At 38.7% G+C, this 58,725-nt stretch overlaps 1 protein-coding gene and 1 long non-coding RNA gene across 2 annotated transcripts; one reads left to right on the forward strand and one right to left on the reverse strand.

Moving 5' to 3' along the window:
• Positions 1–6,898: 6,898 nt before the first annotated feature.
• On the forward strand, positions 6,899–32,261 carry HINT3 (histidine triad nucleotide binding protein 3). The gene is made up of 5 exons (XM_072643230.1): positions 6,899–7,213; positions 21,106–21,223; positions 23,804–23,873; positions 27,755–27,881; positions 29,544–32,261. The coding sequence occupies exons 1-5, from the start codon at positions 7,034–7,036 to the stop codon at positions 29,589–29,591; spliced, it is 543 nt and encodes a 180-aa protein (XP_072499331.1). The 5' UTR covers positions 6,899–7,033; the 3' UTR covers positions 29,592–32,261.
• On the reverse strand, positions 29,329–53,880 carry LOC140526757 (uncharacterized). Its single transcript, XR_011974515.1, has 3 exons — positions 53,773–53,880; positions 51,320–51,717; positions 29,329–29,714 (listed from the first exon to the last, which is right to left on the reverse strand). It is a non-coding gene; the product is annotated as an uncharacterized lncRNA (long non-coding RNA).
• Between the last annotated feature and the right edge of the window lie 4,845 nt (positions 53,881–58,725).

A 58,725-nucleotide genomic window follows, 5' to 3' on the forward strand; every position in this document is an offset into this window, starting at 1 on the left:
GAGGAGATTCTGGCCTGAGAGCTGGAGCTACAGCTGACAGGCAGCAGCAGAATAAGATCAATCAAATCTCTGGACACTCTGAACAATCCCTGTGCTTATCTACTAAGTGAACAAACCCAGGTGTATTCCTGTTCTTGCCATGCTAATTCTAGGTCTGTACCTTGATGAATGATCACAAAGCTCAACAATTCTAATAATTTAGGGCATGTTCCCACAGGATCCAAGAACACCTATATTGTCCCAAGAAATGCCAACCATGGGAACTGTTTAATCAAGACTGTGTTGGGTCCTGCCTTTTTGTGGTTTTCATGTCTAAAAGCCCTAGCCCTGCCACAAGCCACAAGCACTCCTCCCAGGAAGACTTTGGTTTGCAAACTTGTTTTCCTCATTTTGAAATTAAATTTCTGTTTGATCCCTGACTTTCTTATCTCTGGCCTGCTTTCCTTGACTCCAGCCACCCACAGTTTGGAGACCGGTTCTGGTCCAATTGACAAGACTTGGTAGTGGCATTGCCAGGTCAAAGGGTATAAACAGTTTATAGTTCTTTAGGCATAGTTCCAGATTGTTCTCCAGAATGACTTCACTACTCCATCAGCACTTTAATAGTATAACTAATTTTTTCCTCATCCCTCCAGCACATGCCATTTCTGATAAGCATGAGGTGGTTCCTCAGAATTGTTTTAATTTGTATTTCTCTAATCAATAGTGATTTAGAGAATTTCTTTCACAAGACTTTAGAGAGTTTTGATTTCTTCTTCTGAAAACAAGGCAGAAATTTTCTTGCTGGGATACCTCCCTAGCAAAATGAGTAGTACTGGCCACATTTGTTCCTTATGAGTGTTCCCTCTCCCACTTGTGGGGTGGTAACCTGTGGGAGGGTACCCTGTATGTAAAGAGACCTTTCTTGTCCCTTATTTTGCTACCCTATTTAAATAAATGCTTAATGTCTTAAACCGATGTGTTCTCTGGTTGGCTTAGAAAAGGAAACATATTGGTGGGAGCTCATGAGGTAGAGTTTCTGAATGGGTACTGATTCACAGCATGCCTAGAATCTGAGGTTGCTTTCAGGGGACTCATGTGTGAGGATGGGCCCAAGTGCTGTATGTTTCTTAATCTTGTTGTTGTCAATATGTCCTTCTTGATTTGACACAGAAATGTAGTTTCATATACTAGCTATACAGTTCATAGTATTGTGGGGCCACTTGTATCATCTATGTATGCTTTTAAACTAAATACTTTTAGAAAGGAAGTAGTGTATTGTAGTGTGAAAAGCACTATATCCCACTGGGAATTAGGAGACCAAGATTTTAGTCCAATATGTACCACTAAAATACATCACCTGGATCCATTACATCATTTGTAAATGAGTGAGTTGAATGAGACAGTCTAAGATTCAATGACAGTATTCTTAGAGCACTTTTACTATTTGGAATGAATATAAAGATTTGTAATATTTGTATTCTTGTTCTTTTAGAAAGTTTTATTGGTAGTTTGTTCTTACATAACAAATATCTGCAGATTAGCTGCACTCCTTGAGAAGTCTCCTCAGTCAGTTGGTCAATAATTAATTTATTGTGTTTACTATGTGCTAAGCACTGTGCTAAGTTCTGAGAATATAAATGAAAGCTGATAAAAAAAAAAAAAAAGACAATCTCTACTCTTCAGGACCTTAGACTCTAATGGAAGAAGACAATACATAAAAGGAAACTGGAGGAGGTCAGTGGGAGGCTGCTGCAGGAGGAAGCCATGCTGGCTAGCCATAAAGATACCTTGGGTCTGGACTACCTCCTCAAATTTGAGGTTCTAGGGGGAATCATTCAATCAAAAGATGAAGCCTCAGAGGAAAAGAGCACTTTTAATGTGAGTTGTCCAGGAATGGAATGAGCTTCTGGCATGAAGAAGTTTTCTATGGCAAGGCAGAGAAAGTCTGTGGGAGAGGAGTCAACAGTGTCGTCCGGAGATGAATGATTAAAGTAAAAAGAACAAGCAAAACTTACAATACAGTGACCTCATCTGGTAGTGCAGGCAAAGTTCATATCCATATCACTCCTCCCCACCATTCTACCTTTTAAAAATTTTTTAATGAACTGAAATCTATTTTTTTCCCTTCCATGCTCCTAACCCCATTGGAAAAAAAGAGAAAAGAAAAATTCCTTGTTATTAAAAAATATATCCAGAGTTAAGCAAAACAAACTTGATCGTTTTCAACTCTTTGGGACCCCATTTGGGGTTTTCTTGGCAAAGATACTGAAGTGTTTTGCCATTTCCTTTTCTAGATGATTTTATAGATGATGAAACCGAGGCAAACAGGGTTAAATGACTTTCCAAGGGTCACACAGGAAGTGTGTGAGGCGGAATTTGAACTTAGGTCCTCCTGACTCCAGGGCTGGTACTTTATTATGCCACCTGGCCGCCTTCATTCTGTCATTGGTTATATACAAAAATATGTCTCCTTCTGCACACTTAGTCTGTCACCTCTCAGAAGGTGCATAGCATGTTTCACCATTGGTCTTCCGGAATCATGGATGGCCATTGTATTGATCGTAGTTCTCAGGACTTTCAAAGTTGTTTATATAGTATTGTTAACAGTATAAAACAAGAAAGAATATTACTGCTTTAACAACAAATTCTTCACAGCTATGATTTACTTGAAATTTTACTTTAGTTCTTACTCAGGAATGCAATGTTTCTCTGTGAAAATGGATACTACTTTACAATGAGCTACTTTGTGATGTTGTTTCCAAAATCAATCAATCCGCAAGCATCTATTAATCACTCACTATATTCCAGGTACAGGGAGATACAAAGATCAAAGTGAGACATTATTCAGCCTTGAGGAGTTTTTATTCTATCAAATCCAATTGTGATGAAAAATGGGGATTACCTAGAATCTTCCTGATACGCAAACAAAAGGCATTGCCCAGGCTACTCTAGAGATAAGAGGAGATGTAAGATGAACATTTTTTTCCCTTAGATATTGTCAACCAACTTCAACCAATATACAAAATTTCCAACAAAAGTCTTTATAGTTCAACTTGTAATATTGGGAGATGCTGGTGTAGGAGGATGAGGAAAACAGTGATGTGTGAGAGACTCATGACCAGAATCAGTAAAACAGGTTCACTCAGTGGCAAACTGTAACTGAAGAGGTAAATCCAGGCAAGCAACAACATGCACTCTGACAAAGAAATGCAAAATAGCATTCACACAATGCCCACTGCACATGGAAGCCCCTCCTGTTACACATATGACACAACTCCTTGTTAATTTACATTTGGTCTTTCCTCCTTCATTTCCTTTTTTTCTTTAGGAAGAAATGTGTTTGGGTTTCTTTCTTTTGAAGGTGGTATTTGAGCTGAGTCTTGAAGGATGACAGAGATTCCAAGAAGCTTAGGTGATAGATGGAGCAATGGGAGAGATATGAAATGCAGGATCCATCATGGGTGACACAAAGCAAGTATATTAGTTTAGCAGGAATGTTGAATATTTGAAGGGGGTGGGGAAAGGGTGTACAGGACATAAACAGACTGGAAAGGTAAGAAGCAGACAGATTGGGAGGGGCTTTAAATGCCAAACAAAGAAGTTGATATTGATCCTAAAGGTAATAAAGAACCATTAGAGATGAATGAGGGGAGAAGTGACAAAGTCTGACCTATAGTCACAGGTCTAATTCCAATACCAATCAGCACTGAAACTCTGACCTGCTCCATTTTTTCCACGCTGGACTGGTTCATCCCTCCTTAGGCAGTCTGTTAGCTCTCTGCTCCCCAGGGCTCACCATATTGGGGTTACACTCTGGGTTATTCCTATTGCAGTTCAGAATTCCAGAGCTCACTAGCCTTAGCCTCTTCTAGCAACAGGATTTGCAGGTAGGTACCACTACATCGCAGCTATGACTTTCCAGGAGGTATTCTCAGACATGAGTATAAAGTGGAGTGTTGGTTTCCAGTCAAGCTACAATATGTTACAAAAATATCTGAAAGAAGGAAATCCATATTTGAATTCTGGCTGGAAAAATGAGTCAGTTGATTGGTTCATTTTTTTCTTGTCTTGTGCCAAGCCTAGGAAAGTAACCCTAGAGTATCCACCCCCCCGCAAATAAACCACCAAAAAAAGCCCCTACTTCCTTTTCATTTCTCTCTCTCTCTCTCTCTCATTTTAGGAAAGGTTCGGGAATTGGTGGGAAGGAGAGGGGAACCACGGATAGGGTAGCTAAAAGGAAAAAGAAAAAGAGCATCAGACAAAACAAAAGCAAACTGCATACAACAGAAATTTACAGTTTTGTGTACAATTTTCTACTTCTGTTGTAGTATGCATATGGAAATAGTCAATTTATTTGGTGTTTGTCAAGTTCAGAATTTTTTTTAAAAGAAAAAGCATAGTTGTACATATAAAGATTCTGAGGGTTTTAGTAGCCAAAATACAGCACCAAAATATTCTGGGTTTGCTATGAACAGACATATAAAATAACAATTGGGAATCAGGCTAGGTAGAGGGAGAATACTGACTTTACCTCCTTAGCCTACTTTATGTTCTGGCTCAAATTCATCTGCCCCTTAGAAGATTTTGGTAATATGAAAGAGAGTCAACCTTTCAGCTGAATAGATGTCTGTAATAGCAAGAACCATTCTAGCCCCATATGTCTCTCTATATGGCCAAAACAACCCACAAAGGGTGTGTTATCCCTTTCACTGCTCAAGCTACTTCTGGTTATGAGTATGTGCTGAGTAAAACTGCTGGTAACTGCTCTTGGCTTCCTAACCATCTCATGGGACTTCCCCTTGACATACTCAATCTCTGGCTCTGTCAGGCAGTTCACCACCTACATGGCCTACCAATCAACACCCTTCCCATGTGACTTTTCAATTACAGCCAATAGGGGTGGGGCAATGGAGATTTCAAGGAAACATAGGAAGACTTATATGTAACTAATTAAGGAACAAGGAAGAACCAAGATAATGCCATATTATGTATGCTTCTCACAACAACATAAACAAAAAATTTATAAAAGTCAGCTCTAATAAACAATGATGGTACCACGTTATCAAAGCTAAAGCACATCTTTCTGGTATCAGAAAACAACAAAGATGAATAGTGACTTGTCCCATTCCTTGGACCTTGGCAAAGTATGTGTCACTTTCCTTTTAACTTTTGCAGCCATTTGTGATGGACTTTTGAATAAATTTTCTGTAATTTGTTTTTTCAGCAAGCTAAGTGCTTACATAATATGATGCTATAAACATGTGTATTCTTAAACTGCTAAACCTGCATGTACCCTCTGACAGAGCAGACCATCAATAGAAATATATTATAAACAACTTAACCAGTAGTTTATGTAATCAATTACCCATTAAATTATATGGTAAATAACTTAGGGACACCCACATCTAGGGTCATAAGAAAGCCATGGGAAGGCCTTAGAGATGGCTAGCTTCTGGATATAATTGAGACTACCTCTCCTCTTCTGTACTTAAAATTGGAACAAAAGGGGAAGCCTGTGCTACAAAGGTGGTGCTGATTGACAGACAGAAGACCACCTTGCACCTCAGAGGGAGACAGGCCTCCAGATAGGAAAAGAGGGTACTTTATCCTGTATCCTGGGTGAAAGAAGCTTACCTGAACCTCTAAGGCTTGGAGGGTATGGTTTCCAATTTTTTTTTTTAAGATATAATTTATTTTTCAGTGTTTAACACTCACTTTGAATGGGAACAGATTCAGTGAAGACTTCTCAGGAATGTGGATTCGTCTCCCAGGGGTAAAGGAGACTGAAAGGCTCAGAGTCAGAGCCTTCAGAGTCAGGCGATTCCCATATAAGGACATAAGCTATGTAGTGTATTAGGATCAATGATTGGATAAAACTCACTAACTCTTCAATGCCTAATTTGCATGTGCATGAGCAGTTGGCAGTCCTCACACAGGTCCGCCTTCTTTGCATATACTCTCAATGGTTTATTTGCATATACTGATGTGTATTTTCGCAGGCTTTGTAACGGACAGGGAGCGGGAAATTCGAACCAAACTTAAGATGGGATTGGTTAGATTTCACGCCCAGAATGTAAGATCACATTTCTCAGCCAATGAGAACAATGGTCAGTAGTGGGAAGGGGCTTCCGTGTTAGGGTCTATATAAACCACTGTTCTGCCTTTGTGCAGCGGCTTTCCCTGCCCCGGACTCCGTGGTGGAGGGATTGTCTCGCTTCTGGAGAATGGAATAAAGGAACTTTCTGTTAACACTCTGAGACGCCTCTGAGTAGTCAATTTGAGTAGAGGGTCTTGCCATCCCATACAACTTCCACAGTGTTTCCAAGGTTTGTTTAATTTCATGTCTTGAAGAGTGTAGGTCTAAGTAGTGTTTTTTGTCACACTAGTTCGCATGTATCATGGTCACCTAACCTTTACAGAAAAGAAATTGAGCGAAGCGGATACATCGATAGAAAACATGACGTGCAAAATCCCACACCTGTGCAACCCAACCTCCTCAAAAGAGAGTTTTCAAAATTAGTTTCTATTAATAAAATTGTATTTAATAAATAATTATTAAATTTTATTTACTAATATTAATAATTAAATTTCATTAATCAGGGTATAAGCCTTGGAATGCATCTGTGCTGAAAACAATTTCAGAAACTGGGTTCTTGAATTTAAATCCTTCCGATTTCAGGCAGGTTAAAAATTTCACAAACCTTCTATCCCCCCCAGGCCAAATGTTTAAAATTTGAAATTGCTGTACTAGGGCCACATAACTGGGAAGTGTGTCGTACTAAATGCCAGTGACCTAAACAACAAATCAAGGCACAGGGCGGAGACGCATTCCCCGGGGGGCCTCCCTCGGGGCTCCGCTCTCCTGGGCGCCCTCCCGGCTGCAGCCCAGCACGTGGTCAGGCTCAGGGCCGTGGGAGACCCGCTCGCAAGCTCGGCGGCCCCAGCCACGTGCGGCCCGAGGAGGAGGAGCCCGGGAAGGGGCGGGGCTGCGCCTCTCGGCCGCGGCCTCCTCCAGCTTCAGAGCGCCACCGGGCAGCGCCGGGCCGCAGCCATGGCGGGGGAGCAGGGGTCCCCCAGCAGCACCTCGCCACCTTCTCCGCCCGCCGCGAGCGGCTCCAGCGCGGAGGAAGGGGCAGCCGCCTCTCCGGCCGGCGAGGGCTACGACCCCAAGTGCGTGTTCTGCCGGATCGCTCGGCGGGAGGAGCCCGGCACCCAGCTGGTGCCCTGCGAGGTCAGCTGGGGGCGGGGAGGGGGGCGCCCTGCGCCGCGCGGTCTCTGAGCGCTTCCGTTTCGGCCCGTGGGCCCGTGTGCTGGGGCCGGGGGCTTTGCGGGGAGGGCCTGGTCCACCCTGGGACCCCCCGGTGCAGTCTGGGGATGCGGGTGAGACGGGCTGGGTGCTGAACCACGCCCCCCCCTCCCGCCACCCCTGGGAGGGGCGGGGATTGGGCCTCCGGGGGTCCGCCGCTGGCCAGCCGGGCTGCACGCAGAGGCGTCTCTGTTACCGAAAGGCCGCCGTCGCTGACCCGTTCACGAAGTGGCTCTGGTATCTTTGCTCTGGTCTCTAAGTACTGTATATTTAGAAGGAGGTGAGCGAGGTGAGCGAGGAGGAAAGCTTGGTTGGAATAGCAGCCCCTCACTGTTCTCTTTTCAGAGCCCTGGAAACTGCTTTGTGGATGGCAGAATACGGGGCGTATCTATGTAAACGGCGTGTTAAAAATAACCAGCAAAGCACCCCTGTGTGCCAAGCGCCGTGCGTGCTATAAATGCCAGGGATGCCAAACGAGGGAAATAGAAACTAATTTTAATAAACTGAGTGACCCTCAAACCAAGCACTCAAATAAAATAAAGTCGGAATCCCACCCACAATGACAGGTGCCAGACTTTCCAGTTTATATAGATACATGTACGGGTGTGTGTACACTGTAACAAAAGCTGCCCCTCCTGTCTTTTCCTGTTATCTAATAGTTTTAAAAAAATTGTTTTTGTGATACTGAGTAATAATGTGTGCGTTCCTCTGATTCTGCTTTCTTAACTCTTCTGTATTATTTATTTTGGTCATTTCAAAGAGTGTTTTTCTGACCTGTTGAAACAAGGTGAATTTATGCTGCTGTTTCCAGCAGCTGTACCTGTGAACTGTTGGCAGTTTTGTGAGTTTTCCCCCCAACTTTTATCTTTTTGCACAGTGAGGATCCTTTTTTTTTTTTAAATAACGTCATTAGGATATTTACCCACAGTTACTGGCTCCAAGGGGACTCTCAGTGTGGTAACCCTTATTTTATTGCTTTTTTTCTCAGCTCCACCAGTGGTGTAATACTGCAGCCTGTGTGCTCACAATACTGCTAGTATTGAATTTTTATATGTTTTTATATGTAGTACTCCACCGTTCTAATTTACATCTAATTTTTCAGGCATTCAAGTGTTTTTTTCCGGTGTTTATATTAACAATTTCCTTCCAGTTCTGCCTGTTTATAAAGTTTTTATTTACATGTAAATATGTGTATGAATTTCTCGTAGATTTTTGAAGTCATATTTATCAGCTGTACATTAGCGCAAAGATTTTTTCCTAAATCTATTTTTTACTTAGGATTTTGTTTTTATGTGAAAATCTTATTTCTACATAGTAAAACCTCTTTTGCCTCCTTTAATTTCTTTCATTTGTCCATTGGGGGGAAAAAACTTCCTTCTCTCCACAATTTCAATAAATGTTTTTTTTTCCTGATGTTTGTCAGTGCGGTCCAAGATATTTAGATAATAGATCAACTTGCCATTGTGTTATTATATAGTACCACAAAAAAAATAGGGAAAGTTCTATATGGGATCCAATTCTGCCATTTTTACAAATTTCTCTTAATTCCTTTCCCTGTGTTTTGTAATTGTGAGTTTTTCAGACACTCCTCATTTGGATGCTTTTGGTCTAATTCTAGATCACCTCTTCTGCTGTTTAGTTTTTTTTTTTTTTATTGTTTTGTTCAGTGTCGGTTTTGATTTTATAGTATCATCAAAACCTGATTGTGAAAGCTTGGCCTTTCTCCTTCCTCTCTGTCCCCCCCAACTCTAATGTATGTTCTTTTCCATATATATTTTGTATTGTTTTATTTCCTTCTATGAAGGGGCTCTATATCCTGTAAAGAAATTAGGAATGACTTAAATAAAGTTTTATGAGGAGCAGACAGCTGTAGAGCTTTACACACAAGTGTGTGGAGAGACAAAAAACAGAAGGGAAAGTAAAAGAGTTACAGGCTGTTGAACATTTTACACATTCATGTGCATTTTTATCAGCATTTAAAAAATTAAACAGTTGTATTTTTGCTTCCTTTTTTGTTTGTTGAAAAGTTAATGTTTAAATGTGTAAAGTAAATGCTAGCTTCTGTGAACAGGTTATAGAAAGAGTGCTAGATTTAGAATGGGAGGACGTGACTCAGTTTATTCCTGGTGTAACTTTGGGAAACTAACTCAACTTTCCTGGGTCTCAGTGTCCTCATCTGTAAACTAAGGAGGCTGGACGTGGGGATCTGCGATCTCTTTTAGTTCGCTGTTCCTAGCTAGTGAGTGAAATTCAGTGAAAGGTAGAACTGTTACTTAATATCACTTACTCCTCTGATTTGAATTAGGAAAGGCAAATGAAACGTAAACTCCATTTTAATGTTGTGGAGATTGTGAGGACCTGTGGAATTTATCCTCCTTGGAATTTACCCTCCTTGGCTTAGAATAATAAAGTTCCAGAGTTCGTTGTTTATTTTTTTAAATCTCTAGCATTCATTCTGTATTAATCTAGCCCAAATCACTGGCTGCTAACTTAAACTTGGAACATGCTGGTTTGTTCCAAGAGTTGTTTTCTTTTCATTATTTATGCCATGAGATTTTTCTGTTTCACATAGTTCTCCACTATTCTATCAGGAATCCATCTCACAACTCTTACTGGGATAATCAGATGTTCGGAAATGGTGAAACAAGGATCAAGGTTTCTCATATTATAAGTGTACTGGCCTGAGGAAAAGGAAAAATTGCAGATAATTCCTTCTCTTAAAAGTAGAAAGGAAATTTTATGAAGCATATAATGGAAATATGCAAATAGCAGGTTGTACCTATGAATGGAGGATATCTGTCCCCTTTCTTTAAAAGACAGATATGATCCTGACAAGGCACTTAGAAGGTGAATCATTTCAAGTGCTGTGGTGAGTTCATCAGGCTCCTCCTCCCTTCTGCTAAATTAACTTATGTTTGTTGTACACATACTCTGTGCATGAACTACCTCATACACCATGATTACACTCTTGACACTAGATTTCAGTGACACAGGCATAGTGTGAGGCTCACAGCTTTGTGCAACTGCACCTCGTTTAAATCCAGTTTACACACAAGTCAAGATATCACCCAGCAAGGGAGAGCTACTGTCCCATCTGCAATATGAGTTCACCATTGAAAAGTATGATCTAGTGAATCCTTTTGTAAAGGAAATAAGTACCTTTATATAAAGTAATTCTGTGAAGTGGACAGTAGTGATAGGACAGAAAACATGGATTCTAGAACCAAAGAACCTGACTTCACATTCTTTCTCCTAAACTTACTATAATTGTGACTTTGGACCAGTCACCTAACTTCTCTGGTCCTCAGTTTTCCTCATCTCTAAAATGAGGGGGTTGAACTAGACCTCTGAGGTCTCTGACAATGCTAAATTTGTGACCTTAATTTATAAGTCTGAAATTTCACATATCGTTTGATTAAAATGAAATATACCAACAACTAATGAGGTTGGATGAAATAATGCTCAGAAGAATGTGGGATCACCAGAATCTTAAAAAATATATCAAAGAGATAAATAGAGATGATACTTCTTCACGTTCTGGGTCTGAATATTTTGCCTTTTTTAACCCTGAGTGGTCAATATCCTGTTCATGAGCCTGTCTGCATTTAAAGTAAGGTAGTCCCTGGGTACCATGATCACAGTCCACTGTTCCGCATAGACATAAAGCCTTTACAGGTGGCTAGAACTTGCCAGAGGTTCTACTGGCGGAGCCTTTGAGGACCTAGGGTCATATCAACACCACAGCGATGCTATAGAATCTGTTTAAATATTCTAAACCATGAAATGCTTCAGCAAAACGAACCAGGTTTTTCTGGTTTTCTGCTCGATTATACCTGAATATAACTAGGATAATACTGCAACACTAAATTGCCCCCAAGTCTGGTTGATCTAAAACCTCAGATATTATTACTGCTATCTGCCAACTTTCTCTAAAACACAATTATTTTTGTATGTCTTATTTTAGTGGTTCAATGGAATTAGGGTTAAAACCAGGGAAAGCTTTAATATCCATGGGTAAAGTACTTTAAAACCCCTAGTAGTTGCATTCATGCTGGCAGATTGACTTGTTATCGCTTTCAGAATTCTAGGAGTAAACCCTTGAACACTAATCTCTTACCTAGCTCATGAGACCACATTAGTATTTATACTTCCCAGCCAGTAAACTCACTTCCTCACTGAAGGCAGTTTCCTGATGACATAGCATGAACAGTGGTTACAATGCGTTTGTCCCAACACCAGGGTATACTGTCCACACAAATGGAAAGTACAGTTACAGAGAGTTAGATGTGTAGAGAGCATATTCATGCTAGAAGTACAAGTCTTTGATGTCCTTCCTTTGCATTCAGTCTTCACAAGATTCACTGTGAGGTGTGTTCATCCTTCATTGCCAAAGAAGATCATGCCATCAGAGAAATGATGACATGACTTGCGCTTGACTTTGTTTTGAGTGAGGGAGGGCTGTGCAGGTCACCAGCCTCACTGCTCCAGAGTCATCTGAATCCAGTGACCAGATATTCATCAGGATGACTGGAGATGACCCAGGATGAGGCATTTGGGGTATGGCAGTAGTGATAGAGGAGTTATTCAGTTGTTCAGCAGGGTCAGTTCCATGTAGGGAGGAGCATTGGCTGGATTAAACAGGTTGCTTTAGCAGCCATGTTTCTTCCTCACTAGGCTCTGCTGCACTGGGATGTCAGTTTGTGCTGTCGATAGCCACTGGACCCAGATGGGCAGGTCATGCTACTGGCCACCAGCAGGTTGCTATCAGGACTTGGAATGTCTTCTGGAATCTTAGGCTAGCCCAGGAGCGGGGAACTTGTGGCCTTGAGGCCACATGCGTCCCTCTAGTTCCCCAGGTGCAGCCCTTTAACTGAACGCAAATTTATTTTTGTTCAGTGAAGTTGGGTTTAATCAAAGGGCCACACTTGAGGACTTAGAGGGCTACATGCGGTCTCGAGGCTGCAGGTTCCCCACACCTGGCCTAGATTCTCTGTGGGCACCTTTTTTGATAGACAGCTCCATTTTCTTCCCCGACTCAGCTACTATCTTGCCTAGGTAATAAGTACTCTTCCGTTGGAGTGCCACAGTACTTTTTCAGTGTGGTCAGTAACATTTAGCTTAGGCTTGGCGGAAGCCTCTTCTCTTTCAGCTCTAAGGTTTGCTTGTTTTCTAACTGAAAGTAGAGTCTAGCCTCTTCTGATGACCATCCTTTGTGGCTTAAAAGCCCCTGCCCCCTCTCTAAGGCCCCGGACCTTATTTGGGACTGATTTGATCTAATTCTGTCAGTCCTGCTTCCCCTACTAACTTTGGGTATCCTTTTGGGGATCTCATACAGAAGAGTGATTAGGAACAAAGGTATGAATGTAGTTTGTGTTCCTGAGTTAAGTTTTCTGTCTCCCTGGCCTTTTCATATGCAATTGATCTATTTAAGCCACTGACCTTTTTTAGGATAAAGAACTTCTGTTTTCATATGAAGGCCTTCCTCTTTATATTTCTTTTTCTCAGTTTTTTTAGTTCCTCTAAACCTCTGCTGTTCTCTGTAGGAAGTACCCGCTGGCCTGGAAGCCTTTCCCTCTGATTGGATGGTTCCTTCCAGAACCTCCACTTAAAGAGAGCTCCCTGGTTTGCCCTATCTCATTCTTTTTCCTCTTCCAGACTTTTTTATTGGGTGCCTTCTCTGAAGTATCTTTTTCTTTCCTCTTCTTCCCCCATCCCTACCCCTTCTTCCATTAAAATATAAGCTCTTTGAGGGCAGGGACTATCTTTCTTTGTACTGGTAATGCCAGTGCCTAGCACAATGCCTGGCACATAATAAGTAGCTTACTAAATGCTTGTTAAATGACTGACTCTATGTATGGCAGAGAATTTTTTAAGAGTTCTTTGTTAAAATCTCCTGTATTCTTTAGATTAATAGCCTTAATACATAGTCCTAAAAAAATTACACCTTCACCTTGTTAACTTTAAAACTATTTGTTTTTACCATCCTAAACTAATTGTTTTACCACTATATTCTCAACTAGCACCACTTCTATGAATTTCATTAAGATCATGTTGGGGAGACTGGTACATTAATTCAGTGGCTCTGTAGTCTCACAAATGTATTTACTCCTTCCAACTGCACCTTCAGTGGTAGCAGCTATAGTACAATGGAAGGAATTGAGTTACTTAAACTTTCTGTGCCTCAGTTTCCTAATATATAAGGTGATGGGATTAGACTAGAAGACTTCTGAAGTCCTTTTGGGCTTTGGATCTGTCATTGTGTGATCTACCCATGCCTTTTCAAACTGTGCTATTTCTGCTCATGCCCTCTAATAAATTCTCCTTGGAAATTACAACAGTGGAATGTCAAATCACTGTATCTATTTTAACATTTTTATGCCATTTCAGATCTAGCTGGAAAGCACTGAAAAAGGAGGATGAAAAGTTGTTACATAATAACCACACTTAGTACTTTAAGGCAAAACTGCACAATTTGGCAGTGGGTAGAGGCCAAAATTAAAATAGACTAAAGTTCTTCTGGCTGCAGATAGTTTTTAGTGTCTCATTTTCCAAGTAAAGATATAATTAAGGATTAAACTATTTTGCAAATAAACCATATTTTAAAAAAGGAAATTTCAGTATCAATGAATTATATGTATTACTTAATATTTTTATCATGAAATCACATTAATGTTAAAAAATTACTTTGCTAAGCGGTACAAATTTTAAAACATTTCTGACTTTACATTTAGTAAGAACTAAAAACAGTGAGAAGATGTGATTCTTGTTCCTCTCAGACTAAAGACAGACTGAGGATGGTTGGTTGCTGAGGGTCATGTAACAAGCAGGAGAGAGTGCACAGTGGCAACCCACTCGTCATGTCAACTTACGCGATGGGCATCTTAATAGTGACTCGTAGACGTTGGGTTAGGTGGGGAATGGACAATGACTGGTTACATCTTTACTTTCTTTTACATCCTCTACATTTTTTGTGGGCCTCCTGAAGTCCTTTGGCATCCTGTGGGCCATATGTTGTGTAGGCCTGCTTTAAGATTTGAGAAATGATTTCTTCACAGTTGTCCAGTGAGTAGTCACGGAATCTTAAAGCGGAAGGCCCCTCAGAATCTGTCTGATCCAAACTAGTTTTAAACAGGTATCTCCTCAACAACATATCTGACAAACGGTTATTCTGCTTTCTCTTGGAGACCTGCCGTTCAAGGGAACCTACCCTCCCCCCCCTCAGTGCAGCTCATTCTGTTTTTTGTACAACTCTAATATTAGGAAATAAAGCTAAATCTGTATCTTTGTAACTTCCATCCATTGTTCCTAGTCCTATCCTTTGAGACCAAATAATACAAGTTTAATCCTTTTGCATGAAAGCTGTTCAGACGCTTCTAGATATCTTCTATGTCTACTTTTCAGGCTAAACATCCTCCTTTTCCCTTAGTCAGCCCTTACAAGTTGTGGTCTCTAGTCTTCATCATCCTGATTTCCGCTCCTTGAAGGTGCTCCATCTTGTCAGTGTACTTCTTTTCTTCAGCATTTCTTTGAGTCTCCTTTAGCAAGGTGTTGACCTGCTTTTCATGCTTTTCTTGCATCTTTTTTATTTCTCTTCCCAGTTTTTCCTCCACCTCTCTAACTTGATTTTCAAAATCCTTTTTGAGCTCTTCCATGGCCTGAGCCCATTGAATATTTATTTTGGATGTTTGGAATACAGAAGCCTTGATGTTTATGTCTTTCCCTGATGGTAAGCATTGCTCTTCCTCATCTGAAAGGATGGGAGGAGATATCTGTTCACCAAGAAAGTAACCTTCTATGGGCTTATTTTTTTCCCCCTTTTCTGGGCATTTTCCCAGCCAGTTACTTGACTTCTGAGTGTCCTCTTCACCCCCACCTCGCCTCCAGATCTGCCCAGCCAGCACTTGGGGTCTGAGATTCAAATACTGCTTCCCAGCCTCAGGGCAGGGGCAGGGCTGCTATTCAGTGTGAGATTAAGTTCAGCTGCTCAGGTCGGGGCAGGGCCTTCACAAGGGGCTCAGTTCTTTCAGGGGGTTTATGGGGAGACCTTCAACAATGGATCTGGGCTCCTGCCTGCTTTGGGAGCCCTTGTCCACTGCTGCCTCCACTGTTGCCTCCCGAGGGGGCCTGAGTTATGGAGACACCCTGCTCCCTTCTCAGGGAACTGAAAAGCCCCTCTCACTGACCTTTGGTGCCTGTGGGTAGAGGGACCTGCACGGCCACTGGAGATTCCGTCCCTGAAGCCTGCTCAGATCTGCTCCCCTCAGTGCCTTGGCCAAGGCAGGGCTGGGCTCCGCTCTGGGTCCAGTGTACGACAGACCTTTCGCGTCAGGTTTTCAGGGCTCTCTGGAACAGAAATCTCCACTCCGTTGTTCTGTGGCTTCTGCTGCTCCAGAATTTGTTGGGAGTTCTTCTTTACAGGTAATTTATGGGCTGTGGTTTGGAGCTAGCATATGTGTATCTTTCTACTCCGCCATCTTGGTTCTTCCCTCTCTTGTCAGTGTACTTCTTAAAGTATTTTTGGGAATGGGGAATGGAACTGGACCTGGGATTTCTCTGGTTTGGGGAATTCTTGATAAGGCAGCCTCCGTACTAATTTGAGAAGATACAACAAATCTATACCTTCTTTGCAGCTTAAAGCCTTTAGAGTTGTATAGGACAACTAAGAGGTTAATTGACTTGTTCAGGGTCACAGCCAATATGTATCAGAATCAGAACCTTGAACCTAGGTTTTCCAGACTCCTAGAAAAGCACTTTACACATTATACCATGTTGCTGCTCAAAATGTCAGTACCTTCAAAATTCACTATACCAGGGCAGAGTTCAGTGAGACTATTATCTCCCATAGTCTAGACACCATAACTTTTCAGTGTTGCCTAAGAACAAATAAATTAGTACATTTTTTACTTTGGCTGTCAAGTTTGATTGACAATGAGCTTGAAGTCCACCAAAATTTGCAGACCTATTTCATAAAAATTGCCATACTTCTCTCCTGATTTTTTTTTTTGGAGAGAGTGGGGAGACTCCAAATGTAGAACTTTACATTTATGCCTAATCAATTTTATCTTATTAATTTTGATCTATTCTTTTTGTTAAGATCTTTTTTGGATCTTGAGTCTCATCCAGTATTTTAGCTATCCTTTTCAGCTTTTGAGTTGCCTCCACATTTTATGAGCATGCCATCTTTACTTTCATTCAGGTTATTGTTTAAAAAAAATGAAACAGTACTAGACAGGTTGCGTAAGACAGGTCCCTGGGGCATGCCACTAAAGAGTTGGCATTGTCCTGTTAGGACTGCTCTTTGAGTCTGGTTTTCTATATCTAGCCTGTGTCTTCTCTAACTTTCCTACAGTGGTAGTATGAGATAAGTGTTTTGTTGAAATCGGGGGAAACTGTGTACAGTATTTCCTTGATTGCAGTTTAGGCTCATTGGGCATGTGTAGTCATCGCTCCCTACCCTAGATGTCCCCTTACCCTCCCTTTAATATAATATTCTAGAATTTTGCCATGAAAAAGGAAATTTTTTTTTTGAAATTGAGATAACAGTTGCTCTTTTCTATACTGAGGCATTGCTCCTATTCTCTCAGTTTTTTAGAGATCACTGACCATTACCCAGAAATCATACCAAACAATTTTCTCAGTACCGTGGGTTGTAGTTCATCTGGTTTGCAACTTTGAACTTTTTGAAGGCAGTTAAGCCCTTTTCTACTGTCCCATCTCCTATTCAACGAAAGTTCTATTTCTCTCATTTTATAGGTAAGTAACCTTAGGCTTAGTGACATTAGTGATGTGCCCCGGCTTCGTCTGGAAAGTAAATATTAAAATCTGTACTAAAACCCAAGTCTTTTCATTCTAAGTCCTTTATGCAGCCTTATACAATCTTCCATAATTATATTAAATATATTGAGTAATACTCTTTTGCCGTCCTCTGTAAATGCCCCCTAAATCCTGAAGGAAAAACAGATACAGTATACTCTTAGCATTTTAATATTTGGAGGACTTTGGGTGGACAGATGGGGCCCAGGGAGTGTGACCATGATGGAGCAAGCTTTTTTTATTGGTGACTCAGTATCATCAAAAGAGCCTCTCAGCTATAGGTGGTCTAAGAGTAGATAACAGTGCAGCTAATATCCTAACACCCATTTTAGTAGTCTTTATTGGGTTATTTGTAGCAGTCATGAGGCAGGAGGGAACATTTAATACTTGGATTTTTTGCTCCTCTCTTATTTCCATTCTTGCTGCTTGCCAGAGTTTGGAACAGTAGACAAAGAGCCCATTCTCTGAAGTGCACTATGGGGCAGGAGGTTTTTTGTTTGTTGGTATGTTTAGAGGAGGATCTATGTGGATTATATGTACTTGCCTAATCATCATTTTTCCTTTTTCTGTGCTTTTGTGATTTTAAGAATTAACAAACTTTTATCATCTCTCTCATTTTATATTCTCCTCTTTCCCGGCGAAATAAATGAAAAACAACACTCTTGTAGCAAATAGACATAGTTAAACCAAATTCTCACGTAAGCCATAACTAAAGATATATGTCTCACCTTGCATAGATTACAGCCCTTGTCAGAATGTGGGTTGCATGCATCATCATCACCGCAGTGTTTGGTCATTGCATCAATCATAGTTCTTAATTGCTTCAGAATTGTTTGTCCTTAAAATGGAATCCTATAAATCCTTCTCCTGCCTCTCTTCAATTTCCCCTCAGTATTATTTCATACAAATCTTCCCAGGTTTCTCTGAAACCATACTTGCTTCATTTTTTATAGCACAGTAGTATTCCATTACTTTCGTATAGCATATTTTTTTTTAGTCATTTCCCTATTGATGGCTTCCTGTCCTCCCACCCTCTTTAGCCCTTAGGGTAAAAAGCCTAGTAATAATATTACTGAGTCAAAGGGCACTTGCACTTCTCATGGTTTTTTCATTGAAGCCAAGTTTGCTGGCCAGTGACATTACTTTCCCTTACTCATATTCTGTTTTAAAGTTATTGTAACTGTGGGGAAAGAATCCCAGTAGGAAATTGGTGACTCTAGGAAAATGTTATTCAGAAAGGTTACATGTGTTATTTTCATGGACACTGAACTAAATTTTAATTTTATAAAAGGGAAGAGGATAATAGAAGGTGATTCCATTCCTACATGAAGGTAGAAACCATGCATGTCTTTTTAAATTTGATTTAATTTTCTTCAATGAGCAAAAACTATTTTCTTTCCTTCTCCACTCTCACTGAAAAAAGGACAACCACCACCTTTGTAACAAATATGCATTATCAATTAGAACAAATTCCACAGTGGTCATGCCTCCAAAACATATCTTTTTAAACTGTGTACTTCCTACCATGCCTGTACCATGCTTGACACACAATAGTTGCTCAGTTAATGTCTAATAAATAAATGGGGGAATAAAAGCTTCCTCGGTAGAGTAATGAACAAATGTCCTATAAGAGCAAGAACACTTTTTATCTCTTGGCCAGTCTAAGCTAATTTTTTGCTGAAGTGAGGTCTGTTGTATATAGCAAGGCCATGTATATTCTAGTTCACAGTTACATATTTGTGATCTCCTTATGTGGCTATTGTAGGCTCATTGATCGTCCCCTTCCCATAATATGACCACAAGGGACCTACCCAGTGTGTTGGAGTCCTGATTTTTTTAAGTATACCATCAGGCATTCTGTTGGTTATGCCTAGATCTCATTAAGCACAAAATCATGGAGGGAAGGCTATTTTTGATTGATTAGTATATAACTTTTCAGGAGATAAAAGTATTTTGAATAACTTGTAGAAGTAAACCAGAAAAACAGTGATTGTATGCTAAGCCCCTCCCCCCCAAAGTTAAACTGTAACACCTGGATCAATAACTGCCACATAGAACCCAAACTTCTTGTTATAATGGAAGAAAAGATTGAATTAAGAGAAAGTAAAGTGCAAAAGAAAAAAAAGTTACTGTGTTTTTATGGTATGGTAACCAGAATTTTAAAATGTACTTTTGAGTCAGAGAAAAGACATATACCACTAGCAATAAAGCAAAAACATGAACTCTGGAATCCTTGATAATGAAGTGGCACTGAGCCAGCTGATGATTGCTTTTTTTTTTTTCACAATTTCTTTTTGTGGATTGACTTTATAATCAGCCCTGTTGTTCACTGGGATAAATGAAGGTCCCATGAAGCTAATTTTCCAGTTCTCTTTAGAGATTTTCTATATGGTTCTAAAACCTGCTTTGAGCAGCACTGGCATTATGCAGCTTTAACCCAAGCACCACTTCCAGTAGACTGTGATTTATAGTTACTGGACAGTGCCAAAACAACATTAGGAAATGCTTACAGAACTTGTTTCTGAATTAAATGGTTAAATTTAACCACTCTGTGTCTTGGAGTTTGCAGCCTTGGGTTTTATTCTCGACACAATCTATGAATTCTTTCAACGGGAATTTCATTTTCTGTGTTCAGAAGTTCTGGGAAGTTCTTTTCTATTATTTCCTTCATTATGGTGCCAGTTTATTATGTTATGTTCTTCCAGAAGACCTATAATCTTTAGCTTGTCATTATACATCCTGTATTTGAGTTTTGTATGTTTTGCTCACACAGTGATGTATTTTCTTTGAATGTTATTGCCTTTTTTGCTTCTCTTCTAGGTTGTTCTTCACTTCTGTGTATATACCCAATTTTTTGTTCCCGTTTTTTATTAATTTGGTGTTGCTTACTATTACAGATTCAAGTTTTTCTTTTCTGTTGATTATTTTTGCTATATAGGACATAAATTCTGCTCTCATAATTCTCATTTAAACTACTCAGAAATAGCATGTCATGATTCCATATTCTCAAATTCCACAGGATCCTCTGTCTTATGAAGTGTTGAACCGTTTTCTTTTATTTTGAAGTATTTATTCATAGGTGCCTGAACTTGTTTACTAGATCTGGAGGCCATATTTTTTTCTGTTGTTACTATTTTTCCTTTTGATTTATCTGTTAATGTTCAAGGTCCTTGAGTTATCTTCTTCCAGGAATGTTTGGTACTTTTAGTTTTCCTCCTTTATTTTTCTATCATTCACTTCTTGCCTCCCTCCCCTCTGATTGTGGTTTCCTGGGGATCTGGACTGGATGTCAATACATTTTAGCCTTTTTCCATACTAAGCAATTTGTATTTCATCAGCCTAGGGCTTTTGCCCCAACTGACTTTTGAGTGGTCAGCACTGTCCCCAGCTGGATACTGTGCTCTTCCCTCTGGTTTGATAGAGCGCTCTCTATCACATATAGTTTCTTTGCCTTGGTGACCTGTCCCGGTCCTTCTGTTCCTCAGTTCTCTAATCCAGCACAACATTCAGTTTGGCTGTGCTGGTGCTTCTGGATTGCAACCCTTTAAAAAGGCTTTTGCTCCTGAAGGGTTGTGGTCAAGCTGATGGCAGAACCCAGACTTCTGGAGCCTGGAGCCTACAGGTCTCCACAGGACTAGAAAAAGGGAAGGGAGACTGGGATGGGTTTTGTTGTAAGTCTGGGCCCTGTTCTTGGGTCTGGTAGTGCAGCTTCAGTGCTAGAAGCATTTGAGAAGTAGGTGGGCAGTGCAAAATGAGCTCAGGGTCAGTGAGAGGTACTTCCTGGGATTTTGTTTGTTTGTTTTAGCCTTCTTTTGGATTTTAGGTGTGCTACACCATGGAAATAACCGAACTTTATCATTGGCACATAATTTCTGTTTTGGAGGTTGTGGAGATCAGAGAAAATGTCTAGTCTGCCATCTTGTTGCTCACGTGCCTCAGAACCAGGAAATGCTTTTAAAAGATTAATTGAATAGCAAATGAAAATGGATATTTTATTCCATTAGCCTGAAGACCTGGTGTGTTTCCAAGACATCAGACCTGGGGCTCCACACCATTATCTCGTGGTGCCAAAGAAGCACATTGGAAACTGCAAAACCCTGAAGAAAGAAGATGTGCCCTTAGGTAAGATTTTAATAATGTCATTTATGGTGATATCATCTTGGATTAGAAATTTTAGAAAAGCAGTATTGATTTGATTTTAAAATGTCATGGTATGACTTGGCTCTGTATGATACACAATCACAAACTGACCTAAATGAGATAATATTTTTAAAGCTGTTAGCACAGTGCCTGGCCCATTAATAAATGCATTTTCCTTCCTTCTGTATTGAACTAAGTTTGCTACATTTACCTTCTGACATCGTAGTGTAAATTGATGGTAATTCAAACACTGGAAACTTGTGGAATTTAGGACCTAGTGATAAACTTTGCTGCTGGTGAAAGACCAGCTCTATGTTTATGATAGATTAGCTTTCCTCTCCCAGTTCTGCTGCCCTTTTACACCATAACCCTTTGTACCTTAAGTTACTTGGGCTCAAAGTTTGCTGTGATTATTTTTATCAGAGCCTGAGATCAATTGGCTAACTGTTTTAAGATACTTTGCATGAGAGACAAATTGCGCTCAAATCTAGGAGGTACCTGCATAGTGTCTTGGAGCAATAGGGATCTTCAGAGTATAGAGTCATGGTCCTAATAGCCAAAAGGGACCTCAAAGGCCACCCAGTCTAGTCCCCTTATTTATAGATAAGGACTGAGGCTCAAGGAAGTTTTAGTGACTTGCTCCAAGTCTCATGTATTACATCCAGGGCATCTCTCTTTAGACTAGACGCACATTATCACCATGATGCCTCTCTTAAAAATGTGTCCAGCCTCTAAATAGTAACTTGGTTCCCTACCAACCTCCGGGCCTGTTTGAATTCATTTGGACCAGATTTAGTACTTCTTGTTGTCGTTCAATTGTTTCAGCATCTGCCCCTATGTGGGGTTTTCTTGGCAAAGATGCTAGAGCGGTGTGCCATTTTCTTCGCTAGTATTTATTTTTATTTAACGTTCCCATGTTTGTGTTTGTGGTCGTCATCACTGGGTTTAGATTAGAGATCAGTTTATTATAAAATGTAATTTGTCTACAGAGTGACAACAGGTCGATAGTAGATAGAGATATTTTATGTAATCCATTTTTAGTAACTATTGTAAATTGATATTACTTTGTTATGTTCTGCAAATATGGAAAGGTGGTCTGATTTTTGGTCTAAAAACTTTTTCATCATAGGTCAGTTTTCACAATAAATTTTGTTTCTGTGCAGTGTTTTAGGAGCTATGGCTGTCTGCTTAATTTAATTATCAGGGTGACTGCTAATCCCTGCATTGTGAATAGATAGTAAGCATTTTCAACGAAGTAGATTTCAATAAACACTTAACATTAAAGAAAATTTAATCCTTGATCCAAAAGGCAGTTTAGGATCTTTCAGTGCATCAGATGTTTGTATGTTGCTCCAGATCAAGAGTTCTTAACTATTTTGTGTCCTGGATACCTCAATATAGAATAAAGTATAATAATCAACATTTATCTAGAACTTTGAAGTTTGTAAAGTGCTTTACTTGTGTTGTCTCATTTGATTTTCATGACAACTCTGATGTTGGTGCTATTATTATTCACATTTTACAGATAAAAAATAGAAAGAGAGGTTATATTGCTTAATGGGGCCACACAGTAGGCTTGGAATTCAGATTGTCTTGACTCTTAAGCCCAACATTCTAGCCAATTTGGCACCTACCTGCCTTAAAAATACATAAGATTACAAAGGAAACGTTTTGTTGGAATGTAGTTTTCAGAGTATCAAAATTAAAATAAATTCACAGATCCCAGGTTAAAAAGTCCTATAAGTTTTCAGATTATAGGAGATAGATCTGCATATCCTGAAATTTCCTTTTTCAATCAATCCATAAAAAGACTGTTTGTTTTTCACTTTTGAATCTCTTATTAAAGTAGAGAGCTAGCTGAATATGCCTCTCCCTCCCCTCTCATCTCCCCATATCCTAGTTATTAGAACTATTTTTTAAATTCAGAAGAATGAGTTTAGTGTAATTGTACTTTAATTTGTATGAACATTTCTTATCACTGTACTAGGATGTAAGAAATATTCTAGTGAAGCATAGATTTTCTGTATTATGTTTTCACCTAAAACAAGTTCTGTGTGTTTACAAGATGTAGAAACCAGATAAACAGAATTCCACTTGTTAAAACACCTTAACCCGAAGCGCTCGCTTCATAAGTAGTCTGTCCAAACCCTTTGATGTACTGTTGTCATTGATTATTGCTCTGTCAGTTTGAGTACAGTTGGACACAAATTTTATATGGGGGCTGGGCTTCCTTTAGTGATGAAAAATTAAGTCCATAGTGGCCCTGGCTAATACATTTTTTTTCCTTCATACTTTATTTTTGGTCTGAACCCTGGGTGAATCTTTCTCTGACTAAAGTTACTGCCTTTTCGGGTAAGATGAGGATCCCAAACAATAGGACTTATTTTGTGGGGGGAGAAGTTCTTGTGCACTAAAAACTGGCTGAGGTCATCTCTCCACTAACTCTAGGTTTCTTCATTACTTTTCTTGGAAAACTTTTGATACAGAGTAGTAGAATTTGTGTGTATTTTAATACACTTGACATCTTAGTGTTTGCTAAGCATTTCTTTTTCTTTCTTACAGTGGAGAAAATGGTAACTGCTGGAAAAACGGTTCTTCAGCAGAAAAATGTCACTGACCTGACTGATGTGAGGTATGAGTATACCCAGCTATGACTGTATTGGGAATTATTAATTTTATAAAAGATTATTGCTAATCAGGTAATGAGAGCAAAGCTGACAGCCCGTTGTTCCTCAAATGCTTTGAGAGCTGAAACTGATAGTAAGAATTTGTTGCTAGTGTGCGTACCTTGTACTGCCTTACTACGTTCTGTATTCTCACTAATTTCTCTACTGTAATTGAATTGGGGTTGATCACATAAGTGCTGAGGGAATGAATGTAAGAATTTATGCAAAATTCTTCCTTAATGGATTTTTAGCAATGTTTTCACTAACCCACGTGGTTTGTTTCAATATCAAAAGTTTCTCACTTTGCATGATATCAGCAGGAAAACTCAAATGAGATGTTTTGGAAGCCCTCTTCAACTGAACAAACATTTATTGGTTGTCCACTCTGTGAACAGCACTCTGCTGCTAAGGAAAGTGGGTGGGTGATGAGCAGAAGACACAAATATCGCTTATTCTCTGCCCTTAAAGAGTGCTTAATCTATCAGGGAGCTCCCTCCCTCCCTCCCTCTCTCTCTCTCTCTCTCTTTCTCTTTCTTTCTTTCTTTCTCTCTCTTTCTCTTTCTCTCTCTCTCTCTCTCTCACACACACACACACACACACACACACACACACACATACACACACAGTTGCATAGGAAAGGTACAGAGTGCTCTGTGAAGTCTAATTCTGGGATTCATAATTGTACGTTTTAATCATAGGATCACAGATTTAGAACTCAAAGGACATCTAGTCCAATCCCTGTATTTTTATTTCTTAGAAACATTATTCTGAACTTAATAGTAAAATGAACATTTTTCTATACAAGTAATCAACAGGAAAAGAAGACTACACATGAAATGGTGACTGTGACTGCTGTCTTGCAGGGTTATTTTTCTTTGTTAGTGTCACCTAGGCAGACCAGCCTTGTAGTCAGGAAGGTCTTTCTTCAAGCCTTGCATCTGGAACATACTACCTTCATGTTTCTAGATAAGTCACTTATACATCTCAGTGCCCCAGGAACCCCCCTGAGAATATTAATTACTGGTCATTTGCTTATCTGCATTACTAGAAGGAAGTTTCCTCACTCATTTACCTATTAAATTATAGGTCTAGCCAGAGGTTTCCAAAGTGGATGATACTGTCCCCTGGGGAGCACTGAAACGATGGGGGTGGGAGGGTGGGGGGTGGTAGTAGCCTTAGGTACAGCTAGGGGTTATGAGAGTTGGAGAGGTAGAGGAACCCCAACGCTGGAGTTCCCTGCATGGGCCGTCTGGAAAAGATTCACGAGCTCAAGCATTCTTGAGGTCGAGGTGGTAAAGATTTACTACTCTTTTCAACAGTCAAGAGTTCTTAGGGAACCTGCAACGTTAGAGGGCTATAGTTAAAGTTTGTATAGGTTTTTCTGTAGTAAAATCTCTACCAAATATGCTGTCTGGGTGATTCAGGGTGGGATTAGGGGGAGGTTAAGGAGTGGTTAATTCTTAAAGGAACATGTACTTATACAAAATATTTACTGTGTAGGTATTTTACCCAGAGTTCACTGGGAGATGGCCCAAGGAGGGGCTGCGTGGAGGTGTGGTTTTAGGCCTGAAATGTCACTAAGTCAAGTGATGGTCAGCACTGACTGAGGAATCCCAGGCTGCTATCATCAATGCCTTGTTAGACAAGATAAATGTAAGGGAGTATACATACATCTGAGTCTAAGATACAGATGATTGTTTAATGAGTAGTAAATGTTATGACCCAGTACACACACAGTTCAGCCAGTACACGGCTGGTTCAAACCAATAAGTTCTATAGGAGCAGCTGGCTATTGTATCAGGAAGAGAGATAAAGGTTTTGCTAGGGTAGGCTGTCCTTGGGCTGGGGAGAAACTGCCTAGGATAGTGTTTTGAGGCTAGAGAGAAATGTGATTTTTAAAAGAGAAATGTGATTTTAGAATTGGGTCCAAGCACACAGATACTCCATCAGGGCATCAAATAAAGATAAGGGGGCAGTGAAAACGTGAGAAAGAAGAAAAGGTAAGAAGATTTTGAAAAACCGTTCATAACATGTTTCATCTGTTGTGTAATAGAGTGAAAGTCATAGTGATTACATTATTTTCCAAATAAACACACAAAATGCAAATTACAACCCATCAGTGGTCAAGTCCACCAACAGGTTTTAACAAGCAGGTGTTGGGAGGGGTGTGTGTCATACATTGTCAGGAAGTCCAGCATGCATCAGCAGGAATATGTGCGTGTAATGACTTGTTGACAATATGACACTATATAGTTACATGATTTAATATTGTCATCAAAATTTCAATGCAGGAAAATACTCACAAATTTTAAGTTATTAAATTTAAGATGTCATTAAAAATATTTCACATTTTTTTAAATGATGCGATTTAAAAAAAAAAACTGTTAAAGGATTAAAAAAAAGCATATATTCCAGGAGGGCGCTGAGTGATTTTGTTTTTGAAAATGGTGCAGTAGGCCAAATACATTTGGGAACCCCTGGTCTAGCCCACGTTGAGATCATTATGAAATGATGTTCTCTGAACCTTCATTTTTCATTCTACATCATTTCACACATCTATCAAATCTTATCAAGTTCTTTTACACTTCTCATATTCATTATTTCTTATGGTGCAGTTATATTCCATTACTCTCATGTCTCAAAACTGATTTAACTTCACGGGTACCTGCTTTGTTTCTAATTTTTGCTATAACACAAAATACTGCTATGAATTTTTTGGTATACATGGGACCTTTCCATGTCTGACTTTTGTGGGAAATATCCCTAATAGTGGCATTTCTTGGTCAAAGTGTAAGGAGAATTTGGCCACTCATTTTGGATATTTCCAAATTGCCTTTTTAGAACAGTTTGACCGATTTTAGATCCGTCAGCAGTGTCTTAGTGTGCCTGTTCTTCCCACAGTCTTTCTAGTAGTAATTATTGATGTCTAAAGAAGCCTTGTGGTAATGACACAGTCCATCTTGCTCACTTGTCAGCCCTGTAGCTGCCCTTTGTGGTTTGGATGGTTAGGTGGTAGGAGCTTCATAAATATTATATTGTTGGGTGGATGGACGGTTGTTATGAATGTCTATTCCTTTATTGAGTATATATACTCCCTTGATGTTGTATATATATAGAATCTTTGTAAACAAAAATATCTTAAAACACATTGTAAACTCTTACAAAGCAAAAGAAAAACAACAACCCCAAAACCAAATTCTTATTTTCAGAGTAAAATCAAATGTTTGTTTATAGTTGATCTATAGTGTTTCCTTAAAATGAAGTATGCCTGGATGTATTCTTAATATCTGCTGAAATTTTTCTTGAGAAGGCTTGGATTCTTGACTTGGACTCAGTTTTTGACAAAGACAAGAGTGCCCTCTGCTGTTTGAATGATAGATCAACTTTGGTGTTTATACTTCACTTCTCATAGCCCTATTTTTCACGTTTAACAAAGTAGTGATACTTTAGAACAGTGTTTCTTTCATTGTACTGCAAGGAATCCTGAAATACCTTGAGCTTGTTTTTTTTCAGTGGACTTTACCATATGGTTAGTAGGCATTTAATATAACAATTTTAGAAAATTTTACTATGAGGTTTGTGCCATTTTTTTTTTTTAAACCAAAGGATTCTTCCACTGTGGAAAAATCTATGAACCACTGCTTTGTAAGGAGTCTTACATGTTAAAGGAGCACAAATAGAATCTTTAAAGACCTTGTCCCAATGAACTGCCTTCTGAGAGAATTAATTTTGAAAATCAAGTCCACCTTCAGGACAATGTTTTTAAAATAGATGGATCCTTTAATAGAGTTAAATGATGATCCCAAATTAATATGTTAGCTCCTGATTTTCTGCTCCTCTGTTTCAGAATGGGTTTCCACTGGCCTCCATTCTGCTCCATAGCCCACTTGCACCTTCATGTCCTGGCACCAGCCAGTCAGCTGGGCTTCTTATCCAGATTGGTTTATAGACCCAATTCATACTGGTTCATTACAGTAAGTATTGTTGATTTGTCAGCAGTCAAGTGATAAAGAGGTTGAACAGCCTTTTTTCTGCCCCCCAACTCCAATAACTTCCCCTTCTCTTGAGTAGTTTTATTCCCAACTCACAGGTCTACTCTAACCCATCACAGTTGTGTTAGGGGGAAAGGGGGAAGGGAGCTAGGAAAATCTTCCCAAAGTTACATTGGACAGTAGGGTATAAGTTAGTTTTTGTGGCTTTAGGAAGCTAGTTAGGGAGTCTATGAGTATTAATGGTCATATCTGACCCAGGGCCTCTGCCTAAATTAGCAGAGCTTTCCTAAGGCTTGAGAAAAATAGGCCACAGTTGTTTTAGTCATATGACTCTGGCCTTTGACTTCTCAAATTAATATGAGGTGACTGGAATCTTTAGGGTCAATTGTGTAGCAACTGACCAAGCTTAGCTTTTAGGCACCCCGATGAGGAGTATGACCATACCTGCTTAATTTATCAGTAAGTAGTATATGCATGCTGTAGTGCTAAAAGTTAGATGGTGCCTTACGATGGAAGCTCATGTTTTATGTGTCAGCTTTTATTTTCTAAATTGTGCTCTCCAAATTTTATTTAATTTGTTTTTAGAGATATCTGTAGGGTTCTAAATCACATTCCATTATGAAGTGACTCCTTTTTACTGCATAAAATGAGTATTGTATAAATATTGTATAAAATGCAGGACCAAACTTAGAAGTGAATCTACTTTACTTAGAGTTTACAAACATAGGGCATTTGTTATTGTGCAGTAGAATGGTTCTTAGAGAAAATAAATAAAGACAATAGTGAATACTCCATAGTAGGGGTGGGGAACTTGCAGCCTTGAGGTCTCCTTTGGATTCAAGATGGCACTTGAGGACCTAGAGGGCCACGTGACCACACCCTTGAGCCAAAGTCTCTCCCAAGAAGTACTGGAGTCCATATTCTATAAAAGAATTGAGAAAAACTCTAAAAATGAAAAGAAATTTTAAAAAAATTTAGTTTGCTTTTTAAACATTTGGACTTACAACTTTCTATATTAATTTCTTTGTAGGGGCATTTGAGAAAAACAGCTGACACCCATGAAGTACTTTGAAATTTGCAAAATGCTATCATAGCTTAATTAAGTAGCTTAAGATTGCACTAAGACTGGTACAACCTGAATTATTTCATTTGAGTCTCCAAATAACCCTGTGAGGTAGGCATTGCAGCTATTGTTTTCCATATATTATAGATGAAGAAACTTAGGCTCACAAAGGTTATGTGATACGCTCATGTGCCCGTGGTCACACACCTAGTAAGAGCCAGAGATAGGATTTAAACCTGAAGCGTCCTGACTCCAAAGTTCAGCATTCTACCCAAGAAAAGCCTGCTTTGCCAATGCAAAACAATTTATATTATGTTTGAGGACTTTGACCAAATTTTCTAGGAAGCAGAGGCCAGTTCAGTTGTATAGGGTTTGCATAGGAATGAATCAGAAAACATTTATTAAATATTTACTATGTACAAAACAAACCTTCTGAGTATTGGGGAAAAAGCAAGACAGTCCTTGCTCTCATTGAACTCAAATTTTATAGGGAAACACAACACATTTTCCTATATATAACTGGTCTTCACTACAGATAATTTGGCAGAGCAAATAACATCTTTCTTTCTTGATATTTGCAGGCTGATCAGCTGATTGAACGACTCCAGGCTGGAAGTGCTACTGGTTGAAGAGTTGTCTTGATCTTGGCTTACAGTAGATTAAAAACTTCGATCCTTAGGAGTCTTGTTGCCATTGTAATAGCTTACTGTGTTTAGTGACAGTCCATTTGAAGCAGTATAGAATCTTCTGCTCTGAAAAGATAGGAAAACTTGTGTTTGAATCTTAATCAGACATGTGATTATAGTTCACGTAAGTATTTACTTAATGACCTTGGGAATGTTTTAATGGAAACATTATAGGTAAAAAACCACATTAAAACTTATAAAGAAGGGTCTTTTATACATAGATATGTGTGTACAAACACAATAAGCTATTTCACATCTGAATGGATGGCTTCTAACTAATATTGCCCTTTCAGTATGTTTCTGGAAAAGGTCACACGACCAAGAAGTTCTGCTGAAGTCCTTTTTTAAAAACCCACTCTTATTATTTATTATTTATAACAGTTACTTTCTGTAATATTAGTACCTAGTTATATGCTATTGTATGACAGGATAGGAAAGGAAGGAGACTTAAACCAAGTTATTTATTCCCAGATTTGCTTTCTAATTTAGCAGTAACTATTTCTCACCCCCTTTAACCTCATGCCACTTAAGTATTATCTTAACACATTGACAAAAGTAACACCTAAGGATCCCAGTAACTTGGATTAGAAAGGGTTGCTTGTGTGTGACACCACTTAATTTTGAATTAGTAATGGATCAGAGTGCTTCCTACTTTTTAAAGTTCAGTTTTTCTCCAAGTAGTCCATCTTCAGCTTCCTAAGGCTGGGATCATGGTTTCTAGTAATATACTCATTGATGTTTTAAAAACTAGATATTAGAGTTCCTTATAATGGATGAGACTTTGCTTATAATGATAAGGGTTGGGAAAGAAATCCTTATAGTATAGAAACTGATGATATGAATGTATCAAAATGGGCAGGAACTGTTTTTAATGACATTTTTTTCTTCTCTCTGAAGGAAGTTGAATCAAAAATGAATAAATTTGTTCTTCCTATTCCACTTCTTCCAACTTCCCCATCCCCACAAAAAAAAAGTATGCTTAGGGTTTATAGAAATTGTAAAATAAAATGGGATCTTGTTTGATGGCTATAAAATTAATGAGATGCAAAGTGGTATAATAGGTGGAGGGCTGGCCTTAGAAATAGCACGACCTGCCTTATAATAATATGCTGTGTAACCATGGGCAAGGCACTTAAACTCTCACGATCCCTTGAGAGCTCCCAGTGCAACTCTTTATGATGAAATTTAGAGATGCGTTTGTTATTGCATTGGTAGAGTTTTTTCCATCCAGCAGTTCTTACACTGATGAAGTCATAGGTCTGGACAAAAATAAACTAAATTCCTATACCTGATATTCAGTACATGACTGAAAAGAAGAAAGTACCATTGTCTTGGTGGTAGTTCATTTTAGTACATCTCTTTACAGTCAAATTGGTGGATAAGAGTGAGTGGATATATTGTTTCCGGAGAATTGTAGTATCATATGATGAATATAAATGCATATGTAAGGATTAGGGCCTCTGTGGTGGAATGAAATAGTATTTAGTCTTAGCTTAATTTGCCTACTTGTTACTAAAGAAGCAGTACTTTGAATTAATGAAATATTGATACCAAGTAAATTTTGCATTTAATGAAGTTAGTGTAGTGAAGGATTTCATTCATTTGAATCCTGTTTTCCATAATTGTTATTATTATTAGTTCAGGAGTGAAAAGAGCTTCGAGATTTAATTTTAGTTGCTGGATTTTAGAGACTTGAGATGGATGGTATACCATAGACTTAGAGAATGTTTGAATTTGAAGAAACCTTAGATATCATCTGATTCAACCCCTTCTTTATATGGAAACTGAGGTCCAGAACAATTAATTGACCTGCCTAAGGTCACACAGCAAAATGTACAAGGCAGAAGAAGAACTAGAACCCGAGTCTTCTAAATTCTGCATCCATTGCTGAGTTGGGAGGCCTGGAGCTAAAAACAGCAAATGAGGTAAAATACGAGGTCTGTTTTGCCCTGGTTTAATGGAGAGAGCTCATAGTAAACCTATCTTGTCAGCGAAAGCACTGTCTGTGTCTCTCTCATCTTATCACTTGACGGGAAAGAAGCTTTGTTCTTGCATCTCAGCTTTTTGCAATTTTGCCAGGTTCTTTAATTTAAACTTATTTAATGGACTCCAATGGTGTTAGCTAGATACACATATTTAACAGACAGTGATAACGTGCTGTTACACAGTCTTATAGATTTCCAAGTAGTGTAAACTCTTCTAGATAGTCTGTTGATGTGTGTGTATATAGGTAAAATAAACTATCATAACGGTTTTTTTCTCTCTGTCCCAATTGGAAACCCTGAAGAAAATAAAGAAACCATTTTTATTGGAAGCCCATCATATTTGCCACCAGAAGTTAAGTGTTTTTTAGTTTACTAAACTCTTCACTTGGCCTTTTTAGTAGGGGGCTCTCTAGCTATCTTCAGAATTTGGTAAGCAAAATAACAACAATAACAGTAATTTGTAAGCTTTTGCAAAAGTGTTATGGTAATATTGAAGATGTTACTTAGGAATTCTGCGGTACTTTGTAAGTGTTGAATTGTGAGATATGCTAGATCGTTAGTAATGAGCCACATAAAATAATGTGAAAGAGAAAAGTAGGTAAAAATTAAAAAAATACTTTGTGTTTAATTATGCTTTTCTGGAATGTTATTTTATTGTATAAAATACAGGTCCAAACTTAGAGCTAGAAATGGGTCAGGTTTAAATGTTTCCAGGATCTCAGATATGAGAGAGTAAAACAAGCCAATTAAATTCAGCAAACATTTATTCACCATACAGATTATTTTCAGCAGAGCCTCTTCAGTTTGAATCTAGTGCATTTGTTAGTAGAATTGGCCATGCTATTCCCCTTACTCAACAGTGTTAAAACTTTTAGAATGAGATAACTAGGCTCAACAAGGCCAATATATTTCTAGATATTTTGTTTTCATCAGGCCTGTAGTTGAGAGCAGAGACAGGAAAGAGAAGAGGTAGCCCAGAACTGATTTTTAATTATTGAATATTCCTAGGATCAGAAGACCACATGCACTATGATTCTAGACCCAGCCTAGATCTGGATCAAAACAAGATTACAAGGTCCTCTACTCAACACAACTATGTAAATCAAAGGGAACTTCCAGCAACCTGGATGAATATAACAAGTGGTCCTAAATCAAAGTGTCAGAGGAATCAACAGTGAGGGATATTGCTGTCTATGCTTAAGGCCCTAGTGTTCATCAGGGATAGGTTGCTTTCCTTATTTTTTAGGGTCAAGTCAACAAGCATTTATTAAGCTCTTATATGCCAGGCCCTGTACTAAGTTCTGGAGACACAGGCTGTTCCTGCTTTCAAGAAGCTTCCAGTTAAGAGTAAATCCAAAGCTGTTTTCTGGTCATAACTCTCTCATTGTGTAGTTATTTGATGAAAAAGTACCCAGAACTTTTCCTCTTAATGGTAGCAGGATTTGCTAATTCTCCTAAGGTTTTCTATCTGTATTGTTAAATCCAGTTCAACCCTCTTGGGAATAAAGATTTAGTGATATCTAAAAAATGTTTCAGGCAAAATATGCAATTCAACACCAGTTATATTAAGGGGAGGCCTGATATAATACTACTAATTCAGTATTAGAGTTGGAAGGTTGAGGATCTAGATTTCCTTTTTATGTTGTTCCTCACATGGGTCCCAGTATAATGACTATACTGGTAATATAATTTCCATGTGCAGTGGCAACACTTAAATCATTTTTCGGAGCTGCCTTAAATTGTATTCAGGAAATAAATTTGCTACTACAGCATGAAGGTGAAAGTGTGATTCAGTAATAACTTCACACCAACTTATACAAAAAATTCATAGAATAACAAAAGTCAAACTTCATTTACAAAATGTTATATGAAATTGTAGGGTTCTTGCATAACAGAATGGAAAAACTTACTTAGTTCATTCACTATCCTCTAGGATGTCTTTATCTGAATTTTAGATAATCTTTGAAACCGTGGAGCAATCATCCTGAAGACCACAGCCTGAATTGAAGATCCCCCCAAATCCAGACTATCTGAGATCGACAATTTTTGGCATTTGATTAATATTCATTATTTGTGCCATATATGTCACACTTATGGTGGGATGCAAGCAAAATAGGTCTCAGAATTTAATAGCATTCTATATCTACAAAGCAATAAAAAGTTGACTTAAAAATGATATATGAAAATTACATTAATCATGAAGAATTAGAAAGAAAATGGATGCCCCTTGATTGGGGAATGGCAGAACAAATTGGAGTACATGAATGTAATATATTACTATGACCCTGAAAAAACAATGACTGAAGAACTCAGAGAAACTGGGGAATATTTATATGAACTGATGGAGCAAAAAGAACCTGTAGACAACAGTTGATCAGCCAGTAAGAAGACCACAGTAATGTAAGGAATACAATGCTGAGGTAGAGCCAACATGAGCTCCCCTACTCCAGACTTCTCCAAATAGCTTTAGAAAATGCACCAGGTTGAGTATTGATGGGGAAATCCAAGAATTAGTCATTTTTCCAGCCCAGATACTCATAGGGAGAAAGCAAGGTCTGTGGATACTGTGGATGGAGCCTGGCCATAAGTGAACTGAATGGTACACTACAGTGCCCAGAGACAAGCTGTACATCAGGGCAACAGGAGGTTTCAAATTCATAGTGGAGCACCCAAACTGAGACAGTGCCTACTGGCAAGCAGCTTTGGTACCCATGACTCCATTCCAGGTTGGACTTTGCCCTGGATCAGGCCACTTTGGGAGCACTGAAAGCTTGTAATTTCTCAGTCTGAGTTGTCCTTGAGATCCTGGAATAACAAAACACTCAGTAACACCCCCCCCCCCCCAAAACAACACAATGTGGCAAGCCTAGATCTCTCCAGAAGTAAAAAGAGCCTGGCCCTAACTAACATCTCAAGCCTGAAGTCAGGATGTGGGCTGGAAGAATGAATGAAAAAGAAAGGAATCCCACCATAAAAAGTTATTAGGGTGAGACACTCAAGACAAACTTCAGAACATTTATAAACAAACCTTCAAAGAAAAATGGTATAAATATATACCTTAGGTAAAAATAAAACTAGAATTTCTGAAAGAAATAAAGTAAGAGGTGTTTTTTTTTAAGTTAATGTTTCTTAAAATGAAATGAGCATACTAGAGGAAATCACATAGCAGAGAAATGAGAGTTATGGGAGAAAGAATTGGAAAAGGAAGTAACAGTTTTGCATAAAAAGTACAGAACTTTGGCTAAGCAACCAACTACCTGAAAATTAGCATGGACCAAATAGACACTAGTGACTCTGTGAGACAGGAAATATTAAAACAAAATCAGAAGAGGGAACAAATAGAAGAGACTGTAAAGTCTCAGCAAAACAATTGACTGGAAAAATAGCTGTTCAAGGAGAATCATTGGACTGCCTGAACGCCATGACTGAAAAAAGCTTGGGCATCATATTGTAAAACTGCGTAGATCTCCTGGAATGAGAGGGCAAGAGGAAATAGAATCCACTGGCTGCCTCCTGAAGAACCTCCCAAATGAAGACTCCCAGGAACATGACCAAAATCTAGAGCTTTTGAAGTCAAAAAGAAAATACTACGAGTATCTATAAAAAAATTCAAGTACCTCAGACCCACCATCAGGATCACACATGATTTAGCAGCTGCCACAGTACAGAATCAGAGAGCTTGGAATACTGTATTCAGAAGACAAAAGATACAGGCTTGCAGCCAAGGATAACTTAACAGAACAACGTAGTTGTACTTGAGTAGAAATGGACACAATAAAATAAGAGGACTCCTGCGCATTCCTGATGAAAGAATGACCAGAGCTGTGCAGAAACTTTGAGGTTCAAACATTCAAAAGTTAGGAGAAACGTAAAAAAGAAGAAACTAAAGAACAGTCATAAGGAACTAAACAAGAATAAATTAACTTAATTCAAATATGGGGTAATGATATATGCCTCCTAAACCCTGGCATCATCAAGGGTCATAGAGAGAGTCTAATTAGACAAGATGTGGGTGGTTCTGTTAATGTCTTAAGAGAAAAATAGAGTAGGGAAAGGAAGTGAAGATCCCCCAATCAAGACTGACTAAGATCCTGGTGATAGGAGTTGGTTAATGTTTATCATTTTGTACCATTCATGTCACACACTTAGGAGGTGCAAGCAAAAGGGTCCTTAAAATTTAATAAGATTCTGTATCTACAATGCAGTAAACCATTGATTTTTTTTTACAATGAAATAGTATAAAAACTATTAAAAATAAGAAGGAAAATGGGTGCACTGGGGCAATAAAGTGAATAGGAAAGTAAAGGATGTTTAGGGGAAATTATCACAATTATCTCAAGAGGGGCAAGTAGATATCTATAAAAATAAGAATGAGAGGTTCAAAGTGAGTAACTGACACACGAACCTACCTTTCACTGGAACTGCTCAGAATGAGGAAGGATACAAATACACACACACATATACACACAGAAATATATTTCACTACAGGAAAAATAGGAGGGAAAGAGAAGAGAAATAGGGGGTAGAGGGTAGGATAAGGGAGGGATTAGTCCTAAGCAAAACAAACTAAGGATTTACAAACATTTATAGCTCTTTTGGAGGTGTCTAAGAAAGGAATCTGGGGAGGGGCATACATTGAGGAGTGGTTGAAAAGTTGGGGCATATAAATGGGATGGGATATTGTGTTATAAGAAATGATAAAGGGATTGTTTCAGGGAAAGCTGGGAAGAATTGTATGAATGAAACCAAAACAACCTATACAACGATAACATGGTAAAGAAACAGTTTTCAAAGAGTTAGGGATTCGGATCAATGTGATGACCAGCCTCCATTCCAGAAGACTAATGAAACGCACCACCTGCCTCCTGATAGAGAGTAAGGAGATGGTTTTTTAGGACATGGCCAATGCAGAAATTTGTTTTGTTTGACTATGCATGTTTTAAGGAGCTTTTTGTTTTTCTTATGTTTTCAATTGGGAATGGAGTTGGGATGGGAGAGAGAAAAGGTGGGTTTCTGCTGATTGAAAAAATATGTAATTTTAAAGAACAAAACAATAGGGATAGACTTGAGTATCTGATAAGTGTAGGGATTCATCATGATTTCAAAAGACCGGTGGTAAAGGATGCTCCTGGTCCCTCAGAGACTATAGTAACAGCAATGTAAGAAAAAGACCATCAATAACACATTTAAAAAGGAGAAAATCTTCATTACTGTGAATGAAAAGCAACTTCAAGAAGAAATATTTGTTTCATGCATCTTTGAATGTGGATTGAGTGTGAACAAAGTTTGAAGAAGTAACAAACCAATAATAAATTTTTATAATAAAAAATTAAATGCTACTGATGTCTTGTTTTTACATCAGCTACATTTTCCAATGTATAATTCTTTCCTCTCCCAGAGAGAGGGAAAAAACCCAAACAGTTCAGCCAAAGTAGCCCATACATTTGAAAAAAATCTGACATCTTAATTTTTGTGTAGAAACTTTTCAGTTTCATGCAATCCAAATCATCTTTTATCACAACAACCTTATGAGGTAGATGCTATTTCCTCTGTTTCTTGTTTGGATAAGCATTTGTCTATACTTGTGAAAGGAACATGATCTACTCTTTTAATTTTTCTTTTAGTGATATGATCTTTAACATTGAGATCATGTATGTATTTGAATTTATTATGGATAGGGTGTAAGATGTTGACCTAATCTTTATTTCTGTCAGATAGCTTCCTACTTTTTCTCCTACTGATCTTATCAAATAGGGAGTTCTTTTTTAGGCAGTTTCAAACTTATTGAACATTGGATTTTTTATTTCAATTATTTGTGAGTCTTCCTTTTCTAGTCTGTTCCATATGCTTTTCTTTCTATAAAAAATCTGTGATTGTGCATGTCCTGGAGAGTGGGGTGCACAGCTTCAGTGGTGAAGGAAATAATAAAAGATGCAGGAAAAAAAAAGAGGATGCCTTGTTCTTCCCTGGAGTAAAATCCCCTGCCTAAGTTGTGTTGTGACCAATTGAAGCTAACAGAACTTTTTCTTTTTTTTAATTAAGCTTTTTTTTTCAACTGATGAATTACTCCTTTCTCTCCTTCCCATTTAAAAAGAAAGCTAAACCCTTGCAACAAATATGCCCCTGCATTGGCTGTGTCAAAAAAAAAAGTCTGAATTTGCACGGAGCTCCTAAGTATATAGGACTGGATCCTTTATAGACTCATGTTCTAATTTCAGCTCTGCCTGGTATGAGAGTGTTAGACAAGTTCCTTAGCCTCATTTAGTAATCTGTAAAATGAGTGGTTTAGACTAAATGATTTCTAAATTTCTGACACTACAACCATAGGCTCTGTGATATCTGAGTCAAAGTGGGTTACTAAAAAGATACAGTTGTGCATGCACATTGTCAGAGAGCCAAGCACTAAACATGTTAATAGTGTTCAGTGATCATATGACTAAAGTGAAGAAAACAAATTAAGGAATCTCGGAGCTAAAGAGGACCTCAGAAGCTAGCAAATCAGGCTCACCTGTGCCTGAGAAACCATCTTTTCTGCATTGTCCTGGACAAGTTGTCACAGACCTCCGGTGATGGAAGCAGCTCGTTCAACTTCTAGACAACTTTAATTCTAAGTAAATTTTTTTAATGGAGCCAAAATCTACTTCTGCAGTTTCTGTGCATGGTACTACTGACTGGGGAAGATTGTAAGATGATGAAAATTATTTTCAAGATAAAGATTTTTAAAAAAAGATTGTGTAAATTTTAAACAGTTGTAAATTCCACTTTATTCTGGAGATTTTATTATTGGTCTTAAGAAAGCTTATCAAAAGAGGTAGCTGGACCTGGAAGATATTAAAATGAGTTATTTGTCCAACAGTGGAATGGACTGTCCCATCTAGAAGTCTCTAGAAATTTTCAAAGGGAAGATGAACCTGTTAGGAATAGTAATAGCTAGCATTCATATGGTGCTTTAAGATTTGCAAAGCATTTTATATATCCTCTCTCATCTGATTCTCACAACAACTAGGAGGTAGGTGATATCATTCTCATTTTACAGATGAGGAAACAAGTACAGAGAGGTTCACTGATGTGTCACAAGGCTCAAGTATCTGAGGCAGAATTTGAACTTACTGACTCCTACTCCAGCACTCAGTGTTCTATGCCATCTGCCTAAATAAAATAACCTCCAAATTCCTTTTTTCATTCCAATAATCTGATTCCAAGTACTTAACGTATTTTGATAGATCCTTGATGATTTTAATAACTGAAATTAATAGCATAGTTCAAGGACACCTACATGCTAAAACCTTGTTCTCAAAGGACAACACTTTTTCTCTGTTTCCCTCAACAGTTCCCTGTCAAGAGCTCAGCAGTTATCTAGATGATAAATTTCTAGCCCCTCATGAATGAGGACAGTTATTCATTTTCAGAAATAACAGATAGACTGTCATCTTTTCAGCTCATGTAATTAAAAACTTTAAAATGCCTCAACACAAAATTTGACTTGTTGATATTTCCTGACATTTACTGTACTGAATACAAAAATTTAATGGAAAAATTCTGATATCTCTGTACAGTGTGTGTGTGTGTGTGTGTGTAGCTTTACTTGGTCTGGAAATATCCTATTCTATGAGTGTATATTACAATACGCATTTATAAGACTGTTTGGGAACTGACTAATTAGCAGAAGTGGCATTTGCTGGAGCTAATACGGAATTTTCTAATTTCCCTACTCAGGGGTAGAGCATCTCTTCCTCCTCACTTGAAAGTCACATGGGGGTGAAAGATCAATTTTGTTTCTTCTATGCTCTTGTATCCATGCATCCTTATTCCCATCCCCACCTGTTTTCTCCAGCAGATTTTGCCCTTTTTATCAACCAACCTCTCTTTATTGATCTCTAATTTTCAGTCTCTTAGATACTGTAGTGGTTTTTGGCCCTTACTCTGGGAGCACCCTGTGCAGCTATAGAGATCTTTCCTTACTACCTAGCATTCTCTAATAAGCTTATCAGGACTCCTGTTCCCTCTTACCATCAACCACTGATACCTCCACTCCTGCCCCCAACTCTTAAGCAAACCCAGTAGGGATCGGACATACTGGTTCCTTTCCTGCTGTTTACAATATGTTCCTGCACCCCCAGTCCTAAAAACTTTCTGTCTCTCTTCTTTTCACGTAATCTTCTTGGGGGAAAATACTAACATGAAAAAAGAAACATCTACACTCACCTTCCTTTCTTGTTCTTCTCACTCTTTTCTAAACTCTGTAGTCTGGCTTCTGACCTCATTATTCCACTGAGACTGTGGTCTCCAAAGTTTTCAGTGCTCTTTTCATTGCCAGATGTGGTGACCTTTTCTCAATCCTTATCCTTCTTGACCTCTGCAGAATTTGATGCTCATGACCATTCTCTTCTCCTCAATATTCTCTCCTCTTTGGGTTTTCATGACATTGCTATGTATAGGTTCTTCTCCTCTCTCTCTGACCCTTCCTCCCCCATCTCCTTTTATGGATCTTCCTTAATATCATTTCCACTAACTTAATGTATCCAAAGATTCTATTTTGGTTCCCCTCATTTTCTCTCTATACTCATTTGTTGACCTCATTAGTTCCCATAGGTTCAGTTATCATCTCTGTGTAGATGGCTCCCAAATCTAGATATTCAGCCTCATTTTGTCTCCTGAGCTCGGCTCCCCTATCACCAACTGCCTATTGGACATTCTGAACTGGATGTCCCATTGGCATCTCAAACTCAATATATCCAAAACAGCATTTATTATCTTCATCTCTGCTTTGTGGTCTTACCTATCCTGAAAATCCATATTCCTGTTGAGGGTACAACCATCTGTGTGGTCACTCAGGTTCACAATTTCTATGTAATCCTGACACTGACCCTATGCATACAATCATTTGCCAAATCTTTTCTATAATTTACAAAATCATTTCTATCTCTACAACATCTCTCATATAATGTCCCTTCTCTGTATATACAGACACCACAGTAGTTCAGTATTCCATTGCCTCTTGCCTAGACTGTTGCAATAGCATCTATTTGATATCCTTGCTTCAAGCTTCTCTCCACATCAATCCATCCTTTAAATAGTGGCCAAGGTGATTTTCTGAATGCCTAGGTGTGATCAGATTAACCCTCTACTCAATAAACTCTAGTGGGTCCATAATACCTCTATGATCAAATATATATTCCTCTGCTTGGCATTAGAACTTCACATCCTGGCCCCTTCCTACCTTTCTAGTCTTACAAAGTGCCTTTTACCATTCACTCTGTGAGTTCAATCATATTGATTTACTTGCTCTTCCTCCAACACAATGTTATAATTTCCTTTTTGACTCTGCGGTGGCAGTTCCCCAGGCCTAGAATGCTATCCCTACTCAACTCTGCCTATTGGAATCACTGATGTGCTTTGAGTCCCAGCTTAAATTCCATCTTCTGCACAGGGCCTTTCTGGATCCCCCCAGATGCTTGTGCCTTTTGTAAGATTAACTTTGTATGTATCTTGTATATACCTACACATATATATATATATATATATATATGTATATATATATATATATATATATATATATACACACATATATATACACATATATGTATATATATATATTTTCCCCCATTGGAATGTAAGCACTTTGAGAGAAAAGACTTTCATTTTTGTTTTTGTATCCCTTGCACCTAGCACAGTGCCTAACACTTAATAAGTCTTTACTAAATCCTTACTTACTGATACATTCATTGATTGGAGAGAATAGGCAAAGAAGGTAGGGATTGCCCCCTTTATCCTTGAAGCAGGGCTCCTAACGTGAATTAGTATGGGCAATACTGGGTTAGGCATAAGAGTTGACAGCAAGGAAAAATTTCCAAAATGCTGGTTGGTATTCTCTTTTAACTCTGGCTGAGGACCACTGGTTTATGTCTTTCTATAGATCTAGATGATTCTTTTTTATATCAGTTTCTGTATGCTTGAAACTAGGAAAATCAAGGGAATTTTTGAAAGATCTGCACTTTATGGTTTGTTTGTTATTTTCATTGTATTGGATGGTTGTTGAAAGGTAAATTGATCTACAAGAAGGATTTAGGTATTGGTTTTACTATTTGCTTTTTTACAGAGTCAGACCGAGATCTATGTTTTCTTGTTATACTTCTATCCCTCTATCACTTTCCATTTTGCACCTATACCACATGCTGATTTCAAGGAGGAAGTTTCTTTATAAAGCAATATATATAATATGTATATGTATGTATGTATTTACAAAAATTCAAAGGTTTCCACTAGTGGCACAACATTTCAAGAAAAAATGTTTATTTTTCTTATATACTAATGTTAAGGTAATCAGTACTACCAGGGGTTCATCACTATATGATATTGTTTTTTATAATTGCTAGCACAGACAAAATGGGAAATAGAAATATAGGTGGGAGCAATGAAAAGACTTTCTTGTAACAGAAAGAATGTCAGGAAAGGGCTCATCGTTCACACCCCTCCATCTCACTTTTTTTTTGTTGTTTATGCAGTATGCCTAACTTGGGAGCCAAATTCCGCCTCAAACACTTACTACTTATATGACCCTGGACAAGTCACTTAACTGCTCCAGGCAGAAAACCAGGGAAGGAAATGACAAACCATTCCAGTATCTTTGCAAAGAAAACCCCATGGACAGCTGAACTCCATGACATGAAGAATTGAACAGAAAACTGAATGATTGAACAATGACAACATTATCATTGAGACTTATAAAAGGTCAATTTTATGTGACAGGGAATGATGGGAGTTGTAAGGACCAACATAAGGGGGTATTTGTCTCTGGATTCATAAAATTGCTGTGTGAGGTGAGGACAATATTCCTGCAGCCTGGAGATTCCCTGTGGAGTGGACCAAGGAAGGTTCTCTTAATATCTGCTGGAGGGGCCATTATGCTGCTACCTAGGTAGAGCTATGAAACATATGAAAGATGGGATAAATAGCCACCAAGCTGAGGCCCAGACAATCTGAATATAAAAGAGCATTGAATCATCCACTCCTAGCTATCAATCAGACACGGGAGTTCTAGAGTTAAAATAACACTTACCTGAAGCACCCAAGTAGCTTGCAGGGAGGGCGGTGTCTTTGGAATGGAGTTATTGCTTTAGGTGTGGATGGTAGGAGACAAGAGCCTTGCCCAGTGCCTGCTGGGGAGGCAAAAACTGGCTTGGAGAGCTGTTGCTCTAGCAACTCAAGGGAGCCTTCCATCCAGTGTCTTTGGAACACTGAACTTTCTCCTCCTCCCATTTATCGTACTCACTGGCATAGGAAACTTGGGGAAGGCAAGATTGGAATTGTTTTCCATCGCTTAAGAACATTTAATAACAATTGTTTTTGTATGGTTCTTTCTGTTGTATTTCATAAGAGTTATAGTGCTGGATTTAGGGTCAAGAAAACTGGGGCTCAAATCATGCATTTACTGTGTGTCCATGGGCAAGTCACTGAACTTCTCTGCCTTCAGTTTCCTCATCTGTAACATGAGTATACTAATAGCACCACAGGGTTATTGTGAGGATCACATGTGAAAATATATAGAAAGTACTGTGCAATAAGCTGCAAAAATATGAGCTATTATTAAATACTTTATTATTTGACTTCTACTCATTTGTGTCATTCGTACATGGAGTCTACATTAGATACTGAACACAGAATATATTTATCTTTCACCTTATTGAACCTGCCTGTAAAGTGGGGACTTCTAGGACAGAGTGGAAAATCCTTGGCATAGAACTAATTAAGTAGACAATTCAGGCAAAACCTTCTACCATTTATGAGGTTCCTTAAGAATTAGGTATCAAGCAAATCAAACACTCATAGTTGATCCAGAATTAAATATCACCCTGCCTAAAGTAAAGGGAATACATTCAATGACTACTCAGGGTTCATTTTCTTCCATTCCAAGTATAGTCAGGACCATCCATGGGGCATGTTGTTGTTCAGTCATTTCAGTTGTGTCTGTCTCTTCATAACCCCATATGATTTTCTTGGATACCAGAGTGGTTTGCCATTTTCTTATCCAAATCATTTTACAGATGAGGAAAGTGAGGTAAACAGAATTAAGTGACTTGCCTAGGGTCACACAGCTAGTAAGTACCTAAAGTCAGAATAGGCCTGGCACTCTAGTCACTGTCATCTAACTGTCCTCATAAGCATATTTGGTGTTAAGCTTCGTGGTACTGGTTTACCACATGAGAGCTTTAGGACCTGCTTCTAGCCATGTAGTGTTCCAATTCTGGGAGGGCTTGACACTTTGGTATGATATAGTGAGCCATAAGTGGTCCCCTGTCCTGTGAAATTGGCTGGGGTGTAGGATGCTGCATCAGTTATTAGAAGAAGCAGTTTCTGCCGTGGCCTCTTGCTTCAACTCTCCCATGTGGCCAGTAGTGCATTCTTTCCCTAGATTTCCCATGAAAGGGGTGAGTGGATGGGCTGCAATCTTCCTCTCCTCCACTGCTGCTGTATATATCTGGAGTTGGACTCAACCTTGTGAGTTTGAAAGGTGTAGAGACTCTGAGTCCCATCTAGTTGGAGCTAAATGGCATTAACAGAAGAGTCCTTGACAAGTACTCCAATGTTTTTAGAGGTGGATACTGACAAGAAAATGATTAGCATAAGCCTGAGACTGTTTTTATCAGAAACTGTGTTTGGCCAGTGGAGAGCTAAGGTAAAATGTAAAATTCTTAATTAGCAGTCTGGTAAACTTATTTTTTTAATGTTTTCGTGAGATTTAAGTATTAGCCTCTCAGAAGATTATAATTGTAGTTACAAATTAAGTTAAAATCCTGTTTTAAGTCATTGTATTGATGCACCGTGTGAGACCTCATGTTTAGTTGTGTGTAGGAACAAATTACCTATATTTCATACATATTCATTTTGTACATTGAATACTTTCTTACTCTTCTTTGTTTGAGGAAATCCTAGATGTGAGCCATAACTCATGATATAGGTTAAAATTTCCTCATCCCTCCAGGGTAGGGGTTTAATAAGCCAAAAAAAGACTGGAAGAACAGGATGCCTCACGTCTCTTTCCTAAGAGAGTCCTGCTTCACCAGGACTGAATGACACAGTACTACAGTCCCTGCGGACTCAATAATGGTTCCTTATTGCTAGAGAAAGAAAAGCACATAAAAGCTTTGTTTTAAGTAACTAATATGAACAAATATTTTTCCCCCACAGAAAGAATCCTTGTTCAGTTTTGTTGATTGATCCATCTCTGCTTTATTAAAAGAAAGAATATTTCCTCAACAAGGAAAAGAACTATGTGTTTTCATTTAAATAGTTTTGGATTAGAGACTCATTTCCTTTGTCCCCCTGCTGGGGATTTACCTAATATAGTTGTAGTATGAAACACTTTCCATGTATATTTCTATTTAAATAGAATTTGGGGGGAGGATATATTTGAATAATTGAAAAAGCTGATTTCTATACCCCTATTATTTATATAAGTAACATTCTGCAGATGAGGCATGTTATAGGAGTCCTGCTGCACTTTTTCTCACTCCCAAGTCTAGTTTTAAGAATCCAATTTCATTCAGTAATCATTTAAGAAGTAAAAAGCTTTGTAATATCAACGAATTTCAGAATGGGAGGGGACCTCAAAGACCAAATACTTCAACCCATATCTAAACAAGAATTGCCCCATCAACATACCCCTAAATGGTCATTTGGTTGGTTGGTTGTTGTCCTTTGTTCTTGAAGAGGATCAAAATGACATCACCATGATAAAGTGAAATTTCATTGTGTCTCCTACTGTGTCTGATCAGACCAACACGAGCTCGGAATGCTCTACCACAGGTTGGGCACAGATAGTCCGAGTGAATATTTGGGGTGGATACTCCAAATTTGCTCATCCTGTGTTTACTTTGTGCTGTCTCAATTCTGCTTTGCTCATGGAGCACAGCACCCTTTCTGATGTGGGCATGCCATGCTGAGCGGTCATTTGCCAATGTCTCCCATGCTGCACGGTCAAATCCAAAGTTCCTGAGAGATACTTTGAGAGTGTCTTTGTATCACTTCTTCTGACCAGCATGTGAAAACCTCTTGAGAAATAACTCATTACTATGTTGACTGTTCATTCTACTTTTGGATAGCTCTAATTGTTAGGAAGTTTTTCCTTCATCAAGTTATGACTTCTACTCATTGCTTCTAATTCTGTCTTCCAGAGCCAGACTGAAAAAAGTCCAATCCCTTTTCTATGTGACAGCTCTCCAAATAGTTAAAGACAGCTATCATGTCCTCCCTAAGTCTTCTCTTCTCTGGGCTAAACATCTTTGGTTACTTCTGCTGACCTGTATATGGCATGATCTTGAATCCCTTCAGCCTCCTGATCCCTTTCCAATTTATTAGCCTCTTTCCTAAAATGTGAATCCCAGAATCAAACATAATGCTTCAAATGCAGGTGCTTTAATACATGCTTATTTCCTTCCTCCCTCCCTCCTTCTTTCCCTCCCTCCCTTTCTCCCTTTCTCTCTTCTAGGTGCCTTCTACCTCTACATCTAGGATCCCTACCATTTCCCCTTCTAATTTCTTCTACTTCTTGTGTCCTTTCCTCTGCCTTCCAGTGATTTCATGTTGTACCTTAGGTATTCAAGTCTACCACCCTAACCAAACTTATTCTCTGACTTCAAAATGCTTTCCCTTTCTCTTCCTCTTGATCTTAATCACAACTCCTATCACCTTCCTAAGTGCTATTAAGTAAGTCAGTACTTGAGCTAAAATATCAGTGTTATTTTAGAAGTCTGCAAAATTTAGCTTCTCCCACATCAGTTCAGTTAGTCCAGTTCAGTCCTGTTTAATTCCATCAAACCTCTCTCATTTTGTCCAGTGTGATTTTATCTAATCCCAGTCCTTGACCTTATGTGATAAAAGACAAAAAGCATAAGCAGTGGAAGCATAGACATGTACATGTCTTCCATCTCTTTCCACTTTTTAATTTTTTACTATAATAAAGTTGAATATTTTTGATATTTCCCTATCCAGGGAGAGTTTTCTAATGCATGGCTGGTGAAAGACAAGGTCCTACTACATATTAATCACCACAAATTTCATCCCCAGGGGTCTTTCAATATGTAGAAAGAGCCTGTTGGCTATTGCATGAGAGGTTTCATGTCCTTTTCTATAAATGTTGAGTAAAGAAAAGCTAGGAAGGTGAAAAATCTAGAGGGGTGAGCAGAGGATTGAAGGTTGATGATTGAAAATTCCTATCTCTAGTATACTTTTTAAAAAGTGAACTCAGTGATCTATATCTTTCTGCCCTGTGACAGATTGCATTTTTTTTTTTAACCGAAAGGCCCTGATTTATTTATGTAATTTCTGGCAGTTATTTTTGAAATGCACAGGCAAGTACTCATAACACAGTTGTAGTTAACACTATTAACTGCTTTGCCTGTTATGCATTTGGTATGGTGTTAGGTGCTAGGGGAGACGCAAGAGAAAGAAGACATATAACGTCATTTGACAGTATCTTCATCCATAGACTTCCTTAACACACTCTGTGACTGAAGTTGTTAACCTCTTGGAGCCTGTTTCCTCATTTATAAAGTGGGCACAATAATACTACCTTGAAAGGCAACTTGGTAAGTCAAGCTGCTTCTATGGATAAAATTACAGGTTCAGATAAAAAAGGAAATCCAAAGCTTTCTCACCAAGTGAGGAGTGGGATTAATAAACCACAAAATGTTACATAAATGTAAATTCTTATAACAAAATTGTGCTGTCACTTGGGGAAACATCACTGTCATCTTTCTAATCATGTCTGGCTCTTTACTTGTTCTCAGGGCACTCCTCCTTCCTCTGGTTTGTGGAGTAAGTCCATGCAATTAGAAAATGTTTGCTAAGTGGGTGTGGGCTTCCAGAAAAGACAGAAAAAGAGGTAGGAAGAAAAGGAAGGTGAAGGAAGTTTATAGATAAATATGGTATAATACTTCTTTTCCTCTCTTTTATTTCCTGCCTCTTATTATTTCCTTTTCGATTTCCCTTCTCTCTTCTCCTAGTTTAAGCTTTTACAATTAGAAATAGAGCCAGCTAGGAATGTATTACTGATTTATAACTTTTTTTTTTTTTACTGTGCTCTTTGCATTTTTGTTAAGGTTAGTTCAATTCAGTAAGCATTTATTACACAAGAACACAGGTTGCATGCTGTGGATACAAAGCTGGAGTAAGAAAATGGAAGTAAACAGAATAATCTGCTTACCTTAGTTGTCAAAAGGAGACATTTAATCTATTAAAATGGAGATTTTTAAAAGGAAGGTATTAGGGATAAGAGACATATGTTTGCTTACATGAAGACAAAAATGTATAACAAAAACAAGATCAAAATTAAAAAAGAGAATGGAACAGAATATTGGAATGAATGAATGAAAAGGCATTAATTGCCTACTAACTGCTAAGGCACTGTGCTAAGTGCTAAGGATACAAATCCAAGAGATAATGTTTGTCCTCAAAGAGTTTGCATTCAGATGTGGGATAACAGCACACATAGGGAAATGGTGGCTACAGAAGGAAATTTTTGTTTGGGAAGTCACCAATGACAATCATTCACAATGTTCTTTCCGGGTATGATAGATAAAAATATGATGGAAGGAATGGTTAAAAATACATATATAAAGATTCTTCCTAGTCAGCTATGAACTAAATGGTCAAAGGATAAGAACAATTTAAAAAGAAAAAGCACAAATTGTTAATAATCATTCAAAAATGCTCCACTTATCAAACTGATACAAATTAAAACAACTTTGAGATAACACTACTGTACCCATCAAATTGAAGAAGTGATAAAAAGTAAGGAAATTCAATGCTAATAAGATTGTGGGGAAATGGGTACATTTATTTATTGCTGGTGGAACTAGATATTAGTGGAATATTTTTGAAAGTGACCTAATAGCATACAGTAAAAGTTAGGAAGAGAATGAGCTTGAGAAATTTCCATATGTGAGAGCAGAATAAAAGAACACCCTAGTCAAGGAAAAGGATTTTTTCCCCAGCATTCTCTTCTTTATAACCACGAAATCAGATTTTTTTTTCATTCTATGAGGAAAAGACATTTAAAATTTATCCAGATTTTTGATAGAGCACTTCATAATAGCCATTACTCTACATTTTGTGGTACTAGCTTAGTGTCTTAGTGATGCAGAGGCTTATGAGAATTTGCAAAGGCACTCCCCCCCAAGCAAGAGGTGAAGAGGATGATTTATATAAATAACTTATATTTGTATAGTGTTATACAGATTTCACATTAGGTTATTGGATCTTCACAATAACCCTGTGAGGTAGGTGAGGGAGGTAGGTAGGAAAGGTGGCTTCACCTTAATGTCTTCTGTGACACTAAGATTAATACTCAGAAGCTCACCTGGATCTTTGATTTCTTTGATGTGGATATTCACTCTAGTGATACAAATGGCAAACCATCCATGCCTGTCCATTCTGTGCTACTCAGAAGTCAAAGGACCTAGGTTTAAATTCTACCTCTGATCAAACTGTGTGACTTAGACAAATCGTTTACCTTTCCTGAATCCCAGTTTTCTCATCTGTCAAATAAGGGAATTGGACTAAATGGTCTCTGAGATCTCATCCATCTCTAGCACTAAGAGGCTATGATAAGTTTAGCACAAGGGGTTAATGCTGATAGCTTTCTGCACTTTCTCCTGACATAAAGTGGATACCAAGGGAGTACTCATGTTTTCCATTTGTCATCCCTTATCCATCTTCCAGGAACTGGCTCATCTCAGTCCATCATTGAGATTTTATTGATACTGTGCTTTCATTGTTATAGGGAGGGAGCTTCCAGTGATGAAACTCTTTCCACCAGTGCAGATTCTACCTGCTCTGTGACTTGAGTTGCTGGGGACATTCAGAGCCTAAGTGATTTGTCCAGGGTCAAATGGACACAATTTTTATATGTGGGAACTGAATCAGGTCTTCCTGGCTCTGAGATTGACAGAGGTGTCAAACTCAAGGGCCACTGGCCCCTGATGCCTGCAAAACCTCAGAACCAAATTAAAATGTAATTTGAAAATGTTTAACAAAATAAATGAAAATACAATAAAACATACATAATTTTAACTTACGGTTTGTTTCTAAGTCAATATGCAGCCTTCAAGGATCTATTTCTATTTGAGTTTGACACTACTGCATTATACAAAACTCCCTCTTACCAATATTAACTAAATAGAATTTAGTACTATTCGTATTTTCATTAAGAATTAGATCTTGGAAATTCCATGGTGACTTCCAAAATATGTCCAAAAATGTTTAACAGATTTAAGAGAAATGGATGACTTCTGAGTGTAATACCTTATCATCAAAGCCCCAAATTTTGCAAGCCTGAACATTACATTTTCTAAATTTATTAGAGAACAAACTATTGAGGTAAATATTTACAAAAAAAATAAAGAAACAAACAAAAAAATAACAGACCTAAGAACCCTCACTTTTTTTTGTATGCTTCACTTGACAGTTTAGAGTCTGTATTTCTTTAAAATGTGTATGACTGGCCCTTCCAGCTTCTCAAAAGAGAATATAATGTAGAAACATTTGCTGATTCACATCTAAAGAGGCTATCTGGGTTTTTGCCTTGTTGCCAAAGGCTCTGAAACCAGAGTAACCCCTATGGGCATGCAGCATAGGAGTACCTCCAAGGTGGGAGTTGAGAAAGGAGTTGAAGGAAATTAGTGAAGGATATGGCTGTGGGAAGAGGCTTTTCTACCTCATCCTGTTACAGTTTGTAGACACTGAGGTTTCTCCTCCCTGTCCTGTGATGCTGGACTTTAGTCAGATGTGGTGGTCCCTTGTTGCTCACTGAGGGCAGACATACTTTTAGTGCTGGCTGTGGTGGCTGCAGATTCTTAGATTTGGTGTTCTTACGGTTATCTATAGTAGCTAGCCAACATCAAGAGGCAGTATCTTCTATAGTCACCCAAGGGGCAAAGTATTAACTTACTGAGTCCTGTTTTCCTGGAGGGAGTACCAGGCTGAGTTCAGCAACAAGGGGTGGGGTCTTGGCCCTGGCTGGACTCAAAATCTTCTATTCTAAGGGAGATGCTTAAGTTTAGACCATAGGTTGTAAAAAAATTTTTTAAAATGCATTTTCCTGACTTTATCCTGTATTTTAAAGTAAACTGTCACTTTTTTACCATGTGATAGCATGTGATTTGTAGTAGCTGATTGGGAGAGAAGTTCAAAGGGAATAGGAGCTTGAAGTGTTAATTTGAGTAGATATGAATGCCAAAGCAGGTTCTAGATACCTGACTATGACAAGGGAACTTGTTGTTCAATCATTTAGTCATGTCCACTCTTCATGACTCTGTGGACCATAGCACACCGATACTGTCCATGGGTTTTCTTGGCAAAGATATTGGAGTAGTTTGCCATTTCCTTTGCCAGTGGTTTAAGGCAAACCAAGATTAAGTGACTTGCCCCAGGGTCGTATAGCTAGTATGTATCTGAGGCTGGATTTGAACTCAGGCCTTTCTGACTCCAGGCCCAGCACTTTATCCATTAAGCCACTGAGCTACCTCCAACAAGGGGTCATTATACACAAAGTCATTTTATTTGAGTAATGTTATAATCACTTCATCATCACGTCCTTGCCAAAGCATTTCTCCTTCAAAATGAACCATTCCACGCTTTCTGGCCCTTAGAAGAAGTCCCACAACCTTATTGGAAATGGTGGCATACCTCTCAAAGAGCTGTTTGAATGTCATTCTGCTGCTTCCATCTTCTCCTTTTTCTCCATTATTTCTCATGATCCAGTAGAGTTCTTCTAGCTCTTTCTCTACATGGACATGGGCATCTTTTCCTCTTTGCTCAGTTTTAGAACCTTCAGGAGGTCTCCCATAAGTAGGGTCTCCTTTCTTGACAGCTATGGCCCTGGCATCATTGCTGAATGGATTACATTTCTGATAATCGGTATGGTTTTTGATCCAACCCTGCCAATTTTTCCTGAGGTCATCCACAGCATTTGTTGAGGTTGTGGCAATGTGGACTCCACGTTCTTTATTTTTATCCATCTTTTGAAAGGTTCTGGACGAACATTTGGCAACTCTTGGATGTGAAACTTGACCAAAAGTAAAAAGCTGCAATAAAACCCAAACAACCTCGTGAGGCAAACACCCAAACTAATAAAGTCTACTGTGCTATAAATGTGTGTTTGTCCTTTGTTGCTGAAGAAGACCATGCCGTCACAGAAATAATGACATGACTTGCACTTGACTTTGTTTTGAGTGAGGGAGGGATGTGCAGGTCACCAGCCTCACTTCTCCTCCAGAGCCATCTGAATCCAGTGACCAGACATTCATCAGGATGACTGGAGATGACCCAGGATGAGGCAATTGGGGTTAAGTGACTTGCCCAAGGTCACACAGCTAGTGAGTGTCAAGTGTCTGAGGTGAGATTTGAACTCAGATCCTCCTGACTTATGCACTGGTGCTCTATCCACTGCACCACCTAGCTGCACCTAGCTCAAAATGTATGCTTTTAAGGAAGTGGCATCAGTCAGAGGAAAAGGACAAAAGGAGCAACTACTCCCAAAGTCACAGAGACCCTGGGGCACTGGTATGAGACTGGCATGAAGCTCATTCTTGGGGGAGGCCTCTAAGAAGAGGCTGTACCATAAGTGGCAAAGAAAGAGCTCACTCTAGCTGTCACTTGGGAGCTTCATATTTTAATTTATTATTCTTCCTAACTAGGTGCTGAAAGACTGCAAGGGATGTCAGTGTCCTGTGATTTCCGTGGCCTGGGGTAATGCATTAGTTGCCTTGCCATAGTTATTAGGAAGTCTTGATCACTCTTGAGGAAGCAGGTGAAGTAGAAGGGTAGAGGAGAGAGAACAATTCCCCCTGTCCTAATGAGGCTAATTTCCTCAATGCCTTAGGATTCTGATGTGCTCATTCCTTCCTTGTTCCATACTTTTGCTTCTCTTGCTCTATTCATTCCCTCTCCTTCCTTCCTATCCAAATTTTGCCCATCCTTCAAAGTTTTGCTCCTGTTGCACATTTTCCATGAAGCCTTCTCAGGCTATTATAATTCTCATTGATCATTCCTCTCCCTTGCCTCAGAACTCTACTTTTTTCATGTATCTACTTCTTTGCCTGCTCAATTACATCATGCGCTTCATGAGGAAAGATATCATGTCTTGTAATTGTAGAACACTATTCAGTACATAGCAGATGCTCAATAGATACTTGTTGACTGATTGATTGTGAAGTCTGAAAAACTCAAAAAGAGCCATGGTGATGTGATGGTGTGCTCAGGTTGTGGGCAGAAAGTTGACTCCAACATTTGATGAAGGGCCCTCCTCTGCCACACTGCCAGGATGGAAACAAGTACTGCATGTTTCCGTTCCTTCACTGCAGCTGTCCTATCTGTAGCCACCCTGGTTTCAGAAAATTTCATCTTCACCTTTCCAACATGGGGGGAGGGATGGAAAATGTCTCGATTACTGTCACTAGAAACTATAATTTTTCTTTTTATGTTGCGTCTCCTGCTAAGATATTTATTGAATCCTAATAGTCTTGGCTCTCTTTTTCTGTTAGATAGTTGAAAGCCTTCAGAACCAAAAGTTAAGTACACCATCATTTATTATGCCCTTCTTTCTCTTTCTTTTTCCTTAGGATTCCTGAGAGAGGAGGATGGAATAGGGTGACTATCCTTCCCTCCACGCCAGCAGCAAACTGAAAGTTCAGGGCAGCTGAAGTAGGAACTTGGCTAGCTGAGATAGACACCTCTGGCTACCTTCTGCTTGATTTCCTGAGCATGATAGAAACATAAGCATGAAAAGAAAACCTTAGAAAATGTTTCTAGACTTTTTTCTCCTCTAAACAAAATCTGGATTGTATTGTACACACATTCCTTTGTACATACTACAATGCCTGCATCAGCCTTTTCTAATGAACATTGAGAAAGAAAAAAAATTCTTTACAGTTCCTTTAGGACTCTCCCTATAGGTATTCTAGTCGTAGATCAACATTAGTTAACCCAGAAAAGCCATAAATGGTGTGAAAGTTGTGTCTGTTACCAAGAGGGTTGTTTTTTTTTTTAAACATTCCTGATTCCCTGACTTCTAGGAGAGGTAATCATAATAAATTACATGCAGCCCTTTACACTGAATATGTTTTTAGAAAAGAACTTACCTTTGAATGCCTTCAGTTAAGCCATATTCTGTTTGTTTATTCCAGTAGTAGAGATTAGAGTCTGTAATCTTTCCTCATCCTGGCACCTCTTCTCAATGCAGCAGTTCTAATTTTAGATGGACAGTAGAACTGACCAATCCCTATAGAGCAACACATCAGTGACTAAAATAAGGTGGGATTTCTGTATCCTCTTTCATTTTTTAAGGTGGATAAAGCTCAACACAATTCAGAAGACTTGAATAGAAAATATATTTAGAGAGGTCTCTTTTACCTGGTGTTTGTAGCTTAAACTGTAACAAATAGTTTCAAAGATACATGAGAGAGAGGAACCGTGAGAGGGTAATACAGAATTTGAGAGGGGAAGACTGTAAAAGAGGATTTATAAACAAAAATAGAGCTTTTTTTTTATCTTGAATTTTTTTTGTTGTTATTACCTTTGAAGCATCATAGAAGTTCAGAACTGGAAAGAACATTAGAGATCGTCTTCAAACCCAGGGTTAGGGAATACATATGGACTTCTAGGTCCTTGGGTGCAGTCTTTTGACTGAGTCTAAGTTTTACAGAACAAATCCTTTTATTAAGCCTAAGTCCAGTATTTTACAGAAGAGGAAACTATTAGTTCTAGTGAAATGACTCATCCAAGGTTATAGAGCTAGTGTTGGTACTAGAACTCAGCTGGAACACCGAGTCAACAAGTATTTATTGTTAATGGCTTAATTATCTCTTTGCAGAAGATAGCCAAATATATTTACATAATATATGTATATAAATATGTATGTAGGTATGTATGTACATATACAGTTCTCATATCTCCTCTGAGCTTAAGCCCACATTACTAACTGCCTATTGGACCTCCCAGAGACATCTCAAACTGAACATGTCCAAAAGAGAAGTCATTATTTAACTCCCCTCCACCCCTTTTAAAAATTTCCCTGTTTCTGTTGAAGGCACCACCATTTTTTCCACTGCTTCAGGTTCATAATCTAGAGGTTATTCCTGACTCCTTACTCTTCCTTACTTTACATTCTAAGAAGTTATCAAATCTTATTATTTCTACCTCTCCAATATCTCTCATGTCTGAATCTTCTCTACTTATACAGTCACCACCATGGCTTAGGACCTCCTCACCTATATTATTGCAGCTGCCTCCTAATTGATCACCTCTGCCTCAAGTCTGTCTGTTTCAAGCCATCTTCCACATAGCTGCCAGAAGAATTTTCCTCAAGTGCCAAATTGACCATGTAATTAATTCCTCCTATTCAGTAAGGTTCCCTATCACCTTTAGGATGCAGCCTCATGATTTTAGGAAGCTAGAACTTCTGAGTTTCTTCATTGGAGCTGAATAGCAGCAGCAGGAGTTCTAGGACTGGATAGGATGATCACTGAAAAGAGGAGCTACTGAAGAGGCCTGGATTGCAAGATGACATGGACTTGGAGGGATTTATTTGGACAGTGCAGAGCCAAGATGAAATATAAGATGCCTCTTAAGCAGGACAATAAACTGCTTCATGAATCTAGTGAAACCAAAGGACCTCTTTTAAGAAAAACATTTTTTTTTTAAAAAATGAAAGAAATGATAAATTTCAGTTAAAGATTGGTGAAAATAAAGATATACAGTATTTTTTCCCCCTCCAAGTTCATTGACCTTCCAAAATCTATCTGGCTTAAGAACTCCTATCTTAGACAAATGAAATAAATTCTTAGATGTGATATCTTTGGATATCTCTGTAAAGGGGGTGGGGAGATATTATTTTGTAGACTATGAACTTGTTGAGGTCAAGGACCTATTGTTTTTGAGCTAATGTATTTAATGCATTATTATGTCAGTTATTAATATGCATCAAGATTTTTAGCTGTGGACCTGAACAGACCTCTGGGCAGAGTTCCTGGCAGGAAAGGCCCCAACCCACAAGCAACAAAGAAAGCTCCAAAGTTCAGTGGGGGAGGGCTTTCCCAGCTGAATGAGAGAGAATGGGGTTTCTCCAGCAACAGCCCCAGGCAACGGCAGAGGCTGGGACAGCAGACTGAGGCAGGTAGGGAGGCCTGGAAGCAACCTGGATCCATTGTTCAGGCAGCTCAGCTTAAAGCCTCTGGTGATAGGGAACAGCTGATCTAAACCCCAGCCCCGAGTGACAGCCCTGCCCCCACCCAAAGCCCAGGGGAACCAAGCAGCAGATTTGAATCTCTTGACAAAAGATTCAGAAGTCAAGTAACTGGCTGGGAAAATGCCCAAAAAAGGAAAAAAATAAGACCATAGAAGGTTACTTTCTTGGTGAACAAGTGTCTCCGCCCCTCCTTTCAGATGAGGAAGAACAAGGCTTGCTGTCACAGGAAGTTAAGACCCCTGCCTCCAGAGCCTCCACAGTGAACTTAAACTAGGCTTAGGCAGTAGAAGAGCTTGAAAAGCAAGTTAGCAGCTTGCTAAAGGAGAACCAAAAAAATGCTGAGGAAAATAACACCTTTAAAAAGAGGCTAACTCAATTGGAAAAAGAGGTCCAAAAAGCTAGTGAGGAAAAGGAGGCATTAAAAAGCAGAATTAGTCAAATGGAGGTGAAGGTTCAAAAGCTCACTGAACAAAACAGTTCTCCGAAAGAGAGAATTGAGTTCAGGGAAATGAATGACTATGAGATAAACCAAGCAGTTAGAAAACAAAACTGAAAGTTTGAAAAAATAGAAGATAATGTGAAACATCTCATTGGAAAAACAACTGACCTGGAAAATAGATCCAGGAGAGACAATTTAGAAATTATGGAACCACCTGAAAGCCATGATCAAAAAAAGAGCCTAGACATTATCTTCCATGAATATCGAGAAAAACTGTCCTGATATTTTAGAACCAGGGGGCAAAATAAATATTGAGAGAATCCACTGATCACCTCCTGAAAGAAACCCAAAAAGAGAAACTCTTAGGAATACTGTGGCCAAATTTCAGAGTTCTAAGGTCAAGGAGAAAATACTGCAAACAGCTAGAAAGAAACAATTGGAGTATTGTGGAAATACAATCAGGATAACAAGGGCTTGGAATATGATATTCCAGAAGTCAAAGGAACTGGGATTAAAACCAAGAATCACCTACCCAGCAAAAGTAAGTATAATACTTCAAGGAAACAAATGGTCATTCAATGATATAGAGGACGTTCAATTATTCATGTTGAAAAGACCAGAACTGTATAGAAAATTTGACTTTCAAACACAAGAATCAAGAGAGGCTTGAAAAGGTAAACAGGAAAGAGAAATCATAAAAAACTTTCTAAAGCTGAACTGTTTACATTCCTACATGGAAAGAAAATATTTATAACTCTTGAGACTTTTCTCAGTATTTGGGTAGGTAGAGGGGATTGTACACACACACACACACACACACACACACACACACACAGACATAGAGTACAGGCTGTGTTGAATCAGAAGAGATGATATCCACACAAAAAATATATATAAAATAAAAATTAAGGGGCAAGGGAGGAAAATGCTGGGAGGAGAAAGGGAGAAATGGAATGGGGCAGGCTATAACTCATAAAAGAGATAAAGAAAAATCTTGTTCAATGGAGGAGAAAAGGGAGAAGGGGAGAGGGGAAAAGTGAAGCTACTCTCTCCACATATGGCTTAAGGAGGGAATAACATGCTCACTAAATTTGGTAGGAAAATCTATCCTATACTACAGGAAAGTAGGGGAAGAGGCAACAAGTGGGGTGAGGGGAATGACAGAAGGGAGGGAAAATGGGAGAAGGAAGTAACTAAAAATTATCACTTCTGGGAAGAGACAAAGTCAAATGAGGGAATAAAAAAATTAAGGAGGATAGAGTAGAATAGAGGGCAATATAGTTAGTATTACACAACATGATTATTATGGAAGTCTTCTGCAAAACGACACACATACAGCCTGTATTGAATTGCTTGCCTTCTCAGTGGGGATGGGTAGAGAGGGAGAGAGGGAAAGAAGGTGGAATTCACAGTATTAGAAACAAATGTTGAGAATTATTATTGCATATAACTGGAAAATAAGAAACACAGGTAATAGGGTGTAGACATTTATCTTGCCCTAGAAGAAAAGAGAGAAGATGGGGATAAGGGAAGGGTGAGGTGTGATAGAAGGGAGGGCTCATTGAGGGAAGGGGTAATCAGAATGCAAAGTATTAGGGGGTGGGAAGAGGGGAGAGATGAGGAAAAAAAACTGGACATGTTACAAAGTGATGTAGAAGCAATTAGTATTAAAACAATTGACTGAATTAATTACTGAGAGTAAATCAGAGACATCTTTAGTTTGGGGAAATGAATTTTAGTCTAAGTCTCCTAGAGGCAAGTAACTTCGGGTAAAATTTGGCATTGATGGAAAAGTTAAGGTTTTAATGGTAAATTTGATTTTATGATTGTTATTTAAGCAGGAACTAGAACAGATATAGAAAGGCATGAAAGCCACTTAAGACTTGCCTCATAAGATATTCCTTAGCAATGTGAAATTATAGTCATATCTGAAACCTGATTATTGGAACTTGCTATTTTAAGATGCTATGGGACTATTAAGTTACTGTTCTTCTGAGTCTAACTCCAGGTATGGATAGCAACAAAGGCAGTCTGAGCCTCCAATCCATGATGCCAGTAAGCCTGTGAGATGCTGTTATGAACTGAAAAAGGTGATTTCATGGGAAGGGTGGGAGAGCGGCTGTTCAGCCTGGGCTGAGGTAGGATTCTCCTGACTCAATTTCTCCACTGACACCTGGCAGACTCTAAGCCTCACTGAATGCAAGTTGACAATCTACTCCTGCCTGGAACTGACATGAAGTTGGAGAGATATTATTTTCCTGCAATGTCCCTACTCTTAGTGGCAATTTCCTATAGTCAAAAGGTTTGTAAGCTTGATACCAGATCTATTAAATTATAGGTTGTTGGTAGGGGAACATCCGAGGTTAAGTCTAAAATTAAGCCTTTAGGCTTAGGACTTTAGAGTAATAA

This window comes from Notamacropus eugenii, chromosome 2 (assembly GCF_028372415.1).
Source record: "Notamacropus eugenii isolate mMacEug1 chromosome 2, mMacEug1.pri_v2, whole genome shotgun sequence".
Taxonomy (NCBI): domain Eukaryota; kingdom Metazoa; phylum Chordata; class Mammalia; order Diprotodontia; family Macropodidae; genus Notamacropus; species Notamacropus eugenii.

Excerpts from the sequence above, each read along its gene's own strand:
- HINT3 (XM_072643230.1), top strand. The coding sequence starts at position 7,034 with ATGGCGGGGGAGCAGGGGTCCCCCAGCAGCACCTCGCCACCTTCTCCG. Across the intron at positions 7,214-21,105 it reads CCCAGCTGGTGCCCTGCGAG|CCTGAAGACCTGGTGTGTTT; the intron begins GTCAGCTGGGGG and ends TTATTCCATTAG. Across the intron at positions 23,874-27,754 it reads ACTGACCTGACTGATGTGAG|AATGGGTTTCCACTGGCCTC; the intron begins GTATGAGTATAC and ends CCTCTGTTTCAG.